The sequence below is a fragment of the Cryptomeria japonica genome, chromosome 1 (genome assembly GCF_030272615.1).
Source record: "Cryptomeria japonica chromosome 1, Sugi_1.0, whole genome shotgun sequence".
Taxonomy (NCBI): Eukaryota; Viridiplantae; Streptophyta; class Pinopsida; order Cupressales; family Cupressaceae; genus Cryptomeria; species Cryptomeria japonica.
The window spans coordinates 51,694,898-51,766,986 of record NC_081405.1 but is presented as its reverse complement, the minus strand read 5'-3'; positions in this window follow the sequence as shown (position 1 = coordinate 51,766,986).

Genomic DNA, 72,089 nt, shown 5'->3' with positions numbered 1-72,089 from the left:
TCCAGTAAAGGTGATACCGATTCAGATATAATCATTTCCACCACTAGTTCTTGCTCATAAACTCTGATTTGACTTCTATTCAGCTCATCCACCTTGACATTAGCACTCTCCACAATTCTCTACAATCTCTTGTTATAACATCTATATGCTTTGCTTTCATTAGAATAACCAAGAAATATGCCTTTATCACATCTAGGATCAAATTTTCCAATGATATCATCTCTTCTAATATAACATTTACTACCAAATATTCTGAAATACTTAATTGTAGGTGTATTGCCAAACTATAATTCATAAGGTGTCTTATTGGTTTCTCCTTTGATATGTACTCTGTTGAATGTATAAACCGTTGTGCTCACTACTTCTTTCCAATAGATATGAGGTAGACTATCTTCCATCTATTGGCCATTTGGTGGAATTGATTATGTATTGCATTGATATTTTATCATTGATGCCAACACTAGCTATTTGGATGCTTTATCGACACCCTTTTGGTCCCGATAAGTTGAGTGGTTTCTGGTTAATTTGGATCCGACATGATCTGGTAGGCTCTGGTATGATTTGGTCATGGAATTGGCTTGTTCATGATACTATCCAATTTTCTTAGAAGCTTGGATCAATGATGATGGTGTTAGACAGTTCAAATATCTAGAAGACAATTGAGAGGGGGGGGGGGGGGTGAATCAGTTGTCACAGATTACCAGAACCATTAGCAAATAAAACTTTAATACCGAAACCCAAAACATTAATACCAAAATAGCAATTAAACCAATTGAACATAAACAACAATCATGAAATAAATACCATCCACATGACACCAAGATTTATGCGTGGAAAACCTGGTAAAGGGATAAACCATGGTGGGAAGACTACCCACAGTTAGATAATACTTCTACAGTAAGTATGTGAATTATAATTGAGGGGCATGCACTTGCAGGAAGGCCAACAACCTAGAGCGCACTGCTCATCACAAAAGGAGTCTCACTGAATACATACAAATCCAGACTACAATCCAAAGAAGTGTTGAATTGCAAAAGATAGCATCTCCTATGCCTGAGTACAGTTCTAGTTAAGCTCAATACTGGAGAACTAAATCCTCTTACATAAACAAAATTCGATCTCCAAAGATCGACCAAATCCTCTTCCTAAATGATATTACATTATTCGCACATTATATTCCTTTTCCATAACCATATATGATCTACAATGAGATCTTACATCTATATATACAAACCCTTGACCACAAACAATTAGGTCGGCCACCAGATAATAAACCAATTACATAATTACAAACCATGTCAGCCTTAGACCAAACAAATAATAAGACATCCCGGAAACACATCCATAGATCCAATCCACATGTTACATTAAAGTCGATCCATAACCTAGATCAACTGGGACCTAGTATAGGTCCATATGTTTTAGCAATGATCTCATATTCAGTAAGTTGGTTTTGGTCTAGTGATTGGATGCTATCTTGTTTGCTTAGAAGCTTGTTTTCTGGTTCCGGTGATGGTTTCATCGACAAAGCTTTTGATGAAGATCTTTGATGAATTGCATAAGTGGTGTTGGTGCATCTTCTAGTGGAGTTTTAGGATGCTGATGGTGATCATATTCAAGAATTGGTGGATGGAGATCATTACTGAAACATGTGGACATATACTGGGTCCTGGTTGATCTAGGTTATGGATCGACTTTAATGTAACATGTGGATTGGACCTATGGATGTGTTTCCGGGATGTCTTATGTGTTGGATATTATTTGTTTGGTCTAAGCCTGACATGGTTTGTAATTATGTAATTGGTTTATTATCTGGTGGCCGACCTAATTGTTTGTGGTCAAGGGTTTGTATATATAGATGTAAGATCTCATTGTAGATCATATATGGTTATGGAAAAGGAATATAATGTGCGAATAATGTAATATCATTCAGGTAGAGGATTTGGTCGATCATTGGAAATTGAATTGTGTTTATGTAAGAGGATTTAGTTCTCCAGTATTGAGCTTAACCAGAACTATACTCAGGCATAGGAGATGCTATCTTTTGCAATTTAACACTTCTTTGGATTGTAGTCTGGATTTCTATGTATTCAGTGGGACTCCTTTTGTGACGAGCAGTGCGCTCTAGGCTGTTGGCCTTCCTGCAAGTGCATGCCCCTCAATTATAATTCATATACTTACTGTAGAAGTATTATCTAACTGTGGGTAGTCTTCCCACTATGGTTTATCCCTTTACTAGGTTTTCCATGCATAAATCTTGGTGTCATGTGGATGGTATTTATTTCGTGATTACTGTTTATGCTCAATTGGTTTAATTACTATTTCGATATTAATGTTTTGGGTTTCGGTATTAAAGTTTTATTTGCTAATGGTTCTGGTAATCTATGACAACTGATTCACCCCCCCCCCCTCTCAGTTGTCTTCCGGATATTTGAACTGTCTAACACCATCATCATTGTTCTAGCAACATCCAAGATAGTTCTATTCTTCCTTTCCACAACTCCATTCTGCTAAGGTGTCTAGGGTGTAGAAAATTGTCTCCTTATACCATGCTTCTCACAAAAGTTATTAAACTCATCGAATGCAAATTATCCACCATGATCTGACCTCAAACATTTAATATTAAGTCCCATCTCATTTTCCACTTTAGCCTTAAAGCTTTTAAACTTTTCAAAAGCCTCATATTTCTCCCTTAGAAAATTAACCCACATCATTCCATAATAATCATCAATGATTAGCATGAAATATCTATCACCTTGAAAACTTTTAACTCCAGTAGGGCCACACAAATCAGTATGAATAAGATCAAGAACATCATTAGATTTATCTTGTATAGTCCTAAAAGAGGTTTTGACCTTTTTTCCCATTTGACATTCTTTACATACCGGATTATAGGGCTTAACAATCTTAGGTATATCTCTAACCGCCTTAGTTGAATTGATCTTTACAATGCAATCAAAATTCACATGACATAGTCTCTTATGCCATAGCCAACTCTCATCAATTTCTACAATCAAACATATCTTCTCACCGTAATTCAAATGAAATATATGACCTTTTATCTGTGTACCGATTGCAATCTCCAAACCAGATCTATTAATGATTTTGCATTTTCCATCCTTGAACTGTAATTGAAATCCCTTATCCACCAATTGTCCTACACCCAAAAGATTATGCCTCAAACCTTCAAAAAAATAAACATTATCAGTATTGTGCTTACCATCCAATGATATAGTTCCTTTTCCTTTGATCATACATGCTTTGTCATCTCCAAATCTAACTAGACTGCCATCAAATTCTTGCAAAGATAGAAATTTCCTTTTATCTCCAGTCATATGATGTGAACATCCACTATCAATTACCCATTCATCCTTGTCTTCAATTTTAATAGCAAGTGCCTTCTATTCAGGTACATTCTCTTCCAGTGCCGGAACATCTTCCTTGACAGCCAGGAACACCCATTCCTTTTCATTGCCAGAACCACTAGCAGAGTCTTCTACCGGTTCATCATTAGAGTCAGTCACACCTTCCTCATTTGCTATGTAGCATGATTTGTCTATGTTTTTCCTGTACTTATACTTGTTCTGATATCTAGGGTTAGGCTTAAAATATCTTCTAACTCTCTCTTCAAATCTTGAATTCCTTTTAGGACATCTAGATGCAAAATGACCAATCTTATTGCTTGCAAAACATTTAAAAGGTTCTTTTCCTTCATACTTACTTCCTACCAGTCCTTTAGGTACTCTTCTAGCAAATAGTGCTTCAAGTTGCTCAAAATCATCATCTTCTCTCTTCATATTATCCAATTCCTTTGCATATAAAGCTTTCCAATCTTGCTTACCGGTTGATGATGCAAATGCATGAAAAGCAGGTTCAGACTTCACAACTCCAGAAGGTCCAAATTCTTTAAGCTCAAAAGCAGATGATTTCCCAACCAAGGTATCTCTATTGATAGAAGTATTAGCCATTGTTCTCAATTCATTCATTGAAGTAGCCTTCATCTTGTAAGCGGTGGTAGGGCTCTTAGAAATTTAGAAACAATTTCATCTTCACTCAGAGTTCCACCACAACATTGAATTCCCATAACAATCTCTTTTACCCTTTCCATGAATGCAGTAATCCTTTCATCTTCTTCCATCTTCAAGTTTTCATATCTAACTTGGTAACCATCAATTTTAGCAATCTTTACAATAGGGTCACCTTCATTAAGAGTCTCCAACTTATCCCATATAACCTTTCCAGATGATTTGTCAGTTAATCCCATTATTTGCTGATCAGAAAGTGCACACAAGAGGGCTTCTCTTTCTCTACAATCATTCTCAAGCTCCTTATCCAAGTTTGCTAGAGGAGGATTGCTAGATGCCAGATTATAAGGTGTAACACCATTCTGTGTGATCTCCCAAATCTCCTTGCTAAGACATCTTAGATGAGTCTCCATCCAAATCTTCCATACTGTGTAATTGGTTCCATCAAGCCTAAGAATATCTCTTCAAAAGATAGCTCTAGATGAACTAGATGAACTTGAACTGTTAGTCGCCATAGGATCTTCCTCAAGTAGTTAAGCTTTCTGCAAAGAGGACCAAAGCTCTATTACCAATTGTTAGACTATTCAAATAACTGGAAGAAAAATGAGAGGGGGGGGGGTGAATCATTTGTCATAAATTACCAGAATATTAAGAAATTAAAAATTTAATATCGAAACCCAAAATATTAATGCCGGAATGCTTAAACCAAATATCGGAATAATAGATAAATCAATTAAGCATAAACAATAATCAGAGAATAAATACCATCCACATGACACCAAGATTTATACGTGGAAAACCCAGTAAAGGGAAAAACCATGATGGGAAGCTTACCCACAACCAGATAATAATTCAATAGTAAGTATGTGAATTACAATTGAGGGGCCCACACTTGCAGGAAGGCCAACAACCCAGAGTGCACCGCTCATCACAAAAGGAGTCTCACTGACTACATATAAATCCAGACTACAATCTAGAAGAATGAATGAACTGCAAAGACAACATCTCCTATGCTTGAATACAATTATGGTTAAGCTCAATATCGAAGGACTAAATTATCTTACATAAACATAAATCAATCTCCAATAATTGACCAAATCCTCTGCTTGAATGATATTACATTATTTGCACATTACATCCCATGCCATGATATCTTCTACAATGAGATCTTACAACATATATATACAAACCCTCGACCATAAACAATCAGGTCGGCCACTAGACAATAAACTAATTACATAATTACAAAACATGTTGGCCTTAGACCAAACAAATAATATCCAACCCATAAGACATCCCAGAAACATATCAAGAGGTCCAATCCATATGTTACATTTAGTCGGTCCATAACTTAGATCAACTGGGACCCAATATAGGTCCACATGCTAAAGCAATGATCCCAATCCACCAAGTCTCTAACATGATCACCATCAACATCCTAAATCTCCACTAGAAGCTGCACCAACACCACTTATGCATATCATCAAAGATCTTCATCAAAGCTCTGCCGGTGAAACCCTCGCCGGAACCACAAGCCAAGCTTCCAAGCAAACATGATAGCATCCGATCACCAGACCAAAACTAATTGACTGAATATGAGCACGAGTAAGCCAATTCCATAACCAAATAATACCAGAGCACACCAGATCATGCTGGATCCAAACCAACTAGAAACCAAACATCCTACCGGGACTAGAAGGGTGTTGATAAAGCATCCAAAACAACTAGTGTTGACATCAATGACAAAACATCAATGCAACACATAATCAATTCCTAAGATCAAGTTGAGTATTGTTTGATTTCTAAGATTGAACCTAAGGAGGTAAATGAAGCATGTAAATATGAACATTGGGTAAAAGAAATGGAAAATGAATTGAATCAGATTGAGAAAAATAATACATGGATTCTTGTTCTCAGACGTAAAAAAAAAATGTAATTGGAACCAAATGGGTCTTCTAGAATAAATTGAATGATCAAGGTGAAGTTGTTAGGAACAAAGCAAGACTTCTTTGTAAAGAACATTCTCAAATCAGAGGGATTGATTTTGAGGAAACTTTTTCTCCAGTGGCAAGAATTGAAGCTGTTAGATTGTTTCTTTTTTACAAAGATTTCAAAGTCTATCAGATGGATGTCAAGTGAACATTCCTAAATGGTGAATTGGAGGAAGAGGTGTACATAGAGCAACTAGATAGATTTCAGTTGATTGATCAAAGGGTTATGGTGTGTCAATTGAAGAAAGAATTGTATGGATTGAGGCAAGCGCCTAGAGCATGGTATGCCAGATTGGATAAGTATATGCTGAAGCTTGGATTTAACAAAGGTACTGCTAATAGTAATCTATATTTCAAGATTGATCATGACAACATTTTGATTGTTGAAGTTTTTGTTGATGATAATATTTTTGGAGGAAATGATAGTTTGTACAAAGAGTTTGCTAATGAAATGCATAATGAATTTGAGATGTCTATGATTGGAGAGATGAAATTATTTTTAAGATTGCAAATTATATAGTCACAAAAAGGGATTTTCATATCACAGTGCAAGTATGTGAAAGAGTTGTTAAAGAAGTTTGGTTTGAAGAATACAAATCCAGTTGGAACTCCTATGGTGACCAGATGTAAGTTGACTAAGGATGATGATTCCTCTAAAGAAAATCAGACCAGATACAGATCTATGATTGGTGGATTACTATATTTGACTCAGACTAGACCGGATATCACGAATGTTGTTTGTCTCATTGCTAGAATTCAAGCTGATCCTAACGAATCTCATGGTGTAGCTATTAAAAGAATTTTTAGATAATTGAAAGGAACTATTGATTTTGGTTTATCGTATCCTAAAGATGATGTTTTTACTTTGAGTGCTTTTACTGATGTTGATGATAGAAAGAGTACTAGTGGTGGTCCATTTTTCTTGGGAAGAAGGTTGGTTTCTTGGTTGAGCAAAAAGCAGAATTCTATTTCTTTATCTACTGCAAAGGCAAAGTATATTGCTGCTGCTAATAATTGTATGCATGTTGTGTGGATGAAGTAGATGTTAAAAGATATCAGATTAGTGTATGATGAGTCTATTGCTATCTATTGTGACAATTCAAGTGTAATTAACATTTCTAAGAATTCAGTGTTGCATTCTAAGACTAAGCATATATCTATCAAGTTTCACTTTTTGAGAGACAAGGTAAATGAGAAGGAAGTCAGATTGGAGTATGTGCCTACAAAGGAACATATTGCAGACATTTTCATGAAGCCTTTGCCTAAAGATACTTTTGAGTATCTCAAAGAGAAGCTAGGGGTGATTGCCCCTCTTGATCAGAACTAAGATGCATTGATATGCATCAGTCTGGTGTATTTCACAATCATATTTTGTGATCCAGATTGATGAGTGGAGGTTGCTACTTGGGGGGAGTAGTTTGCAAGTCAGCTTTGTAAGTCAGTTTTTGTGTTTTGTGGTGCGAATATGTGCCTTTGCCATTGATGTCAAAGGGGGAGATATTTTGATGGTATGATGAAAGAATAAGTATCTGGTCAACTACTGAGAGGGGGGGGGGTGAATCAGTAGATAGAAAAATTGATACAAACTTCACCACTATCAAAATCAATCTCTCAAAGTAAACTTAGAACTAACAATGTAATACCTCTGTCAAGATAAAAACTCATAAGATAAACTAGTTGACTGTTACAACAAATTAATAGTAAACAACTTCTTCATTTCTCAATGCTTCTGGTTATCATGACTTATCAAAGTAATTAAGTAGTTAAGAAATCAACTATGAAAACATAACCACAAAAACATTCACCACTTGATAGAAATATTTTTGACATGGAAACCCAAATAGGTAAAAACCACGGTGAGATGAGACTCACAAGATAACTATCAGAACTCTTCTGAAGTTCTCCCTTTAGGAGCCTAGCCTATTAAAGCTTTACAAAAAGTCCTGTTATGAACTAATCCTATTAGGAATCACTCGTTTAAGGGATTGACTACAATGCCTTGTTAGAAGCGATACCCTGTAAGGAGTAACCTCGGTAGAGGATTTGAAAATCCAAGCTAATGGATCACCTTGTTAGAGAATTTGAAAAACACCAAGCTTGTTAGAGATTACCCGGTTAGGGGATTTTAATTCTGCTGTAATTGTTAGAAAACAATAGGAGTTTGCTGATCTATCTAAATAGCACTACACTTGCTTGATCAGATCCATTGCATGCTCCTATCTTCCTTTACTTAAACTGCATATACATCATCTGGTCTAGAAACCACACACTCAACTGATCTTTGCTAACTCTTTGCCAACTCATTAAACTAACAACTTCATCGACCTTATATACAAATCAATCAGGTCGGTAACACAAAAAAAACCTTATTCTCATAGAGATTACAAACAAATTGGTTCGAGTATTACCGTTGGATTACATAGCAATCTCTGCACATCAATCAAGAAAACCTTGATCGCTCCTTGATCATCGCTTCATTGAATTTGGTAACTCATCACGCGCTTTGCATTAGATGCAATACATTTGCTCATTCCCTTGACAAAAAATGTTACAACAACTCGCCAAAATCTTTTGGAATTGTCTTCATACAATAATAATATGTGTCATAATCATTACCACTCATCATTAGATCATAAACCAATATAATCAATTCACCAAACTTAATCGGTCAGGGCCTCTAAAAAACAACAGGTAGGGTTTATTGGTTACATCAATAGATAGGGTTTACACCGGTTCACTCCAAAAATTCTTCCTACCGGTTATAGTAACAATATTACAACAATATCAACAATATAATTACCTTTTAATTGCCATCAATGACAACATAACATATCATTAATGCAATCTTCATGCAAATGCCAACAGATTCATGTGAAAAACTTAGGGGGGGAGAGTATCATAAGAGATTTGGGGGAGAGATATTTTCCTTTTCTTTGTCATTGATTGTTTTTCACATCATATGTTGCCATCAATTCCAAAGGGGGATATTGTTGGATATTGTTGGAAGTATGCTGCAAATATGTGCTTGAGAGGTATCTGAGAGATGTGTTGTCATTGAGGTCAACATATTTCTCTGTCTGTGATAGTGTTACAGTGAAGTTCGATGTGCTGGTTTGTTCTGTATAGTAATGATCAGAATTTGTAAATTAAAGGGTTCGTAGAGGATTGTGTATCGACGATTCAATGCAATTTTTAGAGGTCTGCATGAAGATTTGATTGAGTTATTGATATTATTGTTGTGGCCAGTTTTTTTGTTGTTCAGTGACGGCAATGTTCAATATTTTGATCTGCATTGCTCCATATTGTAATATCTTGATTTACGGATTTGAAGGAATGTTTGGGACATTGATGTGTATCTACAATTCAAGTGGTTCATGATTTGGAGCTCTTCAAGTTATTTTTCAAGGTTGACAGTTATTCCAGTTAGTGTTCTTGAAGTTTGGTATAATGATGATGTGATTCTAGTAATTTGTGTTGGTATGGATGTTGTTGTAGTAATTCATGATGCTTGTGGATGTTTATGGATCATGTGACTTTTGTGTTGGTGGTTCATATTGATTGTTGTGTGCATAATTCATGATTTTATCTGGTGTGTTAATGTTCTTCATATTTGTGGCTGACTAGATGCTTGTAGTGTGTTGCGGATGTTTGATGCATAATTATTGGAGGCGTTTTGTATTCGAAGCATGTATGTATTGGTTGACATTCTTGGTCCACATATGATGTTGTACCGTGTGTTATTATATTTTTGTAATTAGGTATTGTGCGTTGAGCCAACCTTGTGAAGAGTTGATGCCATGTATAAATAAATATAATTTCTTTGTAATTGGATGTGTGTATGGATGAGAATTAGAATGCATGTGCACTGAATGCATACATCTTTCGAAGGAAGAGAAGAAGTGTGAGAAGAATAAAGTTGTTATGTTCTTAACCAGAACTGTAACCAAGCATTAAGGAGATGCTATTCTTCAGTTCATGATCTTCCAGATGTAATCTGAATTTGTTTGTAAGACAACGAGTCTTCCCTGGGTTGTAGCCCTTGTTGTGTTTGATCAGTGAACTCTAGGCAGTGATCCTAAATGCATTTGTATTCCCCATTGTAATATTTCATATACTTCTAACATAGTATCATCATATTGTGGGTAGGTTCCCACTGTGGTTTTTCCCTTGATCGGGTTTTCCACGTCAAAAATATTGGTTTTATGTGTGTTCTTGATGTGTTGTTGATTTATGCTTTCATTCTTAATTATCAGATCTAAGAATAAGTTTGATTTGTATATTTTTTGAGAAAACTGATTCACCCCCCTCACCCCCCCTCTTAGTTGTATGTCGGTTATCAAAGCTATTTCATTACTACCTTCCTTCTATTGGTAGGTGAAAGGGATTCTTGATGAAGGATGAAACACTTTTGACCCAAAGTGAAGGATTTGTTTATAATAAATATACATTACCAAGTGTAAAAGAGGTTTAGCCAAGGACACATGGCTCTTGCATAAGAGAGAATCCTTGAGAAAACAAAAACTTCACACAAGGAATGACATTGAATCATAAGCAAACACCAGTCAAAAAGTGGAATTTTAGAAAGGATAAGAGAGATCAATGCCCCCCAAGTGTAGGGACAATGAGAAGAACTACACAACCTCTAAGGAGAGATTAGACATAATAAAATGCACACTGTACTCACATGAAGGAATATTCAATGCAATAAAAGACATTAAGATATATGTAAAATGCAACTCTAAAGAAGAGGTAATAGTCAAAGAGAAAGAGAGAATCAGATGAAGGATCACAAACTCCCCTAAGGAGAGATTAATCATAAGAGACATACCATTCCATTCAAGAAAGAATATTATAACATGAAAAATGGAACCCCTAGAGGGAATAGAAAGAAGAAATAGGATAACATTCTTTCCCCCCAAGCATAGAGGAAAAAATGAATTATGTTTCTGCCCCAAGAAGTTTGTAATTGAAAAAGAATCGCCTCTTATGACAAAGATCTCCCAATGAAGTTAACTACTTGTGTCATAGGGTGGGGAGAAACATGGAGGGTGAATGGAGTGCTAAGGCACTACCCCTTCACAAAGAAAGAGTGCAAGATCAGTTGTAAGAGCTATGCAAACCCTATCATATTGGTCTTGAACAAATGTTTTAAATGCTTTACACTTTCCAAGAGAATGATAACAAATATGATGGAAAAGACAATGTTCATCACCTTCCTTATGCTTAGAATTGTAATTAATTTTAATGAAAGGAAAAATAACATTCTTATCATACTTCGATCTCAAAAATATTGTAGTGGCTAATTTCTCTTAATCATCAAGAGGAGTAGGTCTTGTCTCTTGTGATTTAGGAAAAGGGTTGTTAGCAGAAGATGGATTGTCATCTGTGATTTTAATAGTTCCATTATCAACTAGTTCTTGCATACTATTTTGAAAATCTGAACAATCATTAGCATGATGATCATGAGTTTGATGATATGAACAAAAAGGAGTGTTTGAAGAAGAAGCACCCTTAGATGGATGATAAGTCTTATGTATTGCAAGATAATCCTTAAAGTTTTGGATTCTAAGGAGATAATCCATAGGTGAATCATGATAATTTCATGGCCCTTCAGTAGTAATTTGTGTAGGAGGGTTTATAGGCACTCTAATTCCTTGTTCAAAATTTCCAAGTCCTTGTCCTCTAAAACCTTGTTTTGATATTATATTATAGCCACTCCTATAAGAGATTTTTATTTGAGAAGGAGGAACATTATAATGGATCTGTTTGAAATTTGTAGTGCAAGTGTATTTAGAAGCAATAAAGGGAAAATTAGATGAAGAAGGAATATCTTTTGTAGGGATATTTTCCTTTCTATCATCACATATCTTCTCTGATGCGTTGGAAAGGAAGATCCTTATTATCTAAGGCCTCATATTTACTTAATGTTATGTGGGGAGATAGATCATGAATGAAATGCATAATATCATCTTCTCTACAAATGTTTTGATGATTAAGATAGGCTTTAAGAGAATAAGTGGGATCTAGAGAGATTGAAACACCAATATTTTGATTCTGCCCCCCTTGCACTAGGTTATGTGTATGAGAAGAAGATTGTGCCATGTTACTCTTAAATGCTTTGTCTCCATTAGAGAGATCACTGATAGGAGTATTAGCTCTTTATTTATTCACATTAGATGCCCTAGGAGAGGTACAAGTATTAGGTTTTTAATTAGCATCTCTACGATTAGGATTTACAAAAGCTTTGATATGACCTATATATGTAATGCATTTTCCTAAAAATATCACCAAAAAACAACATGCATCATGGATAAAACCTTTGAGATTTAATTGATTGTTAGGAATTAATTTGGAAATTCTAAAAATCCAACATGCCAAAGTGCTATGAATGAAAAGAAGCAATGTGAAAGAAACCATTATCCAACATATGCTTATGATAAATATAAGTTAAAAAAATGTAATCACATGTGAAATAGAAAATAAAGTAGATCTATTAGCCATTATGAATGTTTAAAATCAGATCTGAAAAATAAAAGTTATGAATTATGCAACCCAAAAATCAAATGAACCAAAATAAATAAGGGTTTCTTGTGAATTTAACCTCTAAATTTATGTAATTTGATTAAAATAATTTTTGCTTGCAAACTAAAAAGTCAAATTGTTCCCAAAATCAAATATAAAATAATTAATCCAAATTAGGCAACCACAAGTTTAATTTTAGCATTATAAATTAGGGTCTGTTGAATGTAACCTCTAAATTTATGTAATTCAATTGAAAATTAAACTTGTAAATGTAAATTTGAATTTGAAAATGAGTAAACAATCAGATCAGAGATCATAAATCAGAATTAAGGGTGTAAGGAGTCACATTCACCAAAATGTAGAGTGGTGAAAAATAACATTTCCACCACTAGGGTAATAAAAACCACTAATTTTGCTTAAGGATCAATCACATTAAAGAGGGGTGAATCTAATAGATATAGCCTCAATCCAATAAAGATAAGTTGATAATTTTGATTAGATTAACTGGTTAGAACTTAATCCCCTCTTTTTAAGTTGAATTGTGATAATGCTGAAATTAGGGTAAATATGACAATGTCGAAGAGATCGAGCATAAACGGTGAGTTACTGTCATCAAATGGAGCCACAAGCCTAGATTTGAGCAACATGTGGATGTTCGGATTTGTTCATAGAAGGTCAACTTGAATTGTTTGGATCATAATGGCCATCACTTTGGTCCTCTAAACTTTTTGTTGTCTAAAAGGGAACCTATTCATCTCTATGAATTTAATATCAATCCTAAAAATTATAGCTTTGTACGTATTTTTTACACATAGAAAGAAAGGGTAAATTGTTGGGAACATAGGTTTGCCTAAGTCAAACCCCATTTTAGGAATTAACCTTGAATGAAATAATACAAATACTAAAATAAATAATGGAAAGATATACCTCAGATCTGCAATTGTTGATGATGATGCCTTACTTCTTGAATGTAATCACATATGTTGTATGAAATGGCATGAACATGATAAAACCCTAATCACACACACATGATTGCATATTAATGATGTGATTTTGCACCACAATGGTTGAATGAAGAATATATAGCCTTGAAGATCTTTGAAAATGCTTGATAATGATTTCTTCACAGATGCACATATGCTTGATTTCTTGAAGATTATGAGAGGATAAAAATTTAGGTCGATCAAATGCCTTTATATAGGGGTATCTAGGTCATTAGCTCGACCTCCAATATTCATGTGGAGCCATGGAATTGAATTCCTCCCTAAGAGATATGACCCCTCCCCTATTTCAAAATTGGGCCTGACATCTAAGAGGGACCAAGGAGCTGGGTGCTCTGGTTTAGGACTAGGATGTGTGCATCCTAGTCCTTCTCAGAAAGGGACCATAATTAAGCCCTAAGGAGAAGAACATGTTGGCAATTGACACTCATTCGATAAGGTAAATTCCATTTAGGGTGGTCATTGATGGCAACTCATCTTCAAGTGTTGATATTTTCCACCGGGATTCATTGTCTTATCATTTTTATTTTATTGGGTCAATTGGTATACACTACACACAACTGCTATATACACTTTGCTTAAAAACTGGTTAGTCTTGGTATTGGTAACGTGTATTTGGAACTCGATTAAGTAAGGACCCGGTTAAGATATCTTGTGACCCTGATAATTTATTTCATGAAATTCTTGGTAGCGTGTGTAGGTTGACATGGTCATTGGGATTATGCATGATATACTTTGTGATTCGACAACCGACAGGTTTATTTTTCTCATTGAGATTGACATGGTTAAAAGTTAAAGGGTATTTTAAGGGAGATCTCTTAGCGATGGATTGAAGGTTAATTGAGATGCGATTTTGGATGCAAATCATTCAGAGATTAATGGTATGCGATTTGATCAATGAGTAAAAGATTTTATGTGCAGTTTCACATGCACAGTCTCAACCAGTAGCAGAACAAAGCAGAATAGAGTATCAGCAAACCAATTCACAGAGGAGATTGACAAAGCATAAACCAGAACTTATCCAACATGAAATTTGTTTACCGGTAGAACATTGATTCACCCCCCCTGTATCAGTGTTCTTGGATTCCAACAATTGGTATTAGAGCCTAGTTCCTCGGAAGAAGTTTAACCACTTGAGGAAGATCCAGAACTTGGAATCAATGGAAATCGGTCTGCAATAATAGCTTTAACTTACTCTTGAGGATCTTGATAATGAACAGATGGAAAATAGTAAGCTGAAGAATGAACTAATGCAAGCCAAAGAACACATCACTTTATTGCAAGGAAAGCTTTCAGTTGTTCAAGCCAAGAGGAAGGAACTATGTGATCAACTACATAATCAGAGTAGTGATGAAGAAGATGCCTTGAAAGATCAATGCCAAAAAATCACTCAAGAGAACACTATCTTGAAGAATGAGATACAAGCCTTAACCACGAGAATGTGCAAGGAGATTGTGTGTGTGTGTAAAAAGTGGATCTGTATCTAAATACACAACACTTCAATTAAGTCATTAGATGCATGGTTAGTAAATCAATAATCAATAATGAAAAATAAACCATTACAAAGCGACCTATTTCCTTCTAGTATATGCGAGTTTAGTCTTGCTCTTAGATTTCATATGCAATACCAGTGACTAGACAACACCTAAATGAAGGATTTAATCTATATGAGCATGAATTGAGCAAAATGGATGCAAGATTAAGCTAACATGATTTAACCAATATTAAGCTAGATGATTTAATAAGGATGCAATAACTAATATGTAATATCTCAATGCACAAATCTGAAATGAGCCTAGAGAAAAAACAACATGATAACAATATATTCTCCAGGATCCCTGAATGAGAGACGAGGGCCTGAATTTATAGAAAATTCAGAAAGAAACCAAAGGCTGAGATCAAATGATGATGAGCGGTCAAGATTTTCCAAGAGGAAGCACAATCCAGGTGAATTGATGCGATTGGCTAATTTTCTCAGTTTTAAAGGAAATTGAACTAATTAAGATAAAATCAGAAAAACTGATTTATTCTCTATTTCATACAATTTTAATATTTAAATATTTTAATTGCTTTCTTTGAGATTATTCTTCAATTTTAAATTTGATTTTCAATATTATCTCCATTTGATTTATTTTCTCAATCTTTAATTCTTTTTTGTTAATTAATTCCTTTTTTGATGATTTAATGACAAATTGGTTTATTTAATTAAATATGCTAGGATATTCAATAAAATAAAGAGGACAATTGTTTTCAAAATGATTTACTTGGAATGATCAATTAATTAAATAAATATTTAATTAATATTGGTTGATTAATTTGCCATGTGACATTGGTGATTTTAGAAATTAATCGTGTGCTCAAGATTAATTTAATTGCCTTTTGTTAGGACCTTGGTGATGTTTTTGAGATTAGGGGCTCATGGTTTAGATGACCATTTTTAGGGTATTACATTTTCCCCTCTTTGAATTAATGTGCAAGCAACATGTTAGTTCAAAGAATATTTGATGTCTAGGAGATATTAGTTCTGAACTTGATTGATCACGAACCGGATGAAGAGCGAGGTGTTCAGCTTGTTTTGAAGCGATAAAACTAAATAGAGTTGATTAAAGGAAACTGATCCCGAACATGATTGAACTAGGACCAATGAAGAGAAAAGATACCAAACTTGAACTTGATTGATCAAGAAGCAGATCTTACTGATCTAGAACTTGATTGAACTAGACTCAGTGAGTGAAGATAAAATTGATCTTGAACTTGATGGATCAAGATACGGTGAGCGAAGATAAACTGTCCAGCTTGATTTGATGCGATGAAACTGAAAACCTGCTTAGATTGAGTGTGATCAAAGATACTCCTTAAACCCTTGATTGAGTTTAAACGAATAATCAACTTGATAAAAAGTGATGAAACTGATTAATGTTAAGAGACTGTTTCAGACAAAGACAATATCAGCTTGATTTGAAGTGGTGAAACTGATATGCCCCTAGAGATTGATTTGATGAAGCTTAGCTGCTCGAATCGCAATGAAGACTTTTGAAAGAAATTCCCAACTTTGAGGTCATGAGTATGCCCCCTCGAGAGTGAAATCAAAAGATAGCGAGGGTTGTGCAGTGATTCTAAGAAATTTTTTGAGCGATGATAAGTTATTTGAGCACAAAGATTAATGTTGATGATTAAAATTAGAGTTGATGTGAGAATTAAATTAAGATTTAGCATTGATTAACGAGAAATTGAGCGCAAATTGAAGGACTGAATGAGTAGTTGATGAAAGTGCTAAGTGGTCTTAGTTGTGCGAAATTGACTAGGAGGTTGATCTTGGATTTTGATTTCAATCCCAAAAAAGGAATTAGGACTGTCAATTTAGCTTAGGGTACAAGTTTGACGTCCATCGGAGAAAGTTAAAAAATTAGGGTTTAGGCTATATTAGGGGTCCATGTGTCATTTTGAAGTCATTTTTACCTCTCCAAGTTTGAAATTTTAAAAGCCCTTTGTGAAGAAAAATGGCCATTCCAATCTAGGAGCACCATTTTGAGTGCCAAAGAAGTCACAATTGACCATGAAACTATGACCCGACGATAAGTGATCAATCTTAAACCTTTTGGATTTCTTAAATTTTGAGTTTTGATTATTTTTTTTGCATTTTTGAGCCGTTTGAAGTTGTGTGCCATGATTTGTCGTACGGTGAGACATCATTTCTCATACAATAAATTGTCTCTTGTGTAGTTTATCATATGGGCATGTAGGGTTTGTTGTGTGAAGTGGGCCCACGTCTCATACAAACTTTTTCTTGAGTGCCCCTTTTGTCGTGCGATGTCGAATGTTGTTTCATATGGGAATGTTTTGTCATGCTATGTCTAATCTCGATTTGTGCAAAATTATGCCCTTCTGTGAAAACTCGAATGAAAAATAACAAGCATGTTTGAAGGTCACAACGTCAAATTTTGAATTTGCATTTTGCATATTTGGATTCGTAAGAATGTTTAGCATCGTTTTAGCATAATTTGGATCATGTGCTGATAGTGTTCATGTTTGATTTTGCAGATTCAGTTGCCAGATGTCTTGTTTCACTGTGTTTATCCACCTACTATGGGATTAGATCAGAATTTGTCAGACATAGACATCTTCTGCTGATGGCAAATATCCGTGTTAATCATGGGATGTTGACTGCATTAGTTGAGCAATTTCATTTAGCGCATAATATGTTCCATTTGCCCGTAGGAGAGATGACCATCACGAGTGAGGATGTCTACTAGATTCTCAGGATTTCATTTGCTGGTGACAAGGTAGATTGTGATTTTGCTTAGTGGCCTGGGATTTTAGCTTTGAGACGTATATTTCATGATGAGACCATCCTTGAGCGGGCCATTACATGGGATGTTATGATGGCTAGATATAGTGAGTAGTTTCCACTAGCATGTATGTTAGCAGGTATGATAGGTTATTTTGTCATGCCGGACATGGGACAATAGGGTTTTCTATGTGGCTGAGCTAGGATGCTTGAGAGACTACTAACTCATCCCGAGAGATTAGGGTCAGGATCTTCTTTATTAGCTCACATGTATCATGAGATGCACGAGGTTGCATATAGAGATGGGAAGAGTATGATAGAAAGAGTCCTAGTTTTGCAGATTTGGGCCTGGGAGCACATCCCAGTATGCAGGCCTATAGTGGATGATGCTAGAGAGCCACACCAGCCCATAGTTTATTGTTATTCCAGTTATGTCACTCAACCCCATCTGGGCAAGACAAAGTATTAGAGAAGACAATTCGATGATCTGATCATGGTAGTATGGAGACCATACAAGGTCTTGGAGCTATGGGATGACTAGAGAGTGCAGAGGAAGGACATGTTTATGACACATCCTTTTATTGGCAGGTCGGTGTCCATCATTGAGTGGTTCGTAGTTTCTAGAGTCATGAGGCAGTATGGCAGACTGTGGGGCATTTCACATGAGTTTACAACCTATGCGTGATATGGGGATGAGGAGAGATGAGGATGGGCTCTGAGGTTATCCTACGCACTAAGCATGCAGGAGCTAGTCGGTTTACAATGACAACAATGAGATTAATTGGAGGATATTGCAGATGCGGGGGGATTGCCCTAGTACAAGGATTGGTTCCAGAGGCATCCCTTTCCTTTATTCATAGATCCTATAGAGCATGCGCCTCTTATAGAGGAGGATGAGGATGAGGTACCAGCATAGGCATAGGTACTGGGTCAAGTACAGGGATAGGGATAGGTGTTGGGGCGGGGAGCAGATGCACCTAGGTGAGTAGGAGGTGATCGTGGGGCTAGCAGCAGCAGGATACCAACTAGAGGGAGAGAGCAATAGAGAGGGGAGGGTGGATCTCTAGGGGCTGTTGGGGTTGAGATTGGTGGTGCCAGGGCGATAGAGGGTGGAGGTGCTAGGTTAGTAGAGGGAGGAGGTGAGGAGGAGAGAGAACCTCCTTGGTAGGTGAGGTAGCAGAGGGATGAGTAGGGAGGCGGAGAGCCTATGAGGGAGAAAGGTGTTGGAGGAGGAGTTGGAGGGGGGGGAGAGAGCAGGGGGTAGTGGAAGCAAAATGTTCTCTGAGGGCTAGATTGGGAGATTTGTAGGCACAACTGACAGTGGCACAAATATAGCTTGTAGAGCAAGACTGACAACTTGTTAAGGTTCGAGCAGAGAGATATCGACAGCTAGCTGAGGTCAGAGCTGAGCACGATCATCAGCTCATTGAGGTCAGAGCTGAGCGCAATCATCGGCTCGCTGAGGTGAGAGAAGAGTGAGATGCTCTTCAGCAGGAGGTTTTGCATCAGACTAGTAGATCAACTTACTACATTGCAACCTATAACATAGCGGTTCTAGTAGCACAACAAGTTGTTCCATATTATTAGTATATGGCTGGATCTGAGGGAGCTATGGCACCCAGACTAGATGTTGGGCAGCAGGAAACACCTCCTCCACCTGGCGATGAGGGAGAGGCAGAGAGCTAGCTTATTAGGTCTTTTAGTTTTTGTTATATACCCCATTTTTTGTAGTCCTATTCAATTTTTGCTCTGATGAGACATTGTATATGACAATTGATCTCTTTTGTACTCTGAGACATTGAGATTATGATATATACGAGATCTTGATTTGATTTCATCATACTTGTGTCGATTGATTATGAGATGTCTTTCTATATGCTTTTTTCTATATATATGCATATCTTTTGTAGTATGGATGTATGTAATGAAGATGAATATGGATGTTTATTTTTGTTTCTTTTTCATGTAAATAAATGATGATGCAAATGAATGATTAGAATGAGCAACTAGTAATGCTAATGTTTATTTTTCTTCATGCAAAAAAAATAAAAAATATGATTGCAAATAAGTATATAATGAAATGTATGGAGTTATATGAGATGCTTATGTATGTTGCTAACATCTCAATACACAAGGACTCGATCGGAGAAATCATTATGAAACAAAGACCACTTAGCGGAGAAAAGATGATGCTTCAAACTCTCATTCAGAAGATAAAGAGATCATTGTTATCATGCCAAAATCACTCGAAATGCATAAAATTTAGAATGAATGGAACCTAAACCTAGTCACTAGATTTGGAGTGCTTAATCTTCATCATTGAGTGTTTTACAAACATAGAAGGCAAAATAGAGTTCCTTTCTTTTCATATGCAATATTAATTATCTTGTTCGCAATGACCCTTTGTTCGTTCATATCCTTGGACAGATTACGCATGCTTTCGGATTGCACATTAAAGAAGTTCTCTAAAAAATAGACAAAGAAATGATGCCAACCTCCCTGTAGCATACAAATAAGCGGAGTCGAGGTATGTGTGGTGATTTCAACTTGATGTGAAGGCACTTATCAGAAACACCCAGCTGATTAGATGTTTCCAGATCATCAGATTCATTCCTACAAGCAGAAAACAAAGAAAAGTATTATGCCCCCAATCCTTGCTCCTCTTAATCAAGATAGACTTCCTCGAGTCACTCAGAGGGAATAATAATTGAAAACCAATGTAAAAGACAACACACAAAGAAAATGTCATGCATATCTCAAACAGTTTAGTGGTTGTTTTCAGTAGTCTTGTTTTGCTTGTGTACTCAGTGATAAAACTCTTAAGTAGTTAGGAGATAGGTGACTGACTCAGAGTGGATGCTAGGGTACCAATGACTGAAAGATGACTTGGTTGATACTGCTTAGGATATGTATATTGCTTAGTCGATTACCCTAAGACTAGGACATTGATCAGTTTCAAGTCATGAGGATTCTAAAAGAACTAGGATGCCACAAAAGTGACTAAAAGATATGTACAAGTCAAAGCAAAGATGCAGGAAAGTGGGAATGAAAATGGGAAATTCCAATGTTGCGTTGATAGATGGAGCACTTGAGTACAAGAGGCGCTTGTTTACCAGGTTTTCACCTGCTTGGCAAAGATTTTTTCTCTTTTTTTTTTTTTTAAGGATTTCTTCAAGACTTTTTAGTTGTATAGGCTGGTGGTGCAGAGAATACTAAGTGAAGAATTTCTTCAAGTAGATGGTGTTGATCGGTTCATGGAGCTATTCTCCTTTCAATGTTGAGAGTTGATAAGCACCAGAGCCAAAGACTGCAGTAATGATGTAGGGACCTAGCTAGTTCGGTTCAAACTTCCCTTTGTTGTCAAGAAACTATTGATTCTTAGAATTTTCTCTCAGAACAAGGTCACCAACCTGAAATTCTTGTTGTCAAACCTTTTTGTTATATCCTCTAGACATTCTCTTTTGATATGCTCGTAAATGATCAAACGCCACTTGCTGACGTTCATCTAGCAACTCAAGTTCTTGCAATCTAGATATTCTGTAGTCTTCATCAGTAACAAGACCTTACAAAGAAACTCTTAAAGATGGTATTTCCACCTCAACAGGTAAGACTGCTTTGGACCCATACACCAAAGAAAAAGGTGTAGCCCTAGTAGGTGTTCTAATACTTATTCTATAAGCCCATAGGGCAGGATTGAGCTGCAGATGCCAATCCTTTCTAGATTTATTTACTGTTCTGTGTAAGATAGTCAACAAATTCTTGTTAGATGCTTCAGATTGTCCATTACCTTAAGGGTAGTATATGGATGACCAGTGTTGTATTATCTTAATTTTTTCACAGAGTTCATCTAGATCTTTGTTCTTGAATCGTACTTCATTATCAGTCACAATGGATGAAGGTATACCATACCTGCAAATAATATAGTTAAGGATGAGCAGAGCTACTTGTTTACCAATCTCTTTGATAAGCAGAACCACTTCTACCCACTTAGTGAAGTACTCAGTGGAAGTTATAATAAAGTTGTGTCCGTTAGATGATGTAGGATATATTTGGCCAATGAGATCAAACACCCATTGTTAAAAGGGCCAATGTGTAACAAAGGGCATGAGATCCCTTGCTGGAGCATGTATAAGGTTCCCATTGAGCTGACACTTCTCACAAGTTTTAGCAAATTTTATAGCCTCTTTTTTCATGTTTGGACAGTAGTAGCCAACCCTTAGTAGTTTCCGTGCTAAAGTTAGACCGTTTGAATGTGATCTACAAACACCTTCATGGACTTCGGATAATGTACATTGCGACTTTTCAGTTTCTAGACATCTAAGAAAAGTACTATCCAAACCTCGCCTAGATAGGTTGTTAGAGATGATGATGTACAATGAAGCATTTCAAATTAGGTTCCTTTTTTCATTACGAGAAAGATTAGTAGGGATAACTTGGTCGCGCAGGTAAGAGTAAATGTGGTTGCAGAGAGATGAGTCATGTCCAATAATAGAACAGACCATCTGGGACTCAAGAGAATCATAGGAAGGATAAGTAACTCTTCCACCATGAATTCAAAGTGAAAATTAGATTCCTGTAGATGTGGTATAGACACCAAGGTGTCCATTGCATCCACTGCTCTATTTGTTGATCTGGGGATTTGATGAAATGATACAAAGTTAAAGTATTTCTTGAGATCATCCACCATTCTCTTATAAGGTGTCAGTTTCTCATCTCTAGTCTGATATATATAATTGATTTGGTTGATGATGAGTTGAGAATATCCATAGATGTGTAATTCAACAATCTTCCATTCGGTGGCCAACTTGATCCCATTCACCAAAGCTTCATATTCTCCAATTTTGTTTATGCAAGGGAAGAGAATCTTGTAAGATTTTGGGATTGAATATTTTTGAGGAGTAATAAAAAGTATTTTGACACCAGAACCATGTTGAGTGAAAGACGCATCAAAGAACATCTTCCATGATCGTTGAGTAAGGTGCATGATTGTTTCATCCAGAAATTCTATATGCAAAGGTTGATTGTCTTCAAGTGGAGCATTAACAAGTTGATTTGCAGTAACCTATCCTTTGATGGCTTTACGTTCTTCATATTCAATATCAAATTCCATAAGAACCATGAGCCGTTTAGCGAGTCTTCCTGTAAGTGTTTCTTTGTTGAGAAGATATTTGAGTGGATCAATCTTAGCCACCAGCTTAATAGAGTGTGCTAACATATAGTGCCTTAATTTTTGTGATGCAAAGAGTAATGCCAAACAAGCTTTTTCTATGATAGTATAGTTCATTTCATAAGACACCAATGTTCTGCTAATATAATATATGGCTCTTTCCTTTTTATTCTCATCCTGTTGTACCAGAAGTGCCCCCAGTGATGTATTGATAGCTGATATGTATAGGATCAATGGTTTACCTTGAATTGGTGGCATCAATATGGGTGGATTAGAAAGATAATCTTTGATTTGTTTTAGGTGTTTCTCACAATCTTCATCCCAGTTGTATTGGACTCCTTTCCTTAATACTTTTGTGAAGGGTTGAGCTTTGTCTGCTAGCTGAGATATAAAGCACCTTATTGATTGGAGACGTCCTTGTAAACTTTTCATTTGACTGATATTCTTGGGTGGAGGCTTTTCCATTATGGCTTGGAATTTTTTAGGATCAACCTCAATTCCTTTCTTTGAAATTATGTAACCAAGCAATTTCCTTGATGTTACTCCAAATGCACACTTTTTTAGGATTTAGCCAGAGCTTGAATCTTTCCATTCTATCTAGTATGAGACCTAGTTCTTGGATATGTGTGGATCTCTTCATAGTTTTTACTAGGGTGTCATCAACATAATCTTCCATGTTTTTATGCATCATATCATGGAGGATAGTGGTGACTGCTCTTTGGTAAGTCACTCCTGCATTCTTTAGTCCAAATGGCATGATATTCTAGCAGAAGGTTCCCAATGCACATGTGAAGGCTGTCTTTTCTTGATCCCTAGGAGATATCTTGATCTGATTATAACCAGAGAATCCATCCATTAATGAGTACATCTCATATCCAATAGTCATATCTACTATCATATCAATGTTGGGCAATGGAAAATCATCTTTTAGACATGCTTTGTTGAGATCCTTGAAGTCTGTGCAAACCCTAATAGTTTTGTCTGCCTTTGATACAAGTACTATGTTTGATATCCATTCTGCATTCTCTATAGCTCTGATAAATCTAGCTTTTAGCAATTTTTCTAGCTAAGCTTCGACTAGCAGTGCCACATGAGGATGCATCTTACAGAGTTTTTGTTTGACTAGTTTAACTCCTAGTGTAATAGAGAGATGATGCATGATGAGATCAGGATCTAGTCCTGGCATATTAGAGTATGTCCATGCAAAGTTGATCTTCTTTTTTGAAAAGAGGTTGCTGAAATATTTTAACTCTTCTGCTAATAGTGATTGATATAAATGAATGATATGTGGCGTCTCTTGACTTCCAATATTGGCTGATTGAGTTGGTTCAATCAATATTGAAGACCTTTCTTGGAAGTGAATTGGCAGCATATCAAGTATCTCACCCTCAGGTGCCTCAGAGAGGTTTTCACCCTTAGGTACATCCTTTATTTTTACTTTTCTTTGTTCTGACACCACCACAATGTGGTTTTTGTCATCAGAACTTTTATTTTGATTTTTTTGATTTTTGTGACTGAGATACTTGTTGTCTATCTCAGTCATGTTCTCACTTTGCTCATTGGTGGAAGAGTTCATTGGTTCAATTGCATTAAGATAGAAGCCTAATGTGTAGTAATTGGTGAAGGTAGGTATATTCAAAGGTTGGTTGTAAAGAGTACAATCAATCAGTTCAGGATGCATCAAGTATAAAGTTTGAATAGGTTCAAGGGAGTTCACAGTATTATCATCATAACTTCAGACCGACAAGTCGAGTTCCAGAAGACTACCTTGTGTAGGTGTCTTGAGACCAGGAAGATTTACAACATGATTATCAAAGTTCATGTTAGTATTTAGTGGACCTAACCCAACCGACCTACTCCTAGCATTGTCTGCTACTTCAAACTGGACTACATATCGTGGTGTAACAGTAACAGGGTTAGCAAACTGCATCTCAACATTCATGATGGAGTAGTCATAATATGATGTTGAATAGTTATTGTTATAAATAGAGCTTCTATCTGAGTTATCAGAGTCATAAGATGAAGTTTCTGACTCGCCTTCAAGTGATTTAGTAAAAGTATGTATAGAATCAATACCTACATCTTTGATGCTGCAAGTTCCTTCATGATTTGGTTCATTGATCACTTGTATTTGACACACCTGTGGACACAACCTTGATGGTTCTGTTAGTCCCTGTCGTCTTTTCCATTCAGCTTCCTCTGGACTGATGAATGGTCGTGCTTATGTAGCTTCTAATTCTTCTTTTTTAGTTCCATATCTTATTTATTCTATCTCATTAGAGGGAGAATTTGCTTGCGCTCATTTTTCTTTCAGCTGTTGTTCATAGTCTTCTTGTCTTTTTAGTCTTATTTCCTCTATTTCCTTTTGTAGTTTTAAGTGGATTTCCTCTTGTGCATCATCTATAATATCACTAGAGTCTTCGGGAGTTTCTGTAGTAGATGTATCTGAGAGATGGTCTAGACACTATTTATACTCATTCGAGTCAGTTTCTGAATCATCTACTTGCTGTCTACTTGTGTATGTAACCAGAATATTCAGTGGTGCAAACAATTCTCTGATTCTTTCTACCTCTTCTCTCATATCCTCTGGGACTTCTACTTCTTGAAGTGTTATAGCTAATACAATCAGAACTTTATTACCATTTGCTTCCTCTCTCTGAGTTGACAATTCTTCTTGTTCATCATCACACTCTTCCTGTGTTTGTTGAGTATTAATTTCCTATGATGTTGAAGGTAGTAAATTTTTCCTCCACTTAGGTTGATAGTGAGAAGTATGTTTCTGATCTGATGACTTTCTTGGATCGTATCCCAGTCCAGCTTTATCATTTGCAGACTTAGTTTGTAGTTGAATAGGTTCAACAATACCTTCTTGATGCTTGCCTAGAGGACTGGTACCTGAATATCCCATGCATTGAAGCATCTTATAGCCTGGACCATATTGTGTTGGGGAAATCTCACAATGCCATATTTCTTTGCTTGTACTATCTTCTTTGAAAAGCCATGTGAGAACAACATCCTCTTCTATTTCATCTGCAAGGGAAGTAGAGGAATGTATAAAGAGACCATCATAAATGACATTTGGAGTTGAAGTTTGTGGATTCATAACCTCTGATGGTTTTTCCAACTATTTTGGTGATGGAGGAAGAGACATTAGTGAGAGTACATGTTCTATTTTGTATCCATCCATGCCAATATTTGTGATTTTCAATTTCTTCTCTAAACCTTTCAACAAAGTTTCTAAACTTTCAGCTGTAGAGGCTACTCTATTATGAGGAACAAAATCATCAGCACTCTGCATTAATGCATTACATGTATAGTTTGTATCAGCAGGAATACTGACTTCAACTCCGTTATAAGGAAATTTCAAGCACTGATGATATGTAGATGGTACTACTTTCATTTCATGAATCCATGGCCTGCCCAGTAAGATGTTGTATAGAGGAAGATTGACCATTTGAAAGATAACATCTCTTTCCATTGGTCTTACCCCGATTGGTAATAGTACCAGATCTTTAGAGGTTCTTTCTTCTTCATCATAAGCTTTGATTGTTATTTTCTTTGTTGGATCAATGATATTTTTAGAAAATCCCAGTTGTGTCAGTAGATTGTAGGTACAAATATTCAACCCATCGCCTCCATCTATCAAAATACATTTAAGTCAGTGTTTATGGATCATAGCTTTGATGTGTAATGGCTGGTTATTCGGGTGATTCAATGAGTTATCATCTTCTTCAGAGAAAGTGAGGTAATGAGGTGAAGTCAGGTGACCCACCATAGATTGAAACCGATCTACATCTAAATATTTAGGGACATTAGTAGTGAGCAAAGCTTTGTCTAGGATCTCTCTATGAGTAGAAGAGATCTTAAGCAGTTCTAAAATGGAGTTTTGAGCGTCAGTTCTTTTCAATTGTTCGACAATGCTATAGCCAAGAGAGGATGATGAAGCCAACTGTTTAGATTTAGCCGAGATTGTGTTTGTTTGTTTGTTTGAAGGAGTTGGTAGGTTTGATGTTGTTTGAGCAGAAGTTGAGGAACTAGCTCCTTGGAGAGTAACCTTCTTTTGAGCGCGGGTCACAACATTGGCAGTTTGTGCTTGATTTTGTTTATCTTTGATTATGATCACATTGCAATATTCAGGTTGGGAAGATTCAATCATGTTGATCATGTTGTCATTGTTAGTGTAGGTGTAATTGACTTTAACACCTCCCTTTGATTTTGAGAAATCAACTTGTTCATAAGCAGGTAAGAGATCTTTAAAGGCCTTGTGATCAGCATTAGTTGCATGATTTCCAACAATGATTTTTCCAGCATCGATGAGATCTTGCATTTCATGTCCGAGCTTCATGCAGTTGTTGGTGTTATGACCCTTGTTTCAATGGTATTCACAGTATTCATTTTCTCTCCACCATTTTGGTTTACTTTCTGGATCATATGGTCTAGAATTGTCTGGCAATGTTATCAGATCATTTGCCAATAAAGTTTTAGAAGTTGATTCATATAATTCATCTAGAGGAGTAAAATCACGTTTAGGCTCTGAAAGCCAAGGTTTCTCTTTAAACCATTCTTTTGATTTTTTGGAGGATTTTCTGTTGCAATTTCAGTTGCTTTGAGTGCTTGTGTACTGCTAGCCAGGTTAAATATTGTAGATTTTGATTTTGCTTGAACAATGTCTACCACTCCATCATTAACAACATTTCAGCTGTTATCTTTCCTGTATTTCCAGTATTTGTTCTTTTTTTTAGAACTAGAGCCTTGCGATGTTTCTTTCCAAAGTGATATATCTCCTTTCTTTATAAGCACATCTTCCATTACGAGGGCACTACCTACCATTTTGTTGAATGAAGGATATACTTGAATTTATATACTATATTTCAATTCAGGGATGAGGTTATTGATGAAGATATCCATCTTCTCAGAATCTAGAATAGGCCGTGAATATCTAGAGAACATCTTTCTCCAACATTGAAGAAAAGTAAGAAAAGGTTCTATTGTTTTCTGTTTAGTGTTGTAAAGCTCAATCATAGTGACTTGACGATGAATGTTATAGGAATACTGCTGTAGAAACAATTGGATGAACTCCTCAAAAGTTTTGATTCCCATAGGTAGGCTTGAAAACCATTCCATAGCTTGCCCTCCTAAACTTCTTGGGAAAAGGCACATGAGGTATGTTTGTTCGTGCATAAATTCCATACATAAAGCACAAAATTATCTGACATGGTCTTGAGGATCTGCATTCCCGTCATATTTGTCAAACTTAGGCATCTCTACTTTTGAGGGAAATGGAGGCATGTAAAGGTTTTTGTCAAATGGAAACAAGCATATTGTGTCTAGAGAATATTGCTTTGATGAATTATCTTTGTTTTTCAGTTCTGTGATTTCAGTCTGTAAGGCTTGCAATCATTTATTTACTAGGCCTAAAGGTGTCTTCCTCTTTAGTGATGAGGGTTTCAACGTTATAATTGATAGGAAGTTTGGCACCTTGCTTTGCTAGCTCTAGAAAATACTCTTCTTTTTCTCTATCCATGATGACTTTCATCATCTTTCAGAAATGCTTATCATTTAGACATTTATTTATACTAGTTTCTGAAGGTCCAGAAGCTACGGATTCATCTAATGAAGAATCACTATCAGTGGCATGATTGCTGAGGTTGTCATAAGTATCTGGTTTAGTATCTTGTCTTTCTTGCCTTTCTCCAGACATGGTGGGAGATAGGGGCTGATAAAAAATTAGTAGATTAAAAATTGGTATTTGTGACAATGAAGGTTTATTTGGAACAAGTTCTTCTACAAAGAATGGATTGTCTTGTGATGAAAAGGATGCCCCTTTACCTTTATCAGTTTTGTTGCGGGAACTTATGGTTTGAATAGGCATTTACAACCGACGGGACCGAGAGCTAGATGTGATGCAGAAGTCAAGATCAAATTGAAGCTAGTTGTTCGTTTAACGTAGTGATTGAGAGAAGTAACTAAGATCTGGTTTGGTTTCAAGAATGATCTATCCTATATAAGACGCTATCTAAGTTATCTTAGGTTTGATAAGATGCTGTTTGAACTAGCTGGAAGATGATCGACAAAATCATGTAACGCAACGACAGGGGTACACTATCAAGATTGTTTATGCTCAGAATTACGATGTCAAGTTTTATGCTCGCTGTAGATTGATCTGGTTAGGTTTGACTATTTTGACTTACAAGAATAGGAATTCGTATGACAGAGTTTGCAGGTCTAGATGACAATTTAACAATTACCAGATGATAAAGATAGTATTTCATACGAGTTGCTGCCTGATTTCATACGACAGTTGGGCAGACTCCAGACGATAATCTACTGACTGTGATGTATTTTTGAATAACAGACTGTAAGAGACCAGATGACAGTTTATCAAACTCGTATGACACAGTTTGTAAAGCCAGATGACAAACTATTAGGATCAATGAAAGCTCATACAATAATATGTATATAGCAGGATGACAATTAAACAGACTCGTATGACAGAGAAGTGGACAAACATGAAATTCTGACAGACAGAGTTTTCACGATTGACGAGGGAAAGTTTTTGATAAGGACTGATTTTTTTTTTGATGATTGATGGAGACCAGCTTTTGATATAGACAGTTTTGATCACTGAGTTGTTTGATATTATTTTCTCCATTTTAAGTATTTCAGTTTCAGTTTTAGGGGTGAAAACACAGAAAACATGCAAGATGTATAATAATTCCAATCACAACACACTAACCTGATGGAAGTTGGCTTAGAGAAGAAAACCTTTGCTTACTGACTTAGGTACACACCCAATAGATAATCAAAATACAACCATTGAGTCTCACACAATGGATTCCCAATGTCGTATTAGTCGACTCCAAATGCTAATGGGGGCACAATATGGCAAGTGTCTTGGGAGAGTTACTATCTCTCTTGCACAAAGATTATCCCCCTTTCAGAGGTGAACTGGGTAGCTTCTATCTTATGGTTCTTAGTCAAGATTTCTGTTTAAAATTACCCCTTGAAGCCATGCAAGCATGATTGAGGCCTATAGCCCGACAAGGTACCGAAACAAGCTGTAGTCACGTAAACGTGATTGAGACCGTGAGGCCCTACAAAATGATCGATATGAGAGATCTCAAAGAGAAAACTCAAATAATCCCATCCTCTGAGAATTTAATCACCAGAGGCCTATTTATTATAGTGAGTTGGAATGCTCAGGTCCAGCTGCACTCACTTGGGTCATTCTCATAGGGTGATTACTTTTTCCCATTGTGATAGGCCCGCTAAAGGTACACAAATCTCAAAATTTAGAAAAAGCTTTGAGGGTCTAGATTTTTGATTGTCTGTAAAAGACAAGAGCATAATATCCTACCTCTCTGACTTTTCTGAAAACATGAAAGACAAATTTGTTCTTTAACTAGATAGCAATTTAAGTGCCTAAAAAAAATGAACTTTAAAGAAAACACAAAGTTTGGTCGATTTTCTTTTAGGCAACTTGCAAAAACAACGCATCAGTAGTCATGTTGTTTTTGATTCTTTGACATGCGTATGTTTGATTGATAAATTCTCTGTCAAGCATCTTGTAAGAAACTGGTTAGGCTTTGAAAATCTTAGGTAAACAATGATAACTCAATGATGAACCAATAGTACCAAACCGGTACTGAGAGGGGGGGGTGAATCAGTACAAACACAAATATAGTCCAAAACTGGTTTGACAACAAATACTCCAAATGACTGGCAAACAGGGATACTGGTTGAAACAGAGTGCAACCGGTAACACCCAGAACAACTCAAACAATCATAAACCAGTCACTCACTAAACTTTCCTCTTAGCTCTATACTATAGTACCATTACACTCTCATGCATGAACAGGTAAACTAACATCAGATCTTCATAACAGTTAGTTCAATATGTCTTATAGACAGACATAAAACACAGAACCATCATATGCTCAACAGGTAGTAACAAAGCATTATAAGATAAAACCATTACACATGACACACATATTTTTCACGTGGAAACCCAATTGGGAAAAACCATGGTGGGGATGAATACCCACAAGTTTCTTTTGAACTCTTTAGAAGTCCGCTCTATTAGGAGCCTTGTCCAGTTAAAGACATTACAATAGGTTCTGCTAGGAATCGATCCTGTCAGGGATCATCCGGTTAAGGGATGGCTACAATACCTGATTAAGGGTTAAACCTAGTTAGGGTTACCTTGTTGGAGGATTTCAAGAACTCAATAGCTAAAGGATCTCCAGAGCTCTATAGCTTCCTAGAATTCAATAACTTCGAGTTACCCTGTTAAGGGATTTGAATCAAGCTAGTTAAAGCTACCCAGTTAAGGCTACCCTATTAAGGGATTTCACAACTATTGAAGTGGTTAAAGATCAGCAGGAATTACAATGATCTGGTAACAACACTCAATCCTAATGCAGATCCATTTTGGCTCCTTTTCACCTTCTGCACATTCACTTTGTAGGTATCTCTTCTCACCTTTGGTCTGGCAAGAATCACGTATCACTTCCCTTGGATACACACTCACAACTTTTGCCAACAACCTTAGAAAGAAACACAACATCGACCTTATAAGAAATAGAAAGGTTGGTAGCAAAAAACCCTAAACCCTAAACCTGTTAGGTTAAGCAATTCAAGCAGTTCAATCCTGACCATTGAATCATACTACATTAAATGCAACAATCTTGAATCAATCTCAAGACATTCTCCATCATCCATTATCCACTGATTTTATAGCGGTTGATAACCCATCATGCGTTATCACCGTTTGACAGACTTCATACATTCCCGAGGTAGATAGGAATAGTCTTCTTCATGCAAGATCCTTCATGCGCATAGGGCTTACGTGGCAACATGATTTGTTCTCCGTTATACTGCTAACTCATCACACAAAGATCACCGATTGAGTCACATAGGCTTGAGGTACTCCAACTGGAAATCCTAAAGTGGAAACTACCTACCAACCGGTAGTCACATAATGCTTCCATGTACCGGTTCCCATAACTACATGCCAGTTCATCTTGAACAAATATGCCAATTCACTTTGGCATATATACTAGTTCATACATATGCCGGTTCTCTCTTCTCACCTATCACATGTGCCGGTTCACATCATGTCACATATTGACATCAATGACAACATATGATATCATTATGTCTTCATATCGGTTCACATAATGCCAACAATCTCCCCCTTTGGCATTGATGGCAATATACAAAGATATCTCTCCGCTTCACAACTTCTCCCCATTTTTTGCAGATATCTTTTCCACTTCACTCCTTCTCCCCATTTGACAACAATGCCAAAGTGGAGGCATAAGCATCTTTGTTCCATTATGCCGCTCCCCCTGAGGAGTAGCATCCTTCAACACATCAATCAACAAAAAAATGACTATGCAATACCTGACTGATGGGGAACAAATACTTTTAGTTCACCTCTTGAAGGGGTAGTACCCCCAATTCACCTCTTAAATGCACAAATGTAGTCTTTGGAAGAGGCTTGGTGAATATGTCTGCTAACTGCTTCTTACTGGAAACATGTTCCAATGCAATCTCTTTATTCTGAACCTTTTCCCTCAAGAAATTATACTTAAGCTCAAAATGCTTGGTTCTAGAATGTAAAACCAGATTCTTTGAGATATTGATAGCACTTGTGTTATCATAGAATATACTTACCAGTTCAGATATAGGGATTTTGAAGCCTTCCAGTACATGCTTCATCCAAATTGTCTGAGTGCAGTTCATGAAAGCTGCAACATACTCCACTTCCACTGTAGACTGAGAGATACAACTCTGCTTTTTACTCATCCATGAGATCAGTCTACCATCAAGAAATAATGCACCACCGGTTGTGCTTTTTCGGTCATCGACATTGCATGCCCAATCAACATCTGTGAATACTTTTAGATGGAAATCATTGCTGTATGGGTACCACAATCCATAGTCAACTGTTCCCTTCAGATACCTAAGAATCCGCTTGACTGCAATCAAGTAGGATTCTCTTGGACTTTTCTGGAACCTTGCAGTAATGCCAACTACACGTGCAATATCCGGTCTGCTATGAACTACATAATGCAACTTACCAATCATTGATCGGTATTCCTTCTCATCAACCAGTGTGGAATCATCCTCTTTTGTCAATTTGCAACCGGTGACCATTGGTGTACCAACCGGTTTGCTATCTTCCATGCCAAAGGTCTTCAACACCTCTTTGACATATTTGGACTGACTCATAAAGATTCCATCTTTCATCTACTGGATCTGCAGTCCAATGAAGAACTTAATCTCCCCTATGAGTGACATCTCAAACTCTTTCTTCATCTCATCAGCAAACTCATGACTCATCTTGTCATCTCCACCAAAGATAATGCCATCAACAAAAACCTCATAGATCAGGATCTGATCTCTTTCAGAGTTCAAGTAGATATTGCTATCTTCACTTGTTCTCTTAAATCCAATCTTCACAAGATGGGAATGTAGGCGCTCATACCATGCCCTAGGTGCTTGCTTTAGACCATATAAGGCTTTATGTAGCCTGCACACCATATCACTTTCTTCAAATAGGGAAAACCCATCTGGTTTCTCTATATACACCTCCTCTTCAAGTACACCATTTAGGAATGCAGATTTTACATCCATTTGATATACTTTGAACCCTTTAAAAGCTGCATATGCAGGAAGCATATGAACTCCTTCCAATCTGGCTACAGGAGCAAAGGTTTCTCCATACTCTTCTCCTTCTTCTTGAGAATATCCTTTGCACACCAATCTAGCTTTATTCCTAATCACTATGCCATCCTCATTCAGCTTGTTTCTGAACACCCATTTGGTGCCAATGACATTTTTATACTTCGGTTTGGGTACCAAGGACCATGTACCATTTTTCTCTATCTGATTAAGTTCCTCTTCCATTGCGTTGATCCAGTCTTCATCTTTATGAGCCTCTTTGAATGATTTAGGCTCAAATTCAAAGATCATCCATGAGTTTTCTCTGATCTTTCTTCTTGTAACAATTCTTGCATCCTTATCTCCTATGATCTGCTTAGGATCATGATTCAACTTGACATACCGAGGAATGGTCTTGACTAGTTCTTCTTTCTTTTCCTCTTCATCCTCATCTTCATCAGTATCAACATTCACTGGTTCAGGAACACTGTTACTGGTACTTGGTTGACTAACAACTAGTTCCCAGAAGGTTGCAACTGGTTCATTTACAGCTTGCTCACTGTCGGTTTCCTCAGTTTTCTTAGAGGATTCATCAACTCTTACATTGATACTTTCCATAATTCTTTGAGTCCTATTGTTGTAGCACTTGAGAGCTTTACTCTTGGTGGAATATCCTAGGAATATTCCCTCATCACATTTGGCTTCAAATTTGCCCTGATGTTCACTCCTCTTGATGTAACATTTGCTACCAAATACCCTAAAGTAGCTAACCATAGGTGTCTTACAGGTCCAATACTCATAAGGAGTTTTGTCCTTACCTTTCTTGATGACTAACCGGTTCATAGTGTAGACTACAGTGCTCACCGCTTCTCTCCAAAAGGTGTGAGCTACCTTTCCTTGAATCAACATGGTTCTAGCTGCTTCAACCACAGTCCAGTTATTCCTCTCTGCTAGGCCATTTTGCTGTGGAGTCCGGTGGGCAGACAACTGTCTCTTGATGCCAAATTCTTCATAGTACTTGTTGAATTCATCAGAAGTGAATTCCCCTCCTTGATCGGTTCTGAGACACTTGATCCTTTTACCGCTTTCCTTCTACACTAATGCTCTGAAAGATTTGAATTTCACAAAAGCTTCAGACTTGTCTTTCAAGAATGTGACCCACATCATTCTTGAGCAGTCATAAGTGAGAATCATGAAGTACCGTTCACCTTGCACACTTCTAGTTTTCATAGGACCACACAAATCAGTATGCACAAGATCAAGCAAGTTGTCAGCAGTGAAAGATTTACCTTTAAAGGTTGAGGAAGACATTTTCCCCAATTGACACTCTCTACACAAGGTATTATCCAGTTTGCTTAGCACCGACAACCACCTTGATCTTACTGGCCTTCACAATGTTATCAAAGTTTACATGACAGAGTCTCCTATGCCATATCCAGCTATCATCAAGCTTAGCCATAAGGCATGTACTTATATTTGCATTCAGTTGAAATAGGTTACCTTTGGTCTGCATGCCGGTAGCCACCAATTTACCATCTTTTCCTTTGATTCTACAAACTCCATTCTTGAATTCCAGTGTGAGGCCACTGTCATTTAGCTGGGCAACACTTAGAAGGTTGTGTCTGAGACCATCAACCCAGTACACATTGTCAGCACTGCTCTTTCCATTTAGAGAGATGGACCCTCTACCTTTGACCATGCATGGTGCATCATTGCCAAAGCGAACCACACCACCATCATACTCCTCCAAGGATAGAAACTTGCTCTCGTCACCAGTCATATGGTTAGAACAACCACTGTCAATGATCCATTCATTGGAATTATCAAACCGAGAGACAAGAGCCTTCTTGTCTACCACATCTTGCTTTAAAGCAACAAACACAATGTCTTCATTCTCTTCATCTTTTGATTCCTCATCTATGACACCTTCATCAACTGCCACAAAATAGTTTCTCCGGTTTCCTCCTTTGAATTTCCTAAACCTTTTTGGTTTGTCCTTGTTATCACCATTAGGACAGTTTATAGCAATATGTCCTATCCGGTTACAAGAAAAGCATTTCAAAGGTAGCTTACCTTTGTATTTACCGGTTCCTTTAGGAAGCTTCCTGGCAAGGAGAACTTCAAATGCCATCAGAATCTCCTCATCATTCATTTCTCTACTCTGACTAGGTTCCCCACTAGTGCTAGCCTCTTTTCCTTTTCTGGATGGTATAGCAGAGGCTTTAAATGCTGATTTAGTCTTTTGAACACTGCCATCAAAACTATTTAGCTCATAGTCTATTAACTTGGCTATGATGGAGTCCAAGGATACTTTAGACTTGTCTATTGATCTCAACTCCTGAATAGCAGCAACCCTTATTGCATAGACCAACAATAGGGATCTCAGAACTTTGCTTACCACAGTGGAATCTTTTATTTTACCACCTGCACTCTTGATTTCTCCAACAACCATTTTGATTCTTATTCCATACTGCTGAATGGTCTCACCTTCAACCATCCACATATCTTCAAACTTCCCTCTCCGGCTTTCTTCCTTAGCCTGTTTTACATGTTCATCACCACTATAGATATTTTCAAGAGCATCCCATACCTCTTTGGGATTTGCCTTGTCCTTAACATCAATAAACTCAATGTGAGATAGACTACTAATGAGGGCTTCCATGACTTGCTCATTTTCTTGTATCTCTCTCTTTTGGTCATCGGTGAGAGTATCGGTAGGGACAACATATACATTCTCAACATAACTCCAGCATTGAACACCCATGCTTCTGATAAATATCTTCATCCTATCTTTCTATATACCAAAATTTTCCTTGTTAAACTTTGGACCTTCCCTCTTCATCATTTGACTGGAATCTTTACCTCAAGCGGTTAAGCTTACAACACAGAGGACCTAGAGTGCTCTGATACCAATTGATAACTCAATGATGAACCAATAGTACCAAACCGGTACTGAGGGGGGGGGGGTGAATCAGTACAAACACAAATATAGTCCAAAATTGGTTTGACAACAAATACTCCAAATGATTGGCAAACAGGGATACTGGTTGAAACAGAGTGCAATCGGTAACACCTAGAACAAATCAAACAATCATAAACCGGTCACTCACTAAACTTTCCTCTTAGCTCTATACTATAGTACCATTACACTCTCATGCATGAACAGGTAAACTAACGTCAGATCTTCATAACAGTTAGTTCATTATGTCTTATAGACAGGCATAAAACATAGAACCATCATATGCTCAACAGGTAGTAACAAAGCATTACACATGACACACATATTTTTCATGTGGAAACGTAACTGGGAAAAACCACGGTGGGGATGAATACCCACAAGTTACTTTTGAACTCTTTAGAAGTCCACTCTGTTAGGAGCCTTGTCCGGTTAAAGACATTACAATAGGTTCTGCTAGGAACCGATCCTATTAGGGATCACCTGGTTAAGGGATGGCTACAATACCCGGTTAGGGTTACCTTGTTAGAGGATTTCAAGAACTCAATAGCTAAAGGATCTCTAGAGCTCTATAGCTTCCTAGAACTTAATAACTTTGAGTTACCCTATTAAGGGATTTGAATCAAGCTAATTAAAGCTACCCTATTAAGGGATTTGTATCAAGCCGAGTTAAGGCTACCCTGTTAAGGGATTTCACAACTGTTGAAGTGGTTAAAGATCAACAAGAATTACAATGATCTGGTAACAACACTCAATGCTGATGCAGATCCGTTTTGGCTCCTTTTCACCTTCTGCACATTCACTTTGTAGGTATCTCTTCTCTCCTTTGGTCTGGCAAGAATCACACATCATTTCCCTTGGATACACACTCACAAATTTTGCCAACAACCTTAGAAAGAAACACAACATCAACCTTATAGGAAACAGACAGGTCGGTAGCAAAAAACCCTAAACCCTAAACCTGTTAGGTTAAGCAATTCAAGCGGTTCAATCCTGACCATTGAATCATAATACATTAAATGTAACAATATTGAATCAATCTCAATACATTCTCCATCATCCATTATCCACTGATTTCATGGCGGCTGATAACCCATCACGCATTATCACTGTTTGAGAAACTTCACACATTCCTGAGGTAGATAGGAATAGTCTTCTTCATGCAAGATCCTTAATGCGTATAGGGCTTACGTGGCAACATGATCTGTTCTTTGTTATACTACTAACTCATCACACAAAGATCACCAATTGAGTCACACAGGTTTGAGGTACTCCAACTAGAAATCCTAAAGTGGAAACTACCTACCAACCGGTAGTCACACAATGCTTCCATGTGCTGGTTCCCATAACTACATGCCGGTTCATCTTGAACAAATATGCCACTTCACTTTGGCATATATATCAGTTCATACGTATGCCGGTTCTCTCTTCTCACCTGTCACATGTGCCGGTTCACATCATGTCACATATTGACATCAATGACAACATACAATATCATTATGTCTTCATACCGGTTCACATAATGCCAACAAACAAAAGACAGACCAGGGCTAGCATCAGCGTTAGTAAAATCTAAATTCAATTCACGAAAAACCTTGGCAAGTACACTATTTTTGAAATGATAAAACAAAAATTCATATGATAGAGTATACCTTCTTGCACTAGTATTCTCATAGACCCGAATGACAAAACACAGAGTCAAATTATTAGAGTAGAAACTCGTACGAGCTCCTTTGCTGATCCATACAATAGAACACAGGTCTTGACAGAATGTTGTACGATGAGGTATGTATACTCATATGATATTTAGTAGAGACTGTATGGATGAGACCCGTAGGATGGAAAAAAAGTGATTTTGAGGCCGAAGTATTGAATTTCAGGCCCCACGGTGGGCGCCAAAAATGTGTGTGAAAAGTGGATCTGTATCCAAATACACAAAACTTCAATTAAGTCATTAGATGCATGGTTAGTAAATAAATAATCAATAATGAAGAATAAACCATTACAAAGCGACCTATTGCCATCTAGTAGATGCGAGTTTATTCTTGCTCTCAGATTTCATATGCAATACCAGTGACTAGACAACACCTAAATGAAGGATTTAATCTATATGAGCATGAATGGAGCAAATTGGATGCAAGATTAAGCTAGATGAATGCAAGATTTAAGCTACATATGCAAGATTAATCTAACATGATTTAAGAAATATTAAGCTAGATGATTTAATAAGGATGCAATAACTAATATGTAATATCTCAATGCACAAAACTCAAATGAGCCTAGAGCAAAAACATCATGATAACAATATATTCTCCAGGATCCTTGAATGAGAGATGAGGGCCTGAATTTATAGAAAATTTAGAAATAAACTAAAGGCTAAGATCAAATGATGATGAGCAGTCAAGATTTTCCAAGAGGAAGCACAATCCAGGTGAATTGATGTGATTGGCTGCTTTTCTCAGTTTTAAAGGAAATTGAACTAAAATAAAGATAAAATCAGAAAAAACTGATTTATTCTCTATTTCATTCAATTTTTATATTTAAATGTTTTAATTGCTTTCTTTGAGATTATTCTTCAATTTTTAATGTGATTTTCAAGATTATCTTCATTTGATTTCTTTTCTCAATTTTTAATTCTTTTTGTCAATTAATTCATTTTTTTATGATTTAATGGTGAATTGATTTATTTAATTAAATATGCTAGGATATTCAATAAAATAAATAGGATAATTGGTTTAAAAATGATTTACTTGGAATGATCAATTAATTAAATAAATATTTAATTAATATTGGTTGATTAATTTGCCATGTGACATTGGTGATTTTAGAAATTAATTGTGTGCTCAAGATTAATTTAATTGCCTTTGGTTAGGACCTTCGTGATGTTGTCGAGATTAGGGGCTCATGGTTTAGATGACCATTTTTAGGGTATTACAGATTGAAGACAGAAAGAAGAATGAAGAAAACCTAGCTCAAGCATTGAAGGACAGATCTGATGAATGCAACAGACCGACACATGAGAATGACATGTTGAAACTTGAGTTGATCCAGTCCCAGAATAATGAACAAGAACTTGAGAGACAAATTATAATCATGAGAGATGATTTAGTCATTGCAAATGAGTACAAGACAAGTTCAAAGCTAGTTGTGCAAAACTTGATGAATTGCTGAAGAGTCAGGGAGATTCTAATGACAAGAGAGGTCTTGGTTATGGAGAAGGAGAAAGCTCCGGTAATGCACAACAAGATCAATCATCTAGTCAAAAGCAATATCTTGCCAACAACCAGAACCAAAAATTACATGTAAGACAACCTAATGCTTAGAAATTCAATGGTACATGCTTCGTTTGCAATAAATATGGTCATATAGCAAGTCAATGCAAAAATAGGAACAATCAGAACAACACATCATTCACTAATCTTGGAAATATAAGATGTCATGCATGTAGAAGATTTGGTCATATGGCTAATCAATGTAGATCAAAAGGAAATGAAGGGTACAACAAAGCAATTCAGAAGAACAATATTGTTTGTTATGCATGCAACAATATTGGACATATTGCTAAATATTCCAGGAGTAATAATCCATCGATAACTAATGAAAATGCAGATGAGAAGGAAAAAGAAAAGGTAGAAGATATCAGAAAATAACATGAGAAAAGTATTGGAATGCACTTATAACAACAATTAATTCAATTATAATCCTTATACCGGACAACAACTCAATGAAGAATATAACATGAAAGCACAACACACATAACACCAATATTTTGATGTGGAAAACCCAGAAAGGGAAAAACCACGGTGGGAAACCCTACCCACAATCAGATGAATACTCTGTAGTAGTATTGTGAATAATTACAAAGGGGTCTGCACATGCAGAAAGGCCAACAACCTAGAGTGTACTGCTCATCACAAAGGGAAGTCTCATTGACTTACAAAATCATTGGACTACAATCTGGAAAACAATGAACTGTGAAAGTAGCATCTACTAATGCTTGATACAGTTCCGATTAAGCACTGATGTCTGCTCTGCAATACAAAACCTTTCCAACCTTCACCTAAATGATATGACTTTATTCGCACTTAATTATTTCTTTGATAATGCATACTTAACCAACCATAACCATCGATCTATCCTTATCCAAAATACATGAATACGTCACCTATAAATATAGATGATCAACCTTATTGACAAGGTTGGCTAAACCCTAAACCCATAAACCCATTATTACAATAATTACATCACATGATTCCACCAGACCAATATTATGATTTACATTACATAGCATGGACCTAAATCAAGGGACCAAATAATTATATTCATCGGGGAATCCGCTAAGACTAAAATCCAACACGCTTCACTTGCCAGTAGAAACCCTCAGTGAAAGTTTAACTGGATCCAAATAGGACCATCATAATAGCACACCATCCAATGAAAAGTCACCAAACACTTGGGATATGATCAAGAAGCACCAAAAGCATGAAATAAACTGATTCCATAAGCCGGACCCAAAATCCGCTGACCAACTCACCAAAACAACATACCGGTAAAGCTAACGGGGAACACCAGAAGCTGGTAAAGCCAAAAGCTAACCGGTAAAGGCACAAACCAACCAATAACTAGAAATACCAAAAGCGATAACCAAATCATGAAACCACAAGAATATAGAAAGCATATAACCATCATAATAAGCATCCAAAACTGATTCTAGAGATCTGATCATACCTGATCAGAATGATCACCAAGACTAACTGAGATAGATCCAACTGGGATAGTCTCCAATCAGGATACAGTGTTGACATCAATGACAACACTTAACCAAATCCAACATATTGCCAACAAAAAGATGGGTTAGGAGATCAGACACACAACCAGTTGAATAACTGGTAGAGCCATCAGGTCCTGCACCGAAAGCAGGAACAATCGGTAACTAAGGCACTCTACCTTAGGGGTAGACAAATCATTGAAGATGATGCAAATAACCCAGATTAGGTATATAGTCAGAGAATTCTGATTGCAGATAGATACTAAGGCAATTTCGAGCATTTACCAAAATGTGTATGCAAAATTTAGGATTCAGTCAATTTTCCCGGTAGCATTTATGACAGTGGAAAATTAGGGTTAATGGCGATAAAAGGGAAAAAGTTAAGTTATTTCTTCACACAACAATCAAGCATTTTGAAGATCAATTTCTAGAGAATTTCAAGAGTCCAAAAGTGATTTGTGCAAGCATCTACACTTGAAGGCGATTTCACCATCCGACAAAATCTTGAGGTATTTACCATTTGCAGAAACCCTAGTTATCTATCATGGCTTCTTCCTCAAGTGTAGATACTCCTTTGGTGGTGGAAATCAAGAACCGCCCCCATCCTGAATTCAAGAAGCACCCTTTCAAGTCTCTTTTGGATGAACCGTTGGGAGCATTTTCGAGTGTCTGCCATGGTGTTCTTCATACCGAAGACATTAGTGTTGGAATTTTTGATGATTAATGCTGTGATTGTCATTGATGGACACACACTTGATTTGAGATCACTTTTTGTATGTGTGAGTTAAAGCTTAACTAGTATTTGTTCCAACCGATATGATGTATTATAGTCTTTAGACTATCGGTGTTTTGCAGAAAGTGTGTATCGATCTGAAGCGGTATGAAGATCCCAAGCGGTTCAAGGATCTCAAGCGGTACGAAGGAACGAAGTGGCACAACTCATATTTCCCAGTCTTCATTATTGTCAAACCGGCAATCGGTATTTTGCTTGAACCGGTATTTTGTATGAACCAGTAATACTCTGTGATGAGTTGCCAATCAACATTTTGTGATGTGTTACCATCCACCGATTGTTTGACGGTGTCGACACTTTAACGGTGCTTTTTGTGTCGTGTTACAGAATATGTCTAGATGCATTGAACCTAGGAAATTGTATTGTAATCCTATTGGACCAACATGAAATCAGACTCCTTTATAAGGACATCATGTCTAGGGTTTTAGGTGGTTGCTAGGGTTTTAAGGCGGTTGATGAGTTAGAGAAAGTGTGAATGTGTTGAAGACTAAAGTAATGCTGGAATGCATTAGGAATGAGCTATCAAGGATCTAACCAAGCAATCTATGCTATTTGCTAGATCACTCACTTGTTGATTACTCACATCTTCGACAAGTCTGAAGCCCTTAACCGGGTAGGCCCAAAAGCCTTTTGTAAATCCTCTAACAAGGTGATTCACATCTGTGGATCTAAAATCCTCTAGCAAGGTAGTCTTTAACCAGACTTATCTCCTAACAGAGATTGAGATTCCTAATAGGATCTGTTCTGGTAAAGAACATTGTATGACCTTAATCGGTTTGACCTTAACCAACCTAGTTCCTATTCTACAGATAGTTACTTGTGAGTTCCATTTCACCATGGTTTTTCCCATTTGGGTTTCCACATCAAAATCTCTTGTGTTATGGTGTTTGTGCTTCTGTGGGTGAATGCATTACTTTCTATTTGGTTTGCATGTGTGCTAACTGGTTTGTCTGCTAAACTATTTTACCGGTTTACTGTTAGTCTAGTAAAGTGTTTAAGTACAGTAATTTTTGGCATACTAATTCACCCCCCCTCTTAGTATTCATCAATTGGTATCAGAGCCAACCTTTCTATAAGTCTAACCACTTGGAAAGAGATATGGGGGAATACACTATGAGGGAACTTACTCATTGACTCATGCAGTTTGAGCAAGCTTATGATGATCTTATGGTCAAATATAAGGCCTCTCAAGAAAAAAGGAGAGAACATGTTGAAAAACTAATGGAGCTATCTGAAAATAGTTCTTCTGATGAAGCGGACATGGAAGCCCTGATTCAAGAAGTAGAAAAGATGAATGAATCCAATTCCAACCTAAGAAAGGAGTTGGAAGGACTGACTATTCGAATGTGCCAAGAGCTTGAGAACCAGAGGAAAGCTGAAGATCTGGTAAAAGACAAAGATCATGAAATCTCCAAGCTGAAGCAAGAGATCAGTGCCCTAACTAGTCAACTCCATGCGAGCAAAGTGGAAAAGGAAGACATGCAAGGAGAACTGAACATGACCATCTCCAAGAATGCAAACTTGATGGAAACAAATGGTGCTATTTCCAAAGAATTCTCTGAGTCAAAGGAAATACTTGCTAAGTTCAACAAGAGTACTGTTAAGCTAGAGCAAAAGCTTGAATCTGCCAAACTTGTCAAGAATACTGATGGACTTGGTTATTCTGGTCATGAGGAAGGTGAGACCTCTGGTACAAATGCTGGAGCATTGAAGAAACAACCGACATCAAAGGATAAAGGTAAGCAAAAGTTTAAACCTATTTGCTTTAACTGTCTTAAAGAAGGGCATACTGGCAATGTGTGTAGGAGCAAAGCCTACAATAATTTTCCTTACCTTATAAATAATGTACCTAGATCCAATAAGTTCAATGGTAATTGTTATGCATTCAACAAGTTTGGGCATAGAGCATCTGAATGTAGGCTTGTTATGAACAACACTGGAAGATATCCTCAGAGGACTCAAGGAGTTGGTTCGAAACCTTTTGTGAACCGGAATCCCAACCGATTTAATGCCTTTAATCATCAGTCAGGAAGCGGTGACTATCAAGCGACAACCGGATGGAGAGCAAACTGTTGGATTCGCCATGGTCATGGTCACACAGCTGTAACATGCAAGAGGAAGAATGGTAACATGAATAATGGACCTTGGAGAGCACCTGGAATGGTTTGCTATCATTGCAACAAACTAGATCATTCAACAAGATTCTATAGAACAAGAAAGAACATATTAGATGACATACCGGTCACTCCGGAAGGAAAGATTGATATTGAAACTGTTCAAGCGGATATGAACAAAACCTAGAAAAATAAACCAACAATGTTGCAAGATGAACCGGTTTCTGCACCTAGTGTGGAAATCATGGAACCGACAAACTAAGCATCAGAAAAGATTAGGGGGAGAAAATGGTGAAATGTTTCGAACCCTCGATTCATAACGGTAAAAGACCTTAATCGATATGTGATACCTGTCATTTGGCAGAAGACCGGAAATGATAATAGGCAAATTAGGGTTTACGCCCTAATGGTGGAGCATTTATTACGGTAGGTGAGGAATATGTTTAAAAGGAATTTTGAAATCATTTCTCACTATCATTTTTTTCAAGCGAAGAAGTTTTTCAAGTGCAGAGCGAAGAAAAAGTGATTTGTGTTGCGATTCAAAGAAATTTCGAAACCTTGAAGAAGATTCAGAAGCCAATATCAAACGGTCAAGAGAAGAACACAAAGCGGTGATTCAACAACCAACAAAGTGTGAGGCGAAGTGGAATTTGCAAGCCCTAAATTCTTGATTTTTGAAAGGTATTTCTTGAGTTTTTCTATTTTATCATGGCTTCCGCATCTCATGATAGTTCTAGTGCATTTGTTGATTCTATGGACTTCATACAATGAAAGTCAAAATATAATGCCTTGTCTCAAGTACTGGTTGGTGTTATAGTAGAAGAAGGGATTTCTGATTACATAGACTACAAAATCGAAGACCTAGGGTCTCTTGTGATCCATTCTCAGCTAGGTCTATTTTGTGGGAAGGATAAAAAGATCAAACCAGAGTATAGAATCTTAGAGAAGAAGAAACTTCACAATGTAGTTTACTTCCTAGAGGATTTCATAGATGACCACATTCGAATCATTCTGAGCAGAGTTCATGGTGACAAGATGTATCTTGAGAGAACACATGATATCACACCGGAAGTGATTTATGTCGTCATTGGTTTCTGCAATACAGGAGAAGTGCCAACCCTATGGAAGGTCAGCAAGACTGAAATGTCCAAGCTCACTGGTTCAGTGAGTGACTCACATGGCATGACTGTCAACTCAATCAAGGATGATCTGGTCAAGTATGCCTACATGGTGATAGGTTACTGGACATTCTCTGCTAGAAGAATTAATTCTATCTCTACTGCAGCGGTAAATGCCACTTACAGGATGATCAAGGAGGATGCATCGTTTGATCTATGCACTTGTATGAAAAGACAACTTATGTTGAATCTTAAGTTAATCAAAGAGGACAATGCACTGAGATTCAAGTTCGGACAACTACTGGTTGGGTTGTTCTTTTACTTTCAAGGCTACTTTCCAGGAGTAGGTGATATTCAGTTGTCTACCGACCAATCGGTAACAAAACAAATAAAGGAGAGCCTGCAAGCAGTTGGAATCGGTTACCCCGAAGTTTTGAATAAGTACTTTGATGAGTTTGGAAGCAAGATGAACCTAAGGATGAGGATATCCAGTTGCATTGTCAAGAAATATGAAGAGGACATATGCTTTATCATCAATATGGATGAATGCATAATGGAGGCTGTTGAGCCTAGACAGGAAGAAGGGGAGCCTATGGGCTATGAGGTGATGTATGATATGCTGGATTGGTATGCTTCTACCCTAAATACCTCACCCCTTGATCCTAAGGCAAAGATAACCATCACCTATTTGGAAAGGGTTGCACTGGTTGTAGAACCCTCTGAAAAGAAAGGAAAGGTAGTGCCATCAGCATCAACACCGGTTATTGCAGCCAGTCCCAAAGTGACCAAGCGGTCAGCAGTTAAGAAGAAACCGAAAGCGGCACCTGCAAAAGTCTTCAAGAGGAATCGACACCTACAAAAGTCTTCAAGAGGAAGCCAAAGACAAAAAATAATACACCTGATTCAGAAGAAACTGTGTTAGAAGAACCGCCTAAGAAGAAGACTAGGTAAATAAAGAAAAAGACAAAGAATGTACCAACATCATTTGCACCGGTAAATATTGACATTTCTTCTTACAAACCTTTGACACATTGTCAAAGAACTATAAAGAACATTAGGAGAAAAGTGCTGAATGATTTAATTGATTGTTTTGATGATTTCAATGATGATGAAAAGGAAGCAATTGAACAGGAAATCATTAAGTATTTGTGTGTTAATGACCAGTTGCCTTCATAAATTAGATCTGAGACACTGGATTCTTTGTATAATTCTTTAGACAATAAATGGTGCATTGCCATAGAAAAGGAATAGGAAATGAGGGAGAAAATATTTTCTCAACATTTTCCTAAAGTATCTAATTAAGAACTTTTCAAAGTTATAAATAAATACAAAGGCCTCTTCTTCATGAGAAGAAGAAGACTCCTCTTACTAGAAGGAAAGGGTCAAGAAGTGATCAAGGATACACATACTCATGCTCAAGAAGCTCTTAAGATGCATCAAGTGGCTGAAGCCAACATAAAAGTTGAGCGAGAATCAGAAACTGGCAAACTGGATGTAGTATATGACAGTGAAGAAGAACCGGTCACAGAACAAATGGACCCCATTGATGTAGATGCCTTAGATGGGGAAAATATTACTCAAGATACACCATCAGAAGCAAAAGGAAGAAGAGGACAAAAAGGAGGAAGCGAAGAAGCAAGCGAAGGAGAAGAAAAAGAAAGAAGATGAGGAGAAAAGGAAAGAGGAGGAAAAGAGAAAAGAGGATGAGAAGAAAAAGAAAGAGGAGGAAAAGAGAAAAGAGGATGAGAAGAAAAAGAAAGAGGAGGAAAAGAAACAAGAAGATGTGAAGAAGAAGAAAGCAGAGGAGGATAAAGAAGAGGAGAAGAGAAAGGAAGTGGAGAACAAGAAAGTAGAGGAGGATAAGGAAGAGGAGAAGAGAAAGGAAGCAGAGAAGAAGAAAGCAGGGGAGGAAAAGGAAGAGGAGCGGAAAAAACAAGCGGAGAAGAAAAAGAAGGAAGAAGAGAAAGAAGAAGCGGCAAAAATCACTCAAATGGGGACTCCAAAGGCAACCGGTAGTCAAGCCAAACTAGCTAACCTCACCAGTCCTATTGATCTCTAGTCTGCAAATGAAATGGAGCTTCTACAGAGCATTAAGGTTGCTCAAGAACACTTGAAGTGATAAGGAGGAAGAAGGAGCAAGATGTGACCCAAGCTGCGGTGGACACTCTTACCGGTTTGTTACCCAACACAAACCTCCCCAATACTGATTCATCACTGGCACAATTGAAGCTCCTATGCACCATAGTTGATGATCAGGTGCAGAGCCTAGAAAAGGTAGCAGAGGCAAATGCCAAGAAAGAGCATCAAAAGGCTCTCAACATTGCCCTAGTGAAGAAACTAAATGAGCTCTGGTCTGATCTGCAAAAAGCTCAAAAAGATATAAGGAATGCTCTAGATGAGGGGAATCTACTTCTGAGTAAGATCTGCCAACCCCATCTCTTCTGTGATGATATGCTTGCACAGAAGCAAAAGCTACAATCTGACTTGTAGTTATACATGAGCACCTTCAAGCCGCCATATGACTCTTTTACAGCTTATAGGCAAACCGTTCACCGGTTTCATATCCAGTCTGCCAAAATAGAGTTGGAAATCAGCAATTGGACTTGAGTTTTGTAGGAACTACATCTGGTTCTACTCCCACGCTTGCAAATACTTCAGAAATGTTATCTCAATCTAGATGCCTTAACGATGATTCAAGAGATGAGCACAATAGACGCCATGGAAGAACAGGTCTTCCAAATGCAGTTAGAGAAAGAAGTGGCTACCTCCCTACTTGAGTCTTGGTCCTTATCTATGAAACAATTTCTATAGGACTTTAAATAAGTTTTTGACAAGTTTTCCTCTTTATTGTCATAAACTTTTATTATTTTAATACCAAATGGAAACAGGGGTTGTTCAGCTGTACTTTGTCATTGTTGGCAAAGGGGAGAAGTATTCTGGTATTTAAAATTTTGATGTATGCTTTGTATATCTTCATGTATATCTCTGTACGCAAATAGTTATACATTGTTTTGTTTGCAAAAGGGATAGTGTATATGCTTAGGGGAAGTAATTTTGATTATGGCATATTTTTGTTGTAAAACACTTAGATGTCAAAATTTTTCCTAAGTGTTGGCATCAATGTCAAAGGGGGAGATTGTTGGCATTTTTGATGATTAATGCTATGATTGTCATTAATGGACACACACTTGATTTGAGATCACTTTTTGTATGTATGAGTTAAAGCTCAACCGGTATTTGTTCCAACCGGTATGATGTATTATAGTCTTTAGACTATCGATGTTTTGCAGAAAGTGTGTACCGATCTGAAGTGGTATGAAGACCCCAAGCGGTTCGAGGATCTCAAGCAGTATGAAGGAGCGAAGCGACACAACTCATATTTCTCAGTCTTCATTATTGTCAAACCGGCAATCGGTATTTTGCTTGAATCGGTATTTTGTATGAACCGGTAATACTCTGCGATGAGTTACCAACTGACATTTTGTGATGAGTTACCATCCACCGATTGTTTGACGGTGCTAACACTTTAATGGTGCTTTTTGTGTCATGTTATAGAATATGTCTAGATGCATTGAACCTAGGAAATTGTATTGTAATCCTATTGGACTGACATGAAATCAGATTCCTTTATAAGGACATCATGTCTAGGGTTTTAGGTGGTTGCTAGGGTTTTAAGGCGGTTGATGAGTTAGAGAAAGTGTGAATGTGTTGAAGACTGAAGTAATGCTGGAATGCATTAGGAATGAGCTATCAAGGATCTAACCAAGCAATCTGTGCTATTTGCTAGATCACTCACTTGTTGATTACTCACATCTTCGACAAGTCTGAAGCCCTTAACTGGGTAAGCCCAAAAGCCTTTTATAAATCCTCTAACAAGGTGGTTCACATCTATGGATCTAAAATCCTCTAGCAAGGTAGTCTTTAACCAGACTTATCTCCTAACAAAGATTGAGATTCCTAACAGGATCTGTTATGGTAAAGAACATTGTATGACCTTAATTGGTCTGACCTTAACCAGTCTGGTTCCTATTCTGCAGATAGTTACTTATGAGTTCCATCTCACCGTGGTTTTTCCCATTTGGGTTTCCATGTCAAAATCTCTTATGTTATGGTGTTTGTGCTTCTGTGGGTGAATGGATTACTTGCTATTTGGTTTGCATGTGTGCTAACCGGTTTGTCTGCTAAACTATTTTACCGATTTACTGTTAGTCTAGTAAAGTGTTTAAGTACAGTAATTTTTGGCATACTAATTCACCCCCCCTCTTAGTATTCATCAATTAGGGCATACATCCATTGTGACATAGAGGAGCTTGGAGGTTACAAAATGTCCTGCCTAATCACTAAGAATATGATTACTGACAACCATCTGAAGCTAGAATTTGCCCATTTATAGAAGAAGGGTTTTACCCAATTTATGGACTTTCCAACATTTGACGAAGTTGAATGGGTCTGATATATACTCAACTGCATTCATGGAGAATTCATTTGGTTGAACCGGTCCTACAAGATCACCGAGTAAGTTATAAAAAATATCACATTTCTTCGTAAGGCTGGAGGTCTGGCCAACCCAAGGTCTAAACTCGACAACATCAAATTCTGCAAACTCACCGACGCCACCTTTGATGGTTGATCAATGAGAGTTGATGACATAAGAGATTGATGTGAAATTTGCAGCACTGATAATTGGATACAAAGTTTACCAATCAAACTGACTGAACTCTGTCTCCAGTAATAACATTCTTATTGCTCATCAAATGGTGAAGGAGGACACACATTATGACCTATGTAGTGTGATGCTCAAGGAGTTAATGACAAACCTTCAGAAAATAAAAAAGGATAAGAAAAATACTTTTTGGTATGGATCTTTTCTTATCTGCTTAGAATTTTACTTTTTGAATACTGTTCCCAGTTATGGAAAAATACGGTGGGCTTTTGATAGATTGGTAGCCACTTAGATAGCGCAAATTTTGGATAGCCAAGGAGATAAACAACAATGGCCAACTTATGGGCATTTTTCAAAACTTTTCAGAAAGAAATAAAAAATAGGGCTAGGATCCCTAAATCAATTGTAGAAAAATATAAGGACACTATTTGTTTTATGGTAAATAAAGATAAATGCATGATGGATGTAGTCCAACCTAGAACAGTCTAGATCACGTCGATGGGCTATGAAGTGGATGAGGCCACACTGGAAGCTTATGCACAACACTTATTGAAAGCTCCAGTTGATGAAAAAGAAAAAAAATTTGGCACAACTCAGGAAAAAGGATTAAAAGTTCACCAGGAACAAGTTGCACCGACAATAAGAAGGAAGATGACCAAGGTTGCAATTGAAACTTTAATCAGTGAGGGTCATGAAAGGGCTAAAGTTGAAAAAAAGGTTAAAATTATTGAAACCCAAAGAAAGGAGGAAAGAGAAGCAATGAAGGCAGCTCATGCCACTCCTAATATGGTCCCAATTTCTATAGAGACTTCTAAACAACCGAAAGCACCATCCGGTGAGCCTGCCAGTCCTAAGTCGACAAAATCAGTGAAAATAAAATAGAAGGTGGCTAAGCAGTATATGATAGTTTCTTTGGAGGAGACCGAATCAGATGAAGAAATCAAGGAAGCTCCAAAGAAGAAAGGTGGTTTTTCAAGGGTTGTGAGGGAGAAGAAGGGAGAACGCAAGAAAGAAATGGCTAAGGAGACTCCCCGAAAATCACCCAAAATAATCATTGTACATAAGCAAAAGCCAAAGTTTGATGACAAATCTAAAATGGAAGCAAAAAGGAGAACCGGTAAGAAGAAAATAGACGTTCAAGATATCATTGATCAAATTATTAGTGATGATAATCTGGATAATATTTCTACATTCTTTGATGATTTTGATGATAAGGATAAGAGGCAGTTAGAGGAAGCTTTTATTTTATACCTTGATTCTTTCAGTAGAGCATTGATTGAGTTAGAGAAAAATTTGCCTAAGGAACTGTATGATAAATTAGAGGTCAGAAAATTACATGCTCAAACTCTGGGCCGACAATTAAAAGAGACAAAATTAGTTAACCTTTGTCCATCAATAATCCCACTAGAGATAGCATATTTAATCAATAAAATAGGTTCATCAGAATTCAATCCAAAATACCAGATAAATCACTTGATTTTAGAAAGATTTGAGGAAATCCGGAAAGAAACAATTGACATTTGGGTCAGAATTATTTTGAGTCCAGGATATGAGTTGAGCCCCAGTTTTGTTGAATCACAAAATTTACAATTACCAGTGAACAAGAAACCGACAAAGACATATGAACAAAATGTAAATACTGATAAATTGGTTAGCACTCCACCGGTTACTATTGAACCGACTAGCGAGTCCAATTTTGGAATAGAGGATACTCTGGTAGAAAATGTATAGGACATAGAGGCTAATGTTGAAAAAGAAAAGGATACTATTAGTAAAGTTGTTGAGGAAGCACCAAAATAGGATAAGGTACCAAGTGGCAAAGCCACTGATACACAGGAGATAAAGGATACAATGAATAAATCTTCAACAAAAAAAGGCAAAGAAACTGTGAAAAACTTTTCTTCTACCTTGGCGATCGACACATCATCATTAGCCAAAGGGAAAGTGCCACAATTTCCTATCAATTTTGACAAGCCATCACATGATGTCTCTGATAGAGAAAATCTTGGCCACTGCAGCACTCCAGGCACAAGCTACTCAAGAATTGGCCAGGAGGAATCAAAAGGCAAAGAATTGATTAAGAACACTTTTGAAGTTTTGAACCAGTTAGTACCAAATTTATAGGCATGGGAGAGCGCAAGCTCATCCGGTAAATTACAGGAGATCATTAATTTCATTCCTAAGCATTATGATTCTTTGCTTAATATTTCAATAACTGAGGCTAAGGATAAATTTGTTGAAGCCCGAAAGAAGACATTTCTGCAGATGATTACATCGAAGAAGAGAAAACTTCAAACATGCCTACAATCCATTGATGCAACATTGGCAGAAGGTGGAAAGGTTTATAAGACTCGTCTAGATTTTTCAAAGCTTAAAGCTTCCATAGACAAGCAAATCTCAGACTGTAAAGATAATTCGATTCAAATTTCTAATTCTTATAACTCGACTGTGAACCTAACCAGTTCTTTGGATGGTCCAATTTTGGTGGTCATGAATCAAATTTTTAGATTAGAGAAGGAAATGGACAACATAATAAAGCGAACAACTGAGATTCAAAATTTCATAGGTCCCCAACTTGATAATTTATTATTTCACAAGATTGAGTGTATATCCAACATGCAGAAGGAGGATCCCACTGAATCTGAGGCTAGTGAATATTATGCCAGTCTCTTGAATGGATTCACCACCATTCTTGATTCTCTTAAGAAAGGTTGGGACAAATACTTCTCATTTTTGAAGATTATGTATGCTGACATTTTGAAACTTGTATAGAACTAGTATGTGTATATATATTTACAAAATTTTTGGTGGGCACCTCACTTTGTCATTGATGTCAAAGGGGGAGGAGTACAGTGAAAAATGCATATATAGCTAAGGGGGAGTATATCAGATGTATATAGCATGAGTATACATGTTAGGGGGAGAAGATTCAGAGATTGTATCATTTTCACATGAGTGTTTCCATCAATGCCAAAGGGAGAGATTGTTGACAATTGACACTCATCTGGTAAGGTAAATTCCATTTAGGGTTGTCATTGATGGCAACTCATCTTTAGGTGTTGATATTTTCCATTGAGATTCATTGTCTTATCATTTTTCTTTGATTGAGTCAACTGGTATACACTACACACAGCTGGTATATACACTTTTCTTAATAATTGGTTAGTCTTGGTACCAGTAACATGTATTTGGAACCCGATTAAGTATAGGACTCGGTTAAGATATCTTGTGACCCCGATAATTTATTTCATGGAAATTTTGGTAGCGTGTGTGTTGGTATTATGGATGTGTTGCATTGGTTTTTTCATTGATTTCAACACTTGTCAACACTTATCAACACCTATCTATCTGGAGATCTTTGGTTATGTTCACTGACATGTTCAGTGACTTATACACAATCACTGGTATCTGGTTCATCGACAGGTTATATTGTTCACCGACACAGAAGATGAGTTGTTATCATCTGGAGATTACTTGGTTATGTCGAAGACATGGTTTGGACACTTGGTTTTGGTGATTTGGTTATTGGTCTAATCGAGTTGGCATATTTGTTGTTACTGGTAGATTGGTCTAGGTTATGGACCGACATGCGTTATCTATTCCAAATCAGCATGACTCGTTATGGAGATGATTTATTGATTGGTTATTATTGTAAATGCATTGAGCCGACATGATGCATCATATATTGATTCATTTATAATTGATTTAATTATAATATTCTAAGTGAGCTGACCTACACATTTGGTCTTAGGCATATATGTAAGATCTCATTTGTGAGATTAGCATGATAGTGGAAGAGGAATGCAATAAAGTATATGCAAATATAAGTAGAGCTACTCACACAGACATCATTTGAAAATTCAAGGAAGGTATGAAGGAGATAATCTGAGCCTAACTAGTACTGAATCCAACACATGAAGATGCTATTTTGAGCAGTACATTATCTAGGATTTAACCATCCTATTGTAGTTAGTGTGACTCTCATTTTGTGATTGAGCAATGAGCTCTAGGCAGTTGGCCTTTCTGCATGTGCAGACCCCATTTGTACACACATACTATCTGCAGTAGTATCATCTGACTGTGGGTAAGATTTCCCACCGTGGTTTTTCCCCTTATAGGGTTTCCACATACAAATATTTGTGTTATGTGTTGTGGATGTTATTTCTCATTCTATTTCATGCATTAAGCTTCACCGATATTGTTATTAATTGTTAAACTGTCAACTGACATTCAGTTTGGTTTATCAAAATTATGCATCAAGTTTGATTAAGTTATATTTGGGTTGAAATTAATAGACAACTAATTCACCCCCTCCTCTTAGTTGCCTCTAGGTCCTAACAATTGGTATCAGAGTTAAGTCCTCTTTTTGCAGAAGTTTAACAGCATGAGGAGATTCTATGGCAACTAACTATTTCAGAAAGGATAGTCTGAAACTTGATGGAACTAACTATGGCATATGGAAGATCAGAATGGAGACACATCTGAATTGCATTGGAAGAGACATATGGGATGTTATAAAGAATGGTTATGTTGGTCTTACACAGAGTCAACCTAATCCACCAAACTTGGCTAAAGATCAGGAGAATGATTGCAAAGCAAGAGAAGCACTTTTGAGCGCACTATCAGATCAACAAATCATGAGATTATCAGACCGATCTACTACTAAAGCTATTTGGGATAAATTGGAGACATTGAATGAAGGTGATACCATTGTCAAAATTGCAAAACTAGAATGCTTCCGAGTCAGGTATGAAAATCTGAAAATGGAAGAAGATGAAAGAATTTCTGCTTTTATGGAAAGAGTTAATGAAATTGTTTTGGGTATACAATGTTGTGGAGGATCCTTAAGTGAAGATGAAGTTATTTCTAAATTTTTAAGAGCATTGCCACTGGCATACAAACTGAAAGTAATTGCTATCAATGAATTAAGAACAATGCCTAATACATCAGTATCTAGAGATACTTTGGTTGGAAAACTTTCAACTTTTGAGCTTGAGGAATTTGGTCCCGTTGCTACAATTAAAATAGATTTAGCTTTCAAAGTATCATCATCATCTGCAACATCATCGTCATAACCTAAGAAATCTGATTAGAAAGCACTTTATGCAAGAGAACTTGAAGACATCAGGAAGGAAAATGAAGAACTTGAAGAGCTTGAAGCACTATTTGCAAGGAAAATGCCTAAAGGTCTAGTTGGAAGTATGAAGGTAAAGCACCATTTAAGTGTTTTAACTCCAATAAAATTGGTCATATGGCATCTAGATGTCCGTATAGACATGCAAGATTGAGAGAAGAAGCTAAAAGAACATATAAGCCTAACCCTGAATATCAGAGATACAAATTTATGAAGAATAGAGATAAATCATGTTACTATGTTGATGAAGGAGTTACTGATGATTTTGATGAGGAACCGGTAGACAATGGATGGGATTTTGTTGCAATAACAAAAGATCAATTGACACCTACTATACAAGCAATAGAGCAGGCCCTGGCAACTAAAATTGAAGAAAAGGATGAATGGATCATTGATTCCGGATGTTTACATCATATGACTGGTGATAAAAGTAAATTCTTAATTTTTTCAGGAATACTATGGAGGTCTAGTAAGATTTAGGGATGATAAAGCTTGTTTGATCAGAGGAAAAGACACTATATCTTTTGATGGCAAGCACAATACTGACAATGTTTATTATGTTGAAGGTTTGAAGCATAATTTTTGAGTGTTGGTCAATTAGTTGAAAAAAGATTTCAGTTACAATTCAAGAATGGTAAATGCAAAATCATGAATAGAACTGGTTTGGAAATTGCAATCGGTAATCAGACAAGAGGTAATATCTTTCACTTGAATAACAATGAGAAGACATGCTTGATTGCACATATTGATGAAAGTTGGTTATGGCATAATAGACTTTGCCATGTGAATTTTGATTGCATTGTAAAGATCAGTACAACTAAGGCAGTAAGGGATTTACCTAAGATTGTAAAACCTCACAATCCAATATGTAAGGAATGTCAACTTTGGAAAGCAAGTTAGAACAACTTTCAAGAGTATTCCAGAGAAATCCAATAATGTTCTTGATTTAATTCATACTGACTTATGTGGTCCGACAAGAACTAGAAGTCTACAAGGAGATAGATATTTTATGCTAATCATTGATGATTATTCTAGAATGTGTTGGGTTACTTTTCTCAAGGAGAAATCAAAAGCTTTTGGGAAATTCAAACTATTCAAGGCAATGGTAGAGAATGAAACCGATAACAAAATCAAATGTTTAAGATCAAATCAAGGAGATGAATTCACATCTAAGGAATTTAATACATTCTATGAAGTGAATGGAATCAGAAGACAACTATCAGCACCTCAGACACCCCAACATAATAGAGTTGTGGAAAGGAAGAACAAAACTATTTTGGATGCAGCTAGAAGCATGATATCAGAAGCAAACCTATGTCATGTATATTGGAGAGAAGCAGTGAATACATCGGTTTACACATTCAATAGAGTTCACATCAAAGGTGAAACTGGTAAGACCCGTCATGAACTATGGTTTGGTAATACTCCTACTCTTAAATATTTCAGAATATTTGGAAGCAAATGTTATATTAGGAGAGATGAGTATATTGGTAAATTTGATCCTAGAAGTGATGAAGGAATATTTCTTGGTTATTCATCTAAGAGCAAGGCATATAGATGTTTTAATAAAAGATTGCAAAAATTCATCAAGAGTGCAAATGTGAAGATTGATGAACACTTCAGAAGAGATTCAAGGTCTATGGACTCTGAACTGACAGTTGAGATAATAAGAAATGAACCTATACAAAATGCACCGATACAGAATGTTGATCCAGCCACACCGACATCATTAGAGAATTCCACAATGACTGAAGAACAGAAGCAAGTGAATACACCCAGGTATGTAAGATTGAATCACTCTGAAAGTTAGATAATTGGGAATAAGTATTAAGGAGTTATGACAAGAGGAAGACTAGAAAATGAAGAGGTATGTTTAATTTCTCAAATTGAACTAGCATCAGTTAATGAGGCATGTGAAGATAAACCTTGGAGTAAGGCTATGGAAGATGAATTGGAACAAGTTGAAAAGAATAACACATGGACATTGGTTCCTCGGCCTAAAAAAAAAAATGTAATTGGAACTAAATGGGTATTCAGAAATAAACTTAATGAAGATGGTAAGGTAATAAGAAAGAAAGCAAGATTAGTGTGTAAGGGATATTCATAGAAAGAGGGAATTGATTACAATGAAACCTTTGCACCGGTAGCTAGAATTGAGGCAGTTAGACTATTCCTAGCATTTGCAACACACAAGAACTATAAAGTATATCAAATGGATGTTAAATATGCATTTTTGAATGGTGATCTTGAAGAGAAATTTTACATTGAATAACCTGATAGATTTTCTTTGACAAGTGACAAAGATATGGTTTCCAAGTTAAGGAAAGATTTATATGGATTGAAGCAAGCTCCTAGAGCTTGGTATGCTAGATTGGACAAATATCTTTTGAAGCTTGGTTACACTAAAAGTAATGCTGAGAACAACTTATATTTCAAAGTGACTAATGATGACATCTTGGTTATTGAAGTTTTTGTTGATGATATCATTTTTGGAGGAGGAGATGGATTGTGTAAAGACTTTTCTAATGAGATGCAGGAAGAATTTGAAATGTCTATGATTGGGGAGATAAAATTCTTTTTAGGATTGCAGATTTCATAGAGTGATAAAGACATATTCATATGTCAATCTAAGTACTTAAAGGAACTACTAGAGAAATTTGGTATGGAAAACTCTAAACTGGTAAGTACTCCTATGACTACAACTAACAAACTATCATTGAAGGATGATTCAACACCTCTTAATCCGACAATATATAAATATATGATTGGAGGTTTACTGTATTTGACACAAACAAGACTTGATATTATGAATGCAGTTTGTATTGTTTCAAGATTTCAGAGTAATCCTAAGGAAAATCATGAATCAATAGTGAAAAGGATTTTTCAGTATCTACAAGGCACAACAAATCTTGGTTTATGGTATCCTAAAGATGAAAATTTTGATTTATGTGCATACACCGATGCTAATTGGGTAGGAGATGTAGATGATAGAAAGAGAACCACTGACGGAGCATTATTTCTTGGTAGCATATTGATTTCATGGTTGAGCAAGAAACAAAGTTGAACATCATTATCAATAGCAGAATATGTTGCAGCAACAACTAATTGTACTCAGGTATTATGGATTAAACAAATGTTGAAGGACATAAAGGTAAAATGCAAAGAACCTATCGTTATTTACTGTGATAATATGGCAACAATTGATATATCTAAGAATCCGATATTTCACTCCAAAACTAAACATGTTTCTATGAAATTCAATTTTCTGAAAGAGAATGTTGAAGCAAAAGAAGTGAAACTGGTTTATGTGAATACTAAAGAGCAAATTGTAGATATCTTTACTAAGCCTTTGCCTAAGGAAACTTTTGAATATCTCAGAGAGCAGCTTGGGGTAATACCCTCACTGGTAGAGACTTAGACAGTTGAAGAATGACCTCAGATCGACAAAACTTACAATTAAAACTTTTTCTAGCTTTGATGAAGGAGAGCTACTTCTCAGGGGGAGTAGTTGGTATTTGTAATTAGTTCTATGAAGTGGTTATATCTGGATTTTGTATTGCTTTGGAATTTGATGTCAAAGGGGGAGAGATATCTATGGAAAAACACATTATCTTTTGGGGAGAGATTACTCATTGGGGAAGAGATATTCTGTATTTTGATTTCTGGTAATTGATCTCTTCGGGAGATTGTTGGTTTTTGGTCTTTGGCATTTCTTCTTTGGCACTTAGATGGTTTTTCCATCTTGTGTTGCCATGAATGCCAAAGGGGGAGATTGTTGGTATTATGGATGTGTTGCATTGGTTTTGTCATTGATGTCAACACTTGTCAACACTTATCAACACCTATCTATCTAGAGATCTTTGGTTATGTTCACCGAGATGTTCAGTGACATATGCACAATCACCGATATCTGGTTCACTGACAGGTTATATTGTTCACCGGCACAGAGGATGAGTTGTTATCATCTGGAGATTACTTGGTTATGTCAAAGACATGGTTTGGACACTTGGTTTTGGTGATTTGGTTATTGGTCTAATCGAGTTGGCATATTTGCTGTTACCAATAGATTGGTCTAGGTTATGGACCGACATGCATTATCTATTCCAGATCAACACGACACGTTATGGAGATGATTTATTGATTGGTTATTATTGTAAATGCATTGAGCCAACATGATGCATCATATATTGATTCATTTATAATTGATTTAATTGTAATATTCTTAGTGAACCGACCTACACATTCAGTCTTAGGTATATATGTAAGATCTCATTTGTGAGATTAACATGATAGTGGAAGAGGAATGCAATAAGGTATATGCGAATATAAGCAAAGCTACTCATGTAGACATCATTTGAAGATTCAAGGAAGGTATGAAGGAGATAATCTGAGCCTAACCGATACTGAATCCAACATATAAAGATGCTATTTTGAGCAGTACATTATCTAGGATTTAACCATCCTATTGTAGTCAGTGTTACTCTCATTTTATGATTGAGCAGTGAGCTCTAGGCAGTTGGCCTTTCTGCATGTGCAAACCCCATTTGTACACACATACTATCTGTAGTAGTATCATCTGATTATGGGTAAGGTTTCCCACCGTGGTTTTTCCCCTTACAGGGTTTCCATGTACAAATATTTGTGTTATGTTGTGTGGATGTTATTTCTCTTTCTATTTCATGCATTAAGCTTCATCGATATTGTTATTAACCGTTAAACTATCAACCGACATTAAGTTTGGTTTACCGTTATTGTTTATCAAGTTTGATTAAGTTATATTTGGGTTGAAATTAATAGACAACCGATTCACCCCTCCCTCTCAGTTGCCTCCGGGTCCTAACACTATGTAGGCTGACATAGTCATCGGGATTATGCATGATATACTTTGTGATCCAGCAATCAACAGGTTTATTTTTCTCGTTGAGGCCGACATGGTTAAAAGTGAAAGGGTATTTAAGGGAGATCTCTTAGCGATGGATTGAAGGTTAATTGAGATGTGATTTTAGATGTGAATCATTCAGAGATTGATGGTATGCGATTTGATCAGCGAGTAAAATATTTTGTGCACAGTTTCACATGCACAATCTCAATCGGTAGCAGAATAGAGTATCAGTTAACCGGTTCACAAAGGAGGTTGACAAAGCATAAACCAAAACTTATCCAACATGAAATTTGTTTACTGGTAGAACACTTATTCACCCCCCCTCTTAGTGTTCTTGGATTCGAACAAAAATCCCCTCTAGGGAGTTCATCAATGGGTGTACATGGCATCAAAATAGGAGTTTGGGAACAAAATGGACCTAGATGGGTGACAAGGATAGGATATGCTAAAGTAGGGGTACAAACATGAGGTGTAAATTGGTCTAGTGACAATTTACAATGATACACAATATACACTCTTTTATGAGAATTTTTAAAAGCATTGAAGTAATCCACTTAATGTTTCTTTTTGGTGCTAATTGTAAACACACTAACAATAAAGTGCCAAATTATTTATTTTTGGGGAGGGGTCCTTTAATTAAGCAAATCAGGGGGGTCTTGCTTGAACATATTTTTCACTTGCGCTCCATTTTAGTTCAAATGGGTCCATATAAATTTCCATTGCTAACACCATACAATTGCAATAGATGGCATCAAAATGCATGGAATGCCTTAAAGAAACCAAAATTTACACCTTATGTTAAAAAGAAGGTAATTGAGCCCAAAGAAGATAGGGAAAAGATAATATGGATAATTGAACATAGAAAGACACTTGGCTGTCTTAAGAGTTTAGTTTCCCTAGATCTTATGTTTGAAAGTGAATATTCACATGATACATGGGAAAAATAAAAAACTCTATATGGTACAACTGATGAAGTTTGAGGTTATCAAATTGATAATTAAATAACGAGTCTTGATCCAAAGTATTTTGATAACATCAAATATTATGTAACAAAGGTCAATGAACTTAGAGAACAATGTAAATCATGTGGTCTTGAAAAAAAAGATATTCAACTTGTCTATAATACTCTTTATAAACTTGGACCTGAATATGTAGCTTTTGTTTCTAGCTTCCATATTGATAGGTTGACAATAAGATCTACATTCACAACACCTTCTTATGCTTCATTTTCTAAAATCTTGATTCAAGAACAAGGGAAGCTTCTTTCCATTTGGTCTCATTAATCCTTCTCAGTCTCAAGCTTTGTTGGCTTGTCAATCAAAGGGTCAAAAGGAATCAGGTAAACCTAACAAGAAACAAAAGCAGTTCAAAAATAAGTCAGCAAAAGATTAAGAACAATCATTATCTATAAAAAACATAAACACCAACACTTTCTCTGAAGGAACTTAACAAAAGAAGGAAATACCAACTTGTATTGATTGCAAGAAACTTAGTCATGAGGAACAATCTTGTCATAAGAAGGAGATTGAAGAGCTAAAAAATATTGTAAAAAAGAACAAGATTAATCTACCTTGTTATCAACAATCATCTACTCCTTCCAAATTAGGTAAAGGAAAGAAACTACGCTAATTTTTATTGAAAATTCTTCACAAAAATCAATTCTTGATTTAGGTGCATCACATCACATGGGTTCTGTCAGTGAATAGTTCTTTTTGTTGGAGCCTTGTTTGGTGCCCCACATTCTCCTCAGAGATGAATCTCTTATTGAAGAAATGTCCTATTGATATTAGAAATGGTACCACTAATACATTTGGACTAGATTTTCGACTGAGGTTTCCAACGGAGAAGGTATATTGTGGCCAAATTTGATTTTTTTTTGAAAAAATGCCTGCATTCGTCGTAATTCCGATGAAAATTACCCACTTGGTTTCGACGAAGAAGGCATTAGCAATGAGAATTTTCTTTTTTTCAAAAAAGTGCTCGAGTTCGTTGTAATTCCGACGACAGCGGCCATTACAAAATAAAAAAAGAGGCGGGGAATTCATTTGTGAATTGCAATCTCGCGTAGGCATCCGTGGTGACTTCAACCCCCAAGAACATCAAACGCACGTCGAAGGTAATCCCACGCAGGAGGTAGATTCAAATTGCCCTAGTTTTTAATTTCATGTTGCAAAAAACATACATGTGGTGGTTAATTGTCCTAGTTTAATCTTGTAAAACCATAGAATTGTGATTGAGGAGTGAGCATTCAATTTTGTATCAGCAATCCCTTCCTCCGGTATATGCGCATGTTGATTATTCACATGAGATCACATCTCTTTACGACATCGTATCAAACAATTCATGAGCCTTGTCCATGTTTCCACATTTTGCATTCATGTCCAGAAAGGCATTTGCAAGTACAACACCTAACAAAATTCCTCTATCCGTTATGCTTTGATGGATGTCCATACCCTATTCCAAAGCTCCCATTTTTGCACAAGCAGGGATGATGTTGGCAAAGGTTGTGGAATTTGGCTTTATGCCTTCCAATTTCATTTTCTTGAAAGTGTCTAAAGCCTTTTCAACAAATCCATTTTGTGCATATCCAACAATCGTTGCAGTCCACGAGACAACATTTCTTTCAGGCATTCTATCAAATAGTTCATGTGCCTTGTCTATGCTTCCACATTTTGCATACATGTCTACCAAGGCAGTTACAACTAAAACATCTGACAAAATTTCTCTATCCTTTATTCTTAGATGAATGTCCATACCCTGTTCCAAATCTCCCATTTTGGAATAGGCAGGGAGGATAGTAGCAATGGTCGTGGAATTTGGCTTTACACCTGCTGATTGCATTTTCTTGAAAGTTTCTAAAGCCTTCTCAACAAATCCATTTTGTGCAGTTGCAACTACATCTGACAAAATTACTCTTTTATGCTTTGATGGATGTCCATACCCTGTTCCAAAGCTCCCATTTTGGCACAGGCTGGGATTAGGCTAGCAAATGTAACTAAAGAAATGCAATGATCAGCTCCAAAGACATCAAACCACTACTAACAAAACTAAGAGTCTAAAAAATGATAGGGAATAGTGTGAGCTGTCCTGAAATAAAATATTTTATTTTTAATTTCAACTAAAACATAATTACTTAGCCATTTAATGTTATTAATAAGTGTTTAATTTATGAAAGAGATAAATGGTTGGCCACAAGTACATGAGTTACTAAATGCACACAAATAAGTGAATTTGATATTCAAAACTATCTACAATGAATTCAATTCTTGTCCATTTGTCATTTATGTTTGCAATAAGCATCTTTCTTTGTTTTTCTTAATCTTTATTCATAGTTATGTGCATATTTCACATTCTATAATTACGATATCAATTGCTATGGCTGAACACTAGCAAGATGTTTGTGTTGTGGTATAGATGCATGGAAACATAATTATTGGATTGTTATATTATAGAGATCATAAATCTAGATATCGCATATTAGTTATAGGTCTTCTTGGATTGAGTCTAAAGTTGACATACAGTCATAAAGCCATTATTAGCAGATCTATCCATTTCTAGTAAAGACAATTGAGAAAGTCATTTTGATATTGAGAGTTTCTTATCTGTTTACCTATTGATCATTATTAAGCCATAATATTTAGGTCTATTTATCTCTCTTGCAAAACCTCTGTAAGTGTCCTAGATTGTCCCTACTACTCACTCTTCAATTCAGAAAAATGGAGTTCTAAAGATTTGTTGCACAAGATGGTGTTGAACGTATCAACAAGGCTAGCATGGAAGGCATGTTCAAGCTTCCACTTGTACAACTTACAACAAATGATTTGTTGATAGAAGAAATTCTTGAAATAGGGAAACAATCAAAAGACACGTAAGTACATACAAACCTCCTCAGTTGAAAGTAAAATCTGTGTATAAAAAGAGTACATTGAATCCCAATCCATAAACATAATAGAGATACCGATGGAGACTTAATTGGATGTAGCATGTCCCACCAAAGTTGTTAGAGTATGCTAAGTTAGTACATAATGTTTCGTAAAGCCACATTAGTATTTTACCTAGATCATTATCTACTAAAACTAACTATAGTAATCCTTTTGAGTATTAATTTCATGGTGCTAGATCTTCATTTAGTTCCACTTCTTGTTGGAGATAAGAACAATTATTTCTTGAGGTAGATGAATATCCCATCAACCAAGGACAAGACCCTTTCTAGAATATAACAAATTCTAATCCAACAAAAGATCATGGGGGTTTCACTAGAGATATTGAATAAGAGATGGACTTCTACTGCTGCATTAAAAGCATTGGCATGTTCTTCATTTATTGATGTAAACTCTCTGTGATGCCACCACAACCAACAAAGGTGTAAAAAGTTGTTTGCAATGCATGGTTTTTTAGGATTATCCTTTGAGAAAATAGAATTAAAGTATGGAAGCAGGATCTGCCTGCTCCTGAGGGAAAGACCATGTCAGACAATAATTTCTATTTTCTTGCCTGTGAAGAAAGACCATGTCAGACAATATCAATGAACAACAAAATAAGGAGACAATTGCTAGATTGTGGTCTAACTTGAAAAGAAAAGGTGATGGAAAATGTTATTGTCCATGCAAAATTTGTAAGGGGTTAAAGACTAGAAGACTTCAAATCAAAACAGGGAAGAAACATTATAGGCTACATGGTCACATTGAAGGTGGACATGATTATCATCCATTGGTAAGTTTTTCATTATATCATTTTGACAATTTATATACATAATAAATCACGTGATAATGAGATCATGATCACGGTTTATTTATGTATATCAATTTTATATAGGTCGAGCACCCCGGAGCACATGGTATGGATCAATGCAACCCTGAGAATATGGTTTTCAAAGTGGATGGACATGGAGGTGTGAATATCGAAGCTGAAGATAATGATCTCATGGAAGATGACGATCATGAGCTAGAAAACACAATTGAAGATGATCATACAAATACATTGATCCATGACTCATTTAGTACTCGCGCAGCTGATCATGATTATGAAGATGACCTTGATGTTGTTCATGATGTCCCTCTACTTGAGAAGGCATCTGAGGCCCTTTATGAAGGCTCGCAGGCAACTCTTTTGTCCACTGTATTGTTGTTGGTGAACTTGAAGGTTATGAATGGTTTATCCAACATAACAATGCCATGTATGTTAAGGCATGTCATATATGCCATAATAAACTATGAATCATGATGTACCATTAATATTCTTTATTATAACAAATTATATTTTGTTTCTGTAGATTGATAGGTGAGTTTTTGTTACCATCATCAAATATTCTACCTCGCTCATATCGAGAATTATCTGCCGTTATGAAAGATATTGGAATGGAGTATCAAGCAATAGATGCTTGTCCCAATGATCATATTATATATCACAAACAACATGAATTTTGAACTGAATGTCCTGAATGTCATATCAGTAGATATCAAACAGATCAAATAACAAAAAGGGTTCCTCGCAAGGTTCTTTGCTATATTCCCATTATTCCACATATGCAACGATTATTCAAGTGCACTATCTTGGCACAATTTATGGATTACCATGCATGCAATAGAAGTCAAGATGACATTATTCGAATGCCTGCGGATGGTTCAACATTTATGGACATAGAGGAAAAGTGGCCACACTTTAAAGAAGAACCTCGTAATCTCAGGCTTTCATTGGCAGTGGACGGTGTCAATCCATTTGGAGAGATGAGATCTATTTACTCAGTGTGGCCTGTTTTTGTTATCAACAATAACATTCCTCCATGGATGTCAATAAAGAGGGAGCACATAATGTTGGCAATGATTGTTCCAGGTATTTTATCATTTAAATATAGTCGTCTAAATTTAATTATAAATATTGCAATAAAATGGTCATAATAATTATGTAATGTTTTTGTTCATTCGATTAGGTAAGTACCAAGTTAAAGATATGAATGTATATATCGAGCCTCTTATCGACGAGTTGTTGGAGTTATTGAATGGTGTCACTATGTATGACGTCTCTAGACCAATAGGAAAAAGACAATTTCAATTCCATGTGATGCTTCTATGGACAATACACGATGCCCCGGGGCTAACACATTTTTGTGGTATGTTATAGTGTTTAAGTTGTGCATGAACATTATAATTCAAAAAATTATCATATTTAATCCAATTATACATTATCTTGTAGGTCTTCAAACAAAGGGAAAATTTGCATGTCCTGTTTGTGGTCCAAAGATGAAATCTCATCATTCAAAAAGTTTAGGAAAGCAGGGGTTTGATGAGTATAGTCACTTTCTCCACAAAAATCATAAGTATCGAAATACTGAAAAACATCTTTTCAATGGGAAAGAAGAGAATACATCAAAGCCATGAAGAATGACACCTCACCTGTGGAAGTTGGAATATAATAGAATTAATCGTCAAGGTAATGCCATTCCATCTATTGGTTTGTCATAAAACATCTTTTCTATTTTGTTTTGTTTACTGATGATGTGATTGATGATCATGAAGGTCGTGAAGGCATAAATGACCACCTTCCTAAGGGAATAAAAAGTTATCCCTGACAATTTAGTAGGTTGCCCTACTATGAGCAGTTACAAATTGTTCATTTGTTTGATAGTATGCATATTGGAAAGAATATAACAGAGACATTATGAAAAATATTGGATGGAAGGCGTGACAAAAAAAAATATATCAAAATATGTAGTGACATTCAGGATTCCAATCATGCAATGATAAATGTCATTCAATCAAATAGCCATGGAGACCAGATTAATATAAGTGAGATTCCTTGGTTATTAACGGACCAACAAAGCAATGCTATAAAAGAAGTCATACAAAAAATTCGATTTCCCATAGGATTTGTTGCGAACATAAACAATCTCATATCAAAGAAAAGTGAATTTGGGCCAGGGATGAAAACGCATGATTGGCATACCTTCATTAAGGTAATTCAAATTCATATTCTTGTGTTTTTAGTATGTATTTAAGTACTGAGCATATGTGTACTTTTCATTATGTTACAAAAAAAATGAAAAGATAATTTTATAATTGTTGCAGTACGTTCTACCTCTATCTCTCCTAGACAACTTCGACAATAATGTCAAGCAAGTCATATATGATCTTGAAAAATACATAAGGTAAGTAGTGATATTTGTTTAGTTCATTGTATTGATATTATATTTGTGATTTGTTTTACTTCTTATGTAATATATTTTTTTGCGTCTTGAATACCTTGTAGGTGGTTGTCATTTAAAGAAATCCATAAAGACGATATAAAATATTGGAAGAGAAAAATTCCTCATTTAATGTGTGAAATGCAAAAGTGTCTACCTCCAACTTTTTTCAATGCACAAGAACACTACCTCATACACCAAGTTGAGGAGATTGAATTGTGTGGACCTGTACACACTAGGTCAATGTGGATGGTTGAGAGGCACTTAAAATTTTTGAAGGCTTTGGTTCGACAAAGAGCACATCCTGAGGGTTCTATGGTGGAGGGATATATGGTATACCAGACTATGGTGTACATTTCTGAATATCTTCCTAAGTTTGCAGCAAAGATCCACATGGATCACATTTGGGATCCCAACACCATTAACAAATTCGAAGGGGAGTACTTGATGGGGAAAGGTAGATTGAGGAAAGTGAGAGGTAATTATAAGATGTTATTGTAGTTAATTAATTCTTAATCTTCAAAATAAATCGATTGTAAAACGTCTATTTATTTTTTGTATAGTTGGTCGAGAGTGGGATGCACTACATTTGTATATTGCAAACAATCTTGATTGGATGACGGTATGGATTGAACATTGTCAACATTCTGGACGCACGTTAACATGGGAAGGTGTGGCTTCATTGGTTAAAGAAGCACATTGTAATGGAGATTCCAATGTTACACAAAGGGAAATTGATTTAGCATATGGTTTAAGAGATAAACAGGTACGTATAAATTTATTAATCACCCATATGTTTATCAACTCACAATGCAATAAATTTTACATGTTTGACATATCGTAGGTCAAACACCACAACGCTATGTGCTACAATGGTCATAAATTTCGCATAAAAAAGTTGGATGACACGAATAAAACTTGTGATTCTGGCATCACTGTAGTCTTTGAGGTGACAAATATTTCATTGAGAAATGACATTCATCCTCAACAATCTCAAAATCGATACTATGGCATTTTGGATGATATACTTGAGTGTGACTTTAATTCCTTCAAATTTGTTTTGTTCGTCGTCAAATGGTACAGGCTACGATTGAATAAAAATGATCCTGATAGAACTATTATTGAACATGATAATGGTTTTATAATACTAAATACAAGGTCATTTGAACTAGTTGGGGATGAGCCCTATGTTCTTCCAAGCCAATGTGAGCAAGTATTTTACTCTGAGGTTCCACATAAATCGGGTTGGTCATTTGTTGTTAGACATGATCCAAGAGGAAGGCCGATAAAGTATAATGTGATGGAAGAAGAAGATACCGAAGAAGTAGAAGATGAAGTGGATGATGATCACGATTGACAGTTTCACAATGATGATGAAGAAGAACAAGAAGAAGAAGAAGAAGATGATGATGATGATGATGGTGATGGTGATGATGGTGATGATGATGTTGATGATGATGACAATTACGACGACGATGACGACGACGACGACGACGAGGATGATGATGATGATGATGATGATGATGATGGTGATGGCAATGATGACCTTGATGTTCATGATGATGAGGAATGAAATGTATGAGGAATGCGATTAGTATATTATCTATTGAATATTGACTTCTTGATAGAATTTTTTTTACATAATTAATTCATTCTGTTTTGAATTCTAATGCCATTACATAATTAATTCATGATGCATTTTTTAATATGGAGATGGAGATAGGGGGTGTGACTATTTATGTGACAATTTTTAAACTGTGTTTATTTATGGAAATTGGATTGTTTATTAGCTATGTGACTATTTATGTGACCATTTAGTTGAGGATCCTACATAGTCTACATAAAGTAAAGGTAAGGAATTACAAAATTTACAATGATTTTGATGACAATATCTTTTTATTATTTAATACTATATTTGTTTACAAAGTTCATGTTGTTCATGTTGTGTATGATGTAACTTCGCTAACGTTTTTTTATATTTTTTCTTTGTCACAGGCCGACATGGATCCATCACATATTGCAGACAGAGATGTACCTTGCGACACTTCTACCAAGCAGGTAAACCTCATTGTAGTTGTACAAATTAGGTAGAAGCAAATTGTTACATTATTATGTTTTTTTTTTAGTGATTTATAGTAATTTTGTAATTATTAATGATATTCTTGACACAAACGGATGTTCGGGGAAAGGGAAAGGGAAAGGGAGTTGTAGTACCTGAGCACCTTTCTATGGATGTGGAATCATTAGGGTTAAGCAATGATGACCTTGAAGATCCCACAGACCTTGCGAAATTCTTTAAAATGCCTCTTATAAAAATTAGAAAAGAGATTGTTACTTTGGCAGTCGTGCATCCTACCACTGATGAGATACGACAGAGGGTGGAATTATTGTATAAGACAGCATAAAACTTGCAAGTAAGAAGTAATGAAATCTTTAATTATAACAAAAGTTCAATAATGGTTTATATTTTATTCTCTTTTTATGTCATTAACTAAAATATGTACGTATTGTTTTTACAACAATTTATCCGCCCTCATGAAAGTCATTCCTATGATTAGGGTGTTGCAAGATCAGGTGATGACGATTTTCTTGTATTATCACTTGCTTCGCTTATCACTCTGAGTACCCAAAACACATCATACTTGATACTGTCAATTTTCAAAATAAAGATTCATCCTTGTTTACAATTTTTGCACTTTTCATATATTTAATGTTTGATATATTTAATGTATTATTCTTTAGGTGCTGTCAATGTTACTATGCAAATGCCGACGCCGCCTCATCATAGGTCACCCTCACCTGTATTGTTGACTGCAATGTCGGCAACACGTAGCATGCAGACATCCTCTAGTGCATGTCATATTGGCCCACCCATTGTTGGTAGATCTCTCTTTTTCTCTATCTTCTGTCATGTGTTTATTTCTCTTCAAGCATTCTTTCTTGAATTCTAATGCCATTTCATAGTGGATTCTTTTTTTGCAGGAGGAGATGCACATGAGGATGTGCCACAGGCGACTACTGCTGATAACATAGCATTGTTTCTTGGATCTTCTTGTATTGCTAGTATGGGAACATTGTAGGCCACATTCATGGTGAGCGACAAAGAAATGCTTCCCTTAAAGATACAAAAGGTTCCAGGTACTTTAAAATTATTATTATATATACTCTAATTGTAATTTACTTTATGATCACTCATTTTGGACTAATATTGATCCCATGAATTTTTTGCAGGCAATGATATTTTCTATAAACATCTTAGTGACATTGCATTGCATATATTTGGGCCCACCATACCTAAAAGGTGGTACATCATATGTGAACTAACCCTTATCCACTTTTGATTTCATATCATTGCTAGAATACTTTTCCTTTGATCCATTTCTTGAAGTGTAATAAATGTAGCTTCAATTCATTTCTGAATCTAACAGGTTTGTTTTTGCTTTAAAAGGTGGAATGACCATGAAAAAAGGTTAAAAGATGAATTGACAAACCAAATGGTTGAGTGGTTTAGAAATGACACCTTTGAAAAAACCAAGCTCCTTGAAAAAGCTAGCACATATCTAAAGTATGTGAGGGACCAATATAGGACCCATTTGGAGAGGAACCTAAAGTACGAGCGTCCCCCATGATTCCAAAGAGGGAGTGGAAGGACCTGATTTTGGATGCCAAGGAGAGAATTGAAAGGAAAAAAGGAAATACACCAATAGATGCCAAAAGAAGGTATAGGATACTATTAAGAATATAATTATGTACTAATTAATTACTCTTTATATTTATATAATCTAACATATTTCAAACTTTTTATAGACTGAGTGACAGATCAAAGGCAACCAAGACAAGGCAAGAAAAGCATGGGAAACAAAAACTCAGTTCTGGTGGTTACATGAAACTTGTTGCATGAATTGTAAGTATCTCATGTAAACTCCCATATTGTCTCAAAATATTAATAAATTGCAAACATTTTTTTTTTATCAAACAATGCAAGCAAAAATGCAGGGCTCTGAATTCAATAGAGCGCCCATAGAAGATGACAAGAGAATTGTCTACCAGCAAGGCTATTCAGCCGTGGCAGATTGGCTATGAGAATTGAGTAGGCATACACAACATTTGAGTGCATCCGTCACACAGGTAAATATGGTAAATGGAAGTTGTTTCAAATTGAATACTTTACCAATAATCTAATTGATGTTGAGTTCCAACATAAAGTGACTATATTTGTTTTAAATAAGCAAGCAATGATAACAATGTGCATGTCATTGGAATGCAGCCTGCTAATTGTGAAACACCACCTACAGATGAAGGTCCGGATGTGTTAGGAATCCCACAGATACTGAGAGGGGGGGGTGAATCAATATCTAACTGGTAATTAGAATTTCTTAACTTAAAACATGCAGAACATATTATAATAGTGTACCGGTATGCAAGAAATAATGTAATAAATAGAATTAAGAACATCCACATGAAAAACACACCATAACACAAGGATTTAACGAGGAAACCCGGTGTGGGAAAAACCTTGGTGGGATTTGTGACCCACAATATTCACTCATTGGCCAATAAGAGAATATTACTTACAATAGGGGCCTGCACATGCAGGAAGGCCAACTGCCTAGAGCTCACTGCTCAATGGGAAGTCTCACTGACTTACAATGTGGATTATACAAATCCAATATCTTGTACTGCTTTACAATAGCATCTATAATGCTAGATCCAGTACCGGTTTCTGCTCTGCTTCTTACATAAACCTTTAGCCTATATTTTGCATAATAGGTCTGCCTTATATTTTTCCTTATCGTTTGCTTCTCTCCTTCCAAAATGT